At 40.4% G+C, this 72089-nt stretch overlaps 2 protein-coding genes and 1 long non-coding RNA gene across 11 annotated transcripts in view; 1 reads left to right on the top strand and 2 right to left on the bottom strand.

The window, feature by feature from the left end:
* The window catches only part of LOC113035906 (von Willebrand factor A domain-containing protein 5A-like), a 14333-nt gene extending 10751 nt beyond the window's left edge, over nt 1-3582 (top strand). For 2 of the 4 annotated variants that reach the window (XM_080288452.1, XM_026191770.2), the window contains 4 exons: nt 350-397; nt 2712-2860; nt 3031-3154; nt 3270-3582. In XM_080288452.1, the coding sequence (XP_080144578.1) occupies nt 350-397; nt 2712-2860; nt 3031-3154; nt 3270-3349 (401 nt within the window). In that variant the 3' untranslated portion in view covers nt 3350-3582. The remainder of the gene's footprint in view (nt 1-349; nt 398-2711; nt 2861-3030; nt 3155-3269) is intronic. The other 2 variants (XM_080288454.1, XM_080288453.1) reach the window with 1 other exon arrangement.
* Nucleotides 3583-19875: 16293 nt separating this feature from the next.
* LOC113035904 (von Willebrand factor A domain-containing protein 5A-like) lies at nt 19876-50164 on the bottom strand. Of its 6 annotated transcripts, none has more exons than XM_080289292.1 (23): nt 50040-50160; nt 49430-49616; nt 49219-49266; nt 48853-49055; nt 48541-48763; nt 48061-48227; nt 47863-47977; nt 43737-43912; nt 43568-43656; nt 42587-42731; nt 39241-39320; nt 39050-39164; nt 37193-37351; nt 37014-37117; nt 36078-36298; nt 34619-34660; nt 31793-31825; nt 29627-29665; nt 28811-28831; nt 27942-27986; nt 24045-24199; nt 20271-20394; nt 19876-20180 (listed from the first exon to the last, which is right to left on the bottom strand). In XM_080289292.1, exons 2-23 carry the CDS (start codon nt 49458-49460, stop codon nt 20101-20103), a joined length of 2415 nt encoding a protein of 804 aa, XP_080145418.1. In that variant the 5' UTR covers nt 49461-49616; nt 50040-50160; the 3' UTR covers nt 19876-20100. The 6 variants fall into 6 exon arrangements, 4 of the variants coding, with proteins under 4 accessions (XP_080145418.1, XP_080145420.1, XP_080145419.1 ...); XM_080289294.1 differs by having other exon boundaries at nt 29627-29656; XM_080289293.1 differs by having other exon boundaries at nt 49430-49520; nt 50040-50077.
* A 10214-nt stretch (nt 50165-60378) lies between these two features.
* LOC145420105 (uncharacterized) lies at nt 60379-61138 on the bottom strand. Its single transcript, XR_013901388.1, has 3 exons — nt 61006-61138; nt 60808-60922; nt 60379-60480 (listed from the first exon to the last, which is right to left on the bottom strand). It is a non-coding gene; the product is annotated as an uncharacterized LOC145420105 (long non-coding RNA).
* Nucleotides 61139-72089: the final 10951 nt, after the last annotated feature.

The following is a 72089-nucleotide window of genomic DNA, read 5'->3' as shown; positions in this document are numbered from 1 at the left end:
AATAACTATTTTGTTGTAAAGTATATAGGATGATTTTAAACATTTCAGTACTGCCTAGGGTTGGTTTTGTCTTCTAGTAGTTAGTCAGTATTGGGATTACTGCAAGTTAATTGAGTTACACTTGTGACGGTGGATACAGACAGATTTAGTCTGGCATGCTACACATGAGCAATTAAGATAATTCAATTCCAGTCAGACAAGTGCAATGAGATTGCACATCAGTTAACCTTGCTACTGAATTTAGTGTGCAATGAAAGATACATGTTTTAATTTTGTTTGCATTTGGATTAGAATTATAGAACTAAGAATATCTGGTGTGCTTACTGTTGTGTTTCCTTTGAAAAAACAGAAGACAGATGTCTCATGGATTTTTGCTGTTTGTACAGCATGGATGGAGGTATCTGTTTTGACTTCTTTTTTATGTATAATTGGTGCTTTTGTACTCTTAATTGTTGTTTTTAGTGTGTGGCAAACTATAAAAGAGACAGCCAGCGTGGTTCATTTTTCCTAATAATAAACAGAAACATCATAGGTAGCCCCCCGGTAGCCTATTGCAGCATTGCTAAGCGATTGTTCAAAGTCATCTGCTTCAGCCCAAACTTATGAGCTTTATCATAAAGGAATGTTTTCACTGAAAGTTCTCCTCACTCTATATGAAGGAAAGGATTTTAAATTAAATTCTGAAGACAATGAATAGAAGATAATATGAGAGAAATATGCTCTGTCTTTCATAGTTCCTGTTTGTACTCTCACTGCAACGTTCTGGATCAACTGAGGATTTTTCAGACATTTTTAAAAGTGATCTACAATAATGAATTACAATAGTGTAGCCTAGAAGTAATAAATACATAAACTAATTTTTTAGTATCACTCTTACACATAATGTTTTTGTTTGTTAGACACATTGCAATAAGGCAGTCCTACATATTTGATTAATATGTGCATTGAAGGACATATCCTGGTAAAATTTCCCACACTTTACTGGAAGCCAAGTTAATACCATCAAAATAAGTGTCTGGTTAGACACCATGTTTCTAGGTTTTTTAGGACTTATTAAAAGTTACCTAGTGTCAGGGTTCCTGGGTCGGTGACCCAGTGTTTTCAGTTTTGTTCATGTTCAGTTTATTTTGCCACTTCCATGTTCTCACTTCCTGCTTTTCCTGTGTCAGCTCGTCTCGTGTCATTAGCCAGATTATGTTCAGCTGTGTACTCACCGGCCTCTCATTATCATCCTCATCAGTCTGTGTATTTAAGCCCTCTGTTTCCACTCATTCACTGTCGTGTCATTGATGTACGTCTGATGTTAGTGTCGTCTGTATGTTCAATTAGCCAGCCAGTCCTTTGTTCGTTCATTCGTTCATTCAGTCAGTCAGCCAGCCAGCCAGCCAGCCATTTTCCTCCCTCTGTACTGTATGCTCACTCCTTCGGCAATAAACATCCACCTTCACCTACCTGCCTGTGAGTCCGGCGATTGGGTCCTCCTTCTCTCGTCCACGACACTACTCCTGACACCTAGACCTTAATATCTGTAAGACATTTCTGTAGTTAAACTAGTTGATTTGTGTCTTCTGATTTCATGGTTAATAAAGCTGAGGGTCATCTGCAAAGTGATAAAAATGCATTAATTGTTTTCTAATAATTCCGCCTAAACGAAGCAAGTATTACGCAAAAAGTATTGGTCCCAGGACAGAACCTGGTAGAATTCAGTAATTAAGTTGTGCATGTCAAGAAGACTCATCATTTACAATCACAAATTAGAATCTGTTAGATACATGTGGATACATATGATTCAAACTACTGTAGTGCACTTCCTTTAATATGTGTACTGTTATGAACAATACAATACTATTGTCTAGCAGAACAAAGAGGAGTCCACTGTCAGATGCCATAACTAAATTCAGTTCAATTTGATTTTATTTATATAAGGCCAAATCATAACAACAGTTGCCGCAAGGTGTTTTATAATGTAAGGTACAATAATACAAAAAAATCCAGAGAAAACTCCCAATAATCATATTACCCCATATAAGGAAGCGCTTTGGTGACAGTGGGAAAGAAAAACTCCATATTAACAGGAAGAAACTTCCAGCAGACCCAGGCTCATGGAGGTGTCACCATCTGCTGCGACAGTCTGGAGTGAGGGTAGGAAGACAGGACAAAGACACGCTGTGAAAGAGAGCCAGAGAGGAAGAATAATTCAATGCAGAGAGGTGTATAAACACATAGGGAGTGAAAAGGGTGACTGAAGAAGAAATACTCAATGCATAATGGGAATCTCCCAGCAGCCTAGACATAGCATAACTGAGGGAGGATTCAGGATCACCTGATCCAGCGCTAACTATATGCTTTATCAAAAAGGAAAGGTTTAAGCCTAATCCTAAATGTAGGGAGGGTGTGTGTCTCCCAAATCCAAACTGGGAACTGGTTCCACGAGAAAAGAAATCATCAAATATCCAAAAAGTTATGAAATATATCTGGTTGTCAAAGCTGACGTCTTTTGTTAAATATTGTTCTTTTAATTGCCCAATTAGAAATAATAACAACTCTAAATATGACACATATATTGCAACATGTGGAACCAAATCATTAGAACTATTTTCTTACTTAACTCAGCACATTATTTTAAATATTGCTTTCAATTCCACCCAGGAAGGGCATTTTATTATGTAACTTTTCCTCTAAATTTTCCTCTTCACAACTGCCGGATAAAGAATTTCCACCTGCTAAGAAGCCACTCAGAGACCCTTTGCTACAGTTAGTCTCCCTCCAGAAGGCGTCTGGCTGCTGGCTGCTTGATCCAGCTCTGGCTGCTGCACTGAGAAAGACCAACGAGGAGGTGGAAAAGTCAAAGCCTGAAAAGGTGGGCTATTAAATAAATAATAACACAGTAATAGTGGGTGTTTGTAACGTATTCATTAAAATGGTTTCAAAAGTGAATTTTCAAAATTACACACTCATGTTAACGAACATCTGCATGCTGCCTCACTTAATTTAATATTTAACTACATGACTTCTGATTCTATACGCTAGGCCAGCAGTGAAGTGTGGGCCACCATTCTGGCTCTGATCTGGCTTCATGGTTTCAAGATGGATGCAAAGGACGAGTGGGAGCTTCTGGCTGCAAAGGCTGTATCATGGCTCAGTGCGCAAAAAGGTAGTAAACACAAAAATAAGCATTCAGTTTGTGATGGTTATACTGAGTTGCTACAGTCGGTCAGTTGTTAAGATGCTAATTGAATATTTTATTTTGTGTTTCCTTTTATTTCCAGCACCGTCTGTGACAGAGTGTGTGGAAGCTGGAAATATATTGTTGGGTTGCAGTGTGCAAAAAACTGCCCTTGGCCTCTGAGTTTTTTATAAACTAACAACTTCTTTATGATTCATACACAGAAGCAGATTTACTTCATACTTCATCCACATTAATCTTTGCATCGTCCAACTTTATTATCTAATGTGCCTTATTTTATGCTGCATGTGTCCAAAGTCAGCTTTGTAAGAGTACCAGAGATGATTGCTTTTCTATTCTAACTTTAATGTTGCTGTTTGCTTGAAAGCATCAAATATTAAACAAATAAAAACACACATGAGTTTGGACCCATCATTCCTTCTAATGAGTCACCATGAAAAAAATAAATAATTTAATTTTAAAATATTTAAAAAGACCAACACACCTGGCCAGTTCTGTCTTTCAACACATTTTTTAATCATGGTTGAGGAAAATATGCAGCTTAAATTCAAAGTCATAGTGAAGCAAAATTCTTCCTTATTCCAATGCATATCTTTCATTTTTTAGTTCATGTCATGTAAGTAAACAGCTGGACATAATTTCCACTAACAAATGGGACCTCATCATCAGCCATGTCTCACAGCGAGTGAAATCAAGGCCAGCAGAGGGAATGCATAGCTAGATTTGTTCTGCAGTCATGAGCCATCCATCACATACTCTTAATACAACCACAAACAAACTATAACTTGTTCATCTGAATAATGGCGGCTACAACAAAGCTATTTTCAAACCTCCATGTTTTACATTTTGAAACCAGGAACCTTTGCCCAGAAGGTAGAAACTGAAACTCACTATGCAACAGGTGTGAGCCATCAAGACAAATCAAACCAGCAAACTGCTGTAACGGTCTGGTGTACAGGGATGCTCGGCTCAGCTGTGGATCAGCCTGCTCAACCACTTAACAATTTGATCGAGTGAGTTTCTGATTTTTACAGATAAGTATCCAACCAATGACCTTAAATAAAGATCAAACGGATTCAATGAAAGCGTACTAAAATAAACTCATCACGGTTGTATCAATGTGGAAATGAGATCAGAACATGGTTTCTTAACGGAGGGCTGCAGGCCTGGACTGGGACAAAAAAATCAGCCCTGATATTTTAGGTCCAGGCGTTACCATGTTCAGTCCAAAGTGAAAAAAACAAAAAACAGATGTGACACGTGTAATGTGATCATCAGAGAATATGATTTTTATAAAACATTTATTATTATTTTATAAAGTTTTTCTTACACTGTGCTTAGCTCCTTGTATGAATGTGTAATCACATGTCTTTGATAAATAAAATATTTAATCTTGGATTTGTGTAATTTGTGGCTATTGAATAAAAGTTAGTCATGTATCCACTGATAAAAACAGATGGCTGAAAGAAATGTTTGATGTAAAAAGGAAACACAGTGTTGTGCTGTTGAACTGTGAGTTTCTAAATTACCAATGTTTAAATGCCGAGAGGAGACTAGCAGCCCTGAGTCTGCATGTAAAACATTAAACTCCATAGCAGTGATACCTGTTCTTACACAGGTATGCCTATTCTTTCTTATGGGACTTTACTGTCCCAATGAAACAAGAAGATCTTGTTTTAAAGTACATTTTTTGGCATCCCATAATCTCAAGAATGTTTATGTTAGATTCTGTTTTTAATCAGGTTGTGATCTTAGAGTCAATCTCATAGCACTCGGCCTGTGCTTCAAGGATTCTGATAGTTAGTATGACTCCGGGGTTTTGAGAAGAGAGGCATGTAAGACTGCAAGTCTGCTTCTTGGTCCCAACTCTGGATAGTCATGTTTTAAATATGTGTTTAATAAATTTTATTTAGAAATAAATTTCTAGAAATGAGAGCGGCTCCATCTAAGGAATGTTGTCTCTCCTAACAAGACCGGGTTTCCTCTGGAAAGTTTCCCAATTATCTATGAAGCCCACATCGTTTTTTGGACACCACTCAGACAGCCAGCAAGGAGAACACGCGGCTAAATATGTCACTCCTGGTCTGACTGGGGAGGGGACCGGTGAAAACTACAGACTCCAATATTGTTTCCAAAGTTACACACGATTCAATATTCATTTTGGTGACCTCCAATTGACGCAACCGGTTATCATTACTGCCGATGTGAATTATAATTTTACTGAATTTACGTTTACCCTTAGCCAGCAGTTTTAAATTTTCCTTGGGCAAGACACTTCACCCGTTGCCTACTGGTGGTGGTCAGAGGGCCCGGTGGCGCCAGTGTCCGGCAGCCTCGCCTCTGTCAGTGCGCCCCAGGGCAGCTGTGGCTACAATGTAGCTTGCCATCACCAGTGTGTGAATGGGTGGATGACTGGTTGTGTAAAGCGCTTTGGGGTTCTTAGGGACTAGCAAAGCGCTATACAAATACAGGCCATTTGTCATTTGTCATTATTCTACTTTTTGTTTTATTCTGTTGTTAAGTGTCCTTGAGTGTCTTGAAAGGCGCTTTTAAAGTAAATGTATTATTATTATTGGTAGTAGTGTTAGTAGCAGTAACAGTAGTAGTAGTAGTAGTAGTAGTAGTAGACCCCTCCCATGTTTTAAATGTACTTTAGAACAGCAGACAGCAACATCACAAATGAGTGGGCGGAGTGAGTTATGGGGTCTTCACACCCCTTTTCTCTGTTCGCCATTTTGGGCAGAAGGGCTGAGAGGAGAATATATGGATATACTGGCTCACTCCCGGTGGCCCCTGTGGCTTGATCAGGCCCCTTCCGGGATGTGGAGATATTTATTATTTACTATAACTTGTGCTTATGTTGGTTTTTGCTGTGGTTTCGCTACTGTGTTATTTCCCTTTTTTTTTTTTTTGGCTTGTTTTTATTTTTCCAGCAGGTGATCAAACAGATTCCAATTTTCTCTTATCTCTGTGTCTCTCTTCTCCTATTTTTTTGCTTTCCATCTCCTTCTGTTGAGCATCTTCCCAACTTCTCTTTTCTTCAGCTCAGTGTCCAATCAGGAGTGAGCATCTCTATATATGTATATAGAATATATATATTTCAAGTTTTTGTTTTGAGTTTTTGTTGTTTTTTGTTTTTGTTTTTTAAAGCAAACACTAAAACTGTCACCCACACCTCTAAAGATAAAGATTACTAATCATAAATAAAGGGAATATTATCACGATGAGGACACTATCAGAGGTAGTTCAGGGAACTGTTATACTTCATACCAGAAAAATCTTTTTTCTTTTCTTGTTTTTTTGGCTTGACTTCATGGTAGGCAAAATGAAGAAGAGTGCTTGATTGCGCCTAAGTAAGTAAAAGCTGCATGGCAAAACAACACACACCTTCACTGCAGATGCATGCACAGAAACCAGTATTTTTTGTATCTTAAATATTAAGCAGTGTGTGTACAGTAGTCAATATAATGGGATGTGTCCTAAAGCAGTGAAAGAAGAACTGAGTTCTTGCAGCATTTTGCAATATTTAGGATTTTATTGAAAACTTTTACCTTTCAACATTTGTAACATTAATGAGTAATGAAGCATTGCAGAATAATCCTGTGTTTTTGATTATTTATTGTACACTACAAGTAAACAACAATAAGTTAAACATCTGTCACATCTGTCAGAAGCTTGGATACATTTACTCCTACAAGGATTTTACTCTTATGAAATGTAAAAAGAACACTGAAATTATATTTTACAGTTTTTCACATAAACAGTTTTGCTTTGCTTACAGTTTTATGCATTACAGATGTCATCTTTCACTTGTGTATTTTAATGTGTTTCAGAACAATATTTCTGTTGTGCAGACTTACGGTTGGTAAACAGCAAATATCCAAGTCATTCAAAATAATATCTGTCATGTAGCTCCTGACTCCCTAAGAGTCAAAAGCTTTACAGTATTTTATGAAGACATACAAACGTTTAGCTTCAAACTAATAACTGAGTCACAGGGTCAAAAATAAAAAATTAACAGTCAGTACTTTTGTTGTTCTTTTTGACAAATTCCTGTTAAATGTATTGGACCCTCTGTTTTTAGGTTTCATTTTTTTCATCTTGACTTCCTTGGAAATGCTAGCAAGAAGTCAGTTCAACAGATGTAACTTATAGTGAGATTCGAGGCAGTGCAGCATTAATATCAGAATTACTTAGTTTTGATTATTAATCCTCTGGTTGACCCCATATTGCATTTCTTCATCTTGAAATGATGCACAGTCTTTATGTGAAATGTACTGTCTTCTTGATATTTATCAACCCATCAGTTTGTATTTCTGGGTGTTAATAAAGTTCCAACTTTTGTATTGTAACATTTGTGTGCTTTTCTTTCTTTAGTTTTTCAGACAACTCAAACTTTTATACACTTGTGATGAGCTGAGTGTGTGTGTGCGTGCGTGCGTGCGTGCGTGTGTGTGTAAGAAGTAGAGATGGACCGATCCGTCCGATACTGACGTAAATTACTGGATCGGATATCGGAGAGAAATAAAAAAATGTAATCCGATCCATTAAATATCAAAAAAGCACCTCACAAAACTTGCAACACGGCGTAACTCGGCTCATAACCGTAGCACCTCGGAGCAGTGTGCGTCACGTGATAGAGCGGCTGTGTATATTTGTAGCCTCCTACCAATCCAGCATTTCATCTATGAGGAAGTTATCCCAGAGAGAAGTAAAGCAAGTGTGTAAGTTCATCTATGAATGTTTGTAAAGCATTCCCACGTTAAGCTTAACATCCGATATATGGAGCGACTGCCTCTTCTCTCTCCGTCCTTCTCCGGCTGCTACTTCAATCGTGAAACTGATCAATGATCAGCTGATCGGCTTTTCTGTCGCAAGTCCGTCTCTCTTGTTTGTTTATCGCCCACTTCGCGCCCGAAAGAGGAAACCAGCAGCTGAACAACAGCAGCACGTTTAAGCTTGATCAGCTGTTGTTAGAATTTATTTAATATTACTTTATACACCAGGATCCTTTTCTATGCAGCTGATGGCTGGTAACTGTGCAGGGGCGGATCTAGCAAAGTTTAGCCAGGGGGGCAGATAGGACATTAACAGGGAAAAGGGGGCACAAAGACATGCTCTTCTTTCTTATTCTCATTTAAAATGTCTAGCTTTCAATAAAAAATTATCCGAATCTTACACCCAAAGTTTTAATCTGATGTAAAATGTATAGAAGTCCATTACTGTATATAGTAACTATTAAGTCTAATGTACCCTAGTAAGCTATAGTACTTTGGGAAGATACCATCAGTGCAGTCTGCAATTCTGTTGAATAAAGATGTTGAATCTATTTAATTATTCTTGAAAGATAATTGATTTCTGTGCATTTTTTTCACACTGCATCAAATTAAAGTAAAACATCGATTAAGCATCATGAGGTCGAGGGGGGGGTTCCCTATTTTTTTTTTTGCTGGGAGTTTTATAACCCTATTGGTTAGGTTGCTTCTCTTTAAAATACAAGAATAGGGTGGATGGAGTAGGTTTAAGTTTATTAGATTGATCAGTATTGCTGAACTATGAAATTGTCAGGGTTCTGGGTCTGAGCGACCCAGGATCCCTGGGCAGTCATGGACCGGTTATATTATATGTATTTTTGGTGTTTTGTTGCCCCCTCTTCTCCATCCTTGTAGATATGAATGTGTGTCTGTGTGTATGGGTGCAGGTGTATCTGAACCCTTGTTTACAGGCGCCTTCAGGCATGGTGGGTGTGGCCCCGCTAGGGGACTGGCCACACCCGAAGCCACGCACCTGCTGCTGATGAGGCCTCGTCGAGGGAGCTACTTAAGAGAATCTTGGAGCTCCCACCGACGCGGGATCATTCCATGAGACTCCACGTTAGTCATCCTGTTGAGCTGAGTTAGTGTGTGTATGCCCGCGGTTATATGTGTCCTGACGGCTGCGTCTATTGTGTCCCCACGAGAAGTGTGGAGCGCCAGACAGCAGCCAGCACGAGGAGTGCTGAGACATGGGAGCGGAGAGCACTGAGACACGGACTGTTCACGGAGAGACACGACACGGGAGTCAGGGAAAGCACGGGGATTTATTGTTGTTTTGTACCATGTAACAAACCTGGCCAGAGACCTGGCTTATAAAGTGTATTGTTGCTGACGGCGAATAAAGGTCTGTTATTGGATTTAACCGACTGGCTTCGTGTTATCCGGCTAACCTCCACACCACATGCCCGCTGGACCTGCTAGCCGCTCCTTCCTCGCCAGACTACTGTTACAACCATACACTGTAAATAAAGTGCAGTGTTTGCATCGCAGAGTACCGCGACTGGGTCCTCCTTTCCCCACATCCCCACGGTCTGCCAACACAGACCGTGACAGAAATATTTTGGGTGGAGTGTATTTTTTGCATACAGGTATAACAGAATAGCTTTAGTGTTTTTGTTTTTTTTTTTTTAAACTTGAGCATAAACTTATACAAAAAGCAGCAAGATATTAAAAAAACAATTTTATTGATTAAAAAACACTATATCGGATTCATATCGGTATCGGCAGATATCCAAATTTATGATATCGGTATCAGACATAAACAAGTGGTATCGTGCCATCTCTAGTAAGAAGTATCACTTTTAATAACTTCATTAATATTGTTTTGTATCATAGTAATAAAGGTTAGTTTTAATGTCTGTATCTCCTCCTTATTTAATCTGGGATGTTCTTTTCTAAAAACCTCAGGATTGTGCAAGTACTTGGTGAGTTTAGAAGGTAAGTGAAACGCTAAACAGAAAAGAAAAGAGACAGAGATGTGTGTTTTCTGTTACAGTTTTTTCTGATTGCTTAAGCACATTTTTTGTAACTATTGGCTATTTTTGCAAAACTCTTCACACAAATAAGAAAACCTGTCACCCAATTACCAAAACATTGTAGTTCTCTTGCAAAAGCGAACACAGCTAGATTAACTCTTCCCACCTTCGTAAAAATGGTGTTTCCGTATCAAACAGTACACACAAGCCATCATCTACTAAGCACACAATGCGCCAACTGCACACTGATGGTATGAATACAAAACATCTGGCTTTTGCTTTCTCTGTGCACAAGGTAGGCTATGTCAGTTTGAGCTCATACTTTTGGCATAGGTCCATAAACATAGACGGATCCAAACTGTACTGGTGTTTATTCACACACATCAAAACAAACACAAGTGTTTATTTCCAAGTCAAAACGAAATAGTAATTTCACTGAGGAAAAAAAAGAAATCAGTCTACATCGCGTCGTCTCTCTGGATCTGGCCACAAAATTTTGTCTACATCACATGCAATGTGCAATCCTCCTTGTCCTTGTCGTCCTCTTCGTCCTACTTCTTCACCTCCACGTCCTCCTCAGTCTCCTCTACTTCTCACTCTTCCTGCTCCCTCCATTGTACTCCACACACAGAGCTTACCTGTATGATAGTGCTTAGGCTGATTGCAAAGTGAACTAATTATCTAAAAAAGTTTTCACATGTGACAGTGTGCCAGACAGTTGGCAAAATAGTGTAAATAATGGCCGTAAATGTGTATAGTTTTGCTAGGAGTGCGTTGATCATTTGGAAATTGAGTGTAAAGCAGTGAGTTGTGTTTACAGTTCTGCAAAAAGAGTGCTGTGCAGTGGATTGTAGCTACAGGTTTGCAAAGTGTGTGTTACAAAATGGCAAACTGAGTGTAAAGCAGTGTTTGTGCTTTTAGTTTTGCAAACTTAGTGAGTGGTTTTGCTATAAGTATTAATAGTTTTAGAAATTGTGCTATAAGAATCACAGTTAGGGTTTAAGCATTCAGAAAAAACTGTAATACCATAATTGCAGTCATCTTAAACAAACACATGACATTTCTTTGGCACGATTGCTTTTTCACTGATTTGAAACTTTAATGTGTGGTACAACAATTCTTCTAGTTAAATAATTCTTGTAGAATTATTTAACAGAGGATAGATAAAAAATACATTGTGTCAAGTTCCCTGGTTAAACGGGCTGTCTGTGTAAAAAGCATAAATGGCTGTTTGTCTTGGTGTATTGGTCTTTTGCCAGCATGGCAAACTAGATCAATCTGCTGGGACATCTGATTTGAGGACAATCACTTGCTTTTCCACAGGACACTGACAACCAGACATTAGATGCCACAGCCCTGGCCCACGGTATTTCCCCCCCCCCATGCATGCGGTAGGCCTTCTGTAGCCAATCAGCACTAACGATTAATCAGAGGAAAGAGAGCAGCTTAATGAAGGTGACAAGGTGAAAATAGGGTGATTGATGTGCCGGTGCTGTGAGGGCATGTATAACACCACCTACCCAAGTGTTGAATATAAGGAGGCTTTGAAGAATCTACAATAATTGTGTGTTGTTTGTACATGAATCACAATGTGTTACTTCAGAGGAGTGATGTTTTCAGGGTTTTTTTTTTCTGCGCTGCAGAAAATTGTAAAACTACTGTGAACTTGCTGGATCTGTCCAGATCTTTGACTGGAAACTATTTCTATGAATGAGTGGTTCAAAAATGTGTAAGTGAAAAGCTGCCATATTTCAGGTCCCAAAGTCAAACGAACACTGAGGGATCACTGAGAGCTAAAAACGGTCTAACTTCTTTCATCTTTAATAAAATGATCAGCGTTGCTGTTTTACCGGGTTTAACAATTAAGTTTAACATCCAGGCATCCAAGAAAACAGAGTTTATTCAATTTAACTGAGTTAGAGGTTAGCAGTAAGTTAGCTCGCTAGTTTCCACCTAAACATGATCATCATAATCAGTGTTACCAATTCATACACTGGTTTATCATCTAGACTTTTTGTCTCATGCAGCACCATGATCAGGTCCAGTTTTTATTTCATCTTTGATTTTTCAGCTGCTGTGCCTGAGCAGCCTCCCAGAGACCCTTTGTTGCAGTTAGTCTTCCTCCAGAAGCCATCTGGCTGCTTGATCCAGCTCTGGCTGCTGCACCGGGAAAGAGCAGTGAGGAGGTGGATTGATAAATGAAATTCATAACAAAAATTCATAATGGACTTTTTCCATTTAGGAATAATAAAAATCAGCTTTCTTTTTAATTGCTATTAACTGACTGCACCTTAAACATCAACTGTTTACAAATGTCATGACACAAACAAACGTTTCAATACCGTAAATCACTTTTTGGACTGTGATCACTTTTTGGCACAACATCGGCTCTGATAACATTTAAAGCCCATTGAAAAACTATTCTTTAATGCTAAAAATCCATTATCAATTGTAATTATTTATTTATTTATTTAAATTTCAGATATCGATCTTCATTTTTGTAAACTGGTGAATTAATGATTGTTTGGCAATATATTTTTTAAAAAGGATGAATAAAACAGTAAAATAAAATGAGAAATATATATATTTTTAAAAAGCTATGTTAACTCATTCACTGCCATTGACGGCTATAGACGTCAATTGAAAGCATACGTTTGGAAATGGCTGGCAGTGAATGAGTTAATTAGACAAACTTTATTTTAAATAAATAAAATTGATTTTCGGTGGCACTGGGAGTCATGGTGATGATGACGTGTTTGAGTGCAGGTATAAAAGCAGGAGGCAAAATTGGAATTCGGGTTTCACGTTTGAGCGCAAACAGGAGCTTTTTCCCACTAGTGCTGTGAAAACTCGGATTTTTCAAACTACAGCCAACGTTTGAAAATCTTCAAGAAGGATTTGCAAAATGACTTCTACAAACTTCAGTCGCGAGATGCACCTGTTCTCCCTTTTGATTGAGGAGGTGTTAGATCAACGCTATGGTGAGTACAGCAGGCTAATATGTCAGAGTGCTAGCAAACAAATACAACTTAGATTTTTGTCTTTTATTGTTTGGAAGTAGGACTTCATGAGTGTTAACGTTTAGGATGAGATGTTTCATACTTGAGTAACATCAATTTTAACATGTGCCAGTACACTATAAAGATGGCGCCATGTTTTTTTTTTTGAATCTATATGTGGAGTAGACTTTTGGGACAGCTAATATGGGAAACTAGATTAAACACACAATGGAAAACATAAGAGTTTTCATCCATACATGCACCCTTTTTCAAGGCTACACTTAGCTTGTTTGCAAATCTAAATTCTAGGCTCCATTCATAAAATACCATCATGGCTTCTTTAGGATCCATTCATGACTTCCTTACTTAACTACAGAGTATATGAGTCAAAAGGAATCACGTTGTCTGTATGTCACCTGTCAATATCAGCCAACATAAGTACTGATCAGGGCTGGAGCTGCCAGGTCTAATATGTGACATTGCAGCAGATTGTGCTGTGTGGTGTAATTCCTTATTACAGGCCTACTCCAATATACATGGTAGATGGATTCTTGTGTACCCTGCCCTCCCCCCATACTCAACCATCTTTCTTCCTTTTTTTGTGTCCAATTACAGTTGTATTAACCCCATTTCAGGAACCATCAGTCATGTAATTGTCCAATCAGCACGAAGATAAGGCTCCTTATCAGGTTTCCTAACAAATATTAAGACCAACTGGAAACAGTACAGATTCATGAGCCCTTGGGAGAGGGCTCCATACCAGAGACCCGCACTTCACCCTCTTCCCGGTCCTTCTGTGTCTGTCCGCTGTTCTTTATTTTTATCATCTCAGCTCTCTCCATCGTCCTGATTTCCTCTTTTCATTTCCTTATCTCCTTACTAGCATCAGTCAGTCATGTAAAGATGTTGTCCCCCCTTTTTTTTTGTTCCCCAAACACTCTTTTGTGTCCTGGATAGCTCTCCCGTTGACCCGCTTTCCAAATCTAATCTCGAGGGTTTAATCAATAACGAAGATGTATTAAAGCCTTTTTTCTTTTATGGGCCTTTCATTCAGCCTCTGTCACACACACACACACATGCACACACACACACACATGCACGCGTCACTGACATCGTCATTAGATAAACATGATGACTGTGTAGATGTAATTACTGTTGAATTAGCCATAATTAGCACCAGCTAAATCCAAGAAGGATTATAGGCACGCACTGCTGTACAAGAATGGTACAGCTTGTACTAGTTTTGATGTAAATGTAGAGCACAGCATGTCCTATTTTTCTTTGCGAGTTTACAACCTCTTAATCTTAGCTCCAGGTGACAGAGGGCCGAGTTAAGTTACAGTGCACCTAATTTATCCAACAATCACCTTTTTTTGTTTTGCAGTTTAAACAACCACTTTATTGTTGTGGATAGATGAATGGCTATTTCACATGTGACTATCCAGTTCTTGGAAGAGTACCCAGACCTCACAGACCCACACAGCTGTTCCTCCCCAGCAGTATTAAAAGAATCTAACAGTGTGGCAGTCACTGCCCATTTGCTCACTCAGAAATGAATGCTGCACATTATCCATGCTAGCTCAGAGCCAGAGGAATGAATGCAATTTGACCCTGTGATCTCACCTATAACAGCCTGTGTGCTTACTTGATAATGTTGTTTCCCTTTCCTTAAACGTTTATCCAAGTGATAGGCAGGAACCTGTCCTAGCTGATACAGGGTGAAAGGTGAGATACACCAAAGCAGGTCAGCGGTCTTTCACAAGGCTAACACAAAAAGACCACACACTGTCACGCTGCCGATTTAGAACCGCCAGTTAATCCAACATGTATATTTTAGACGGTGCGAGGAAGAAGCACAGCTGCACATGCAAACCTATGCAAAGAAAATTCACATTCTAAGCAATACTGCTTGCAGAGCCTTGTGAGCTACCTAACAGGCCCGCATTTTGTTTTTTTAACCACACTGTAGTTTTTACTCTTTTTTTTTTTTACCAGACAATTATTCAGGTATTTAGTTTTTCTTTGACCACAGTTCTTGTTAATTAAAAAAGTGCCTATTCCCAGAATTCTCATCTTGTGTTCATCTTTGCATCTGAGTCACAAAGTTGAATACACAGCAATATTTCCAAAACCTACCAGGGCCTTTAAAAAGTGCCCTAGTTTCTGAAGGAATAACTAGAAATCTCAAAGATTCTTCTTTCAGATTTCCATCCATTGCTTTACAAGATTACATGTTAAATAAAAGTTTCTCTGCTCTATCTTTTTCTGTCTTCTTCATGACAAAGTCAGAGGCTCCGGAGCAGACTTGACAGCTAACAACTGGTGCCAATGCATAATGCTTCCTTTTCTTATATATCTCCGTTTTTATCATTTTGTAATTTCTTCCAGTGCCACTGGAGTCTGTGGCAGCCCACAGAAATGTATAATAGCTTCAACCGTCTATATAAGCCAATCACATGACCACTTCAAGACAAAGCAACAAGGTGATAAATACCAGTTTATAAATTGTGTTGATAGGCCACGTAAAACCAGAGTCATGATAAACAATATATACACGGCATTTTTTCCTCAATAGTTTCGTCATGTTTACTGTCTAAGGACAGAGCAGCAAGCACTCTCTGCTTATGAGCAAAAACAAACTAAACAAAAAAGGGGAACGTTTAGGAGTGACGGCACGAGAGAGAGCGAGTTTTGAGATGTGAGAGATTTGTGACGTTTAGCGTGTTTGGAGTGTGTAGTTAATGTGTTGTCTTGTGTAGTTAGTGTGTAGTGTTGTGGATAGTATTGTGTTGTGTGTCAGAACAATGAGGCAACTGCTGTCTCCAGGTAGAAAAAGGAGTGATACACCTGCTGCTGTCAGACCTGCAGGTATCAGGCTGTGATGTTCTCCTTTAGAATAGAATTCAACTTTATTGTCATTGCACATGCACAGGTACAGGGCAACGAAATGCAGTTTGCATCCATCCAGAAGTGCTTTAGTGATATACAGCGGGGAAAATAAGTATTTGACACATCAGCATTTTTATCAGTAAGGGGATTTCCAAGTGGACCATTGACACAACATTTCCACCAGATGTTGCCATCAAGCCAAATATTGACGTCATACAATCAAATCAGAACATATAAGTATACAAGTTAAACCACAATAAATAAAGTGAAATGACACAGGGAATAAGTATTGAATACATGGAGATAACAAGGGGCAAAATGACATAGAAAGCCAGGAGATCACCTGAAATCTGTCAGTATTGATAGAGAAATCCTGTCCCCTATCAGTACTAATTGATATCAGCTGCTTTAGTCCTAATTGATGGCCTATAAAGGCTCCTCATTACCCAGAAGGCACACAGGAAAGACTTCATGATGGGTGAAAGCAAAGAACTCTCTCAAGATCTTCGTAATCTTATCGTTGAAAAGCATTTTGATGGGAATGGTTATAGGTGCATTTCCAGAATGCTGAATGTTCCTGTGAGCACTGTGGGGGCCATTATCCGGAAATGGAAAGTGCATCAGTTCACCATAAACCTGCCACGATCAGGTGCTCCACGCAAGATTCCTGTCCGAGGAGTCCAAAGAATAATCAGGAGGGTTCTCCAAGAGCCAAGAACCACTCGGACAGAACTTCAGGAAGACCTTGCATCAGCAGGTACTGTTGTTTCAAAGAAAACTATAAGCAATGCACTGAACCGCCATGGCATCCATGCACGCTCACCACGCAAGACTCCATTGCTGAACAAAAAGCATGTCAAGGCTCGGTTAAAATTTGCGCAACAGCATTTGGAGAAGCCTGTGGATTATTGGACGACTATAGTATGGTCAGATGAAAGCAAAATTGAACTTTTTGGCAGTCATTCTACACACCATGTTTGGAGAAGAAATGGCACTGCTCACCACCCCAAGAACACCATACCAACAGTCAAGTTTGGGGGTGGAAGCATCATGGTTTGGGGCTGCTTTTCAGCAAGGGGTACTGGCAGACTTCATATTATTGAAGGCAGGATGAATGGAGAGATGTACCGGGACATTCTGGATAAAAATCTGCTGCCATCTACCAGGAAGCTAAAAATGAAAAGAGGGTGGACATTTCAGCAAGACAATGATCCCAAACACAAGGCCAAGGAAACAATGAAGTGGTTTCAAAGAAAGAAAATCAAGTTGCTTGAATGGCCCAGTCAATCACCTGACCTAAATCCCATAGAAAATCTATGGAGAGAACTGAAGATTAAAGTTCATAAAAGAGGCCCAAGGAACCTTCAAGATTTAAAGACCGTTTGTGTGGAAGAATGGGCCAGAATCACTCCTGAGCAATGCAGACGACTGGTCTATCCATACAAGAGGCGTCTAGAAGCTGTAATCACCAACAAAGGCTTTTCTACAAAGTATTGAATAAAGTGTGTTCAATACTTATTCCCTGTGTCATTTCACTTTATTTATTATGGTTTAACTTGTATACTTATATGTTCTGATTTGATTGTATGACTTCAATATTTGGCTTGATGGCAACATCTGGTGGAAATGTTGTGTCAATAGTCCACTTGGAAATCCCCTTACTGATAAAAATGCTGATGTGTCAAATACTTATTTTCCCCGCTGTAGATATATTACAATATATATTAGCAATAGTATAGATATGTAAGTATATTACAGAAATGGGTCTATTATGGTATGTTATAATGTACACAGTATGAAGTATGTTGTGAATATTCTATAACTATAAGTATGTACAGGCTGTAGTGAGTACAAGCTATGTACAGGCTATGAACAGGATATAAATATGAAAATGTCAGTCAAACATTCCACTTTATAGTGGACAGAAATAATTTTTTTGGAGTGGCACAAATAATTTGTGTGGCATCTTATTGAATGCAGAACAGCTGATTGTTCTGTAAATAGTTTGAAATGGTTATTTAAAAAAATCAAGGTAAAAGGTAAATATAGATAAAAAAATATATAACTTTTTCTACCCTGATTTTAGATCAATTGTGTTAATACAGTATGTCAAAATGAAAACATGACTGTAAATTCAGACACGTGAGGTTGTGCTGAAAAGGATGATACCAAACAAGGCAAATAAACTGTTTTTAAAGGTGAAATGTGGAGGGGAAATCAAAAGTAGTTAAAAATGGCCAAAAAGTAACGCAATAGTTACTTTTCAAGTAATTAATTACTTTTAGAATATTGTAACTCAGTTACTAACTCAGTTACTTTTTTGAAGAAGTAACTAGTAACTATAACTAATTACTTTTTCAAAGTAACTTGCCCAACACTGCTGATTGTAGGGTTCCCCACCTCATGAATCCCACTGTAACCTCTGCCCTACTCATTTTCCTGTTTAGAGGCAAACTCACACTCTACAATGTAGGAAATAGAAAATTTAGATTTTTTAACTGTACTTTTCATCTGCTCCTGTTTTATTTTACTGATTCAAGCTGAACACATTTAGTAGAATTAAAATTTAGACTGAAGTCAAGCTTAAGTAATCCCATTAATTTATATGATTTTATTATTACATTAATATAGCACAAGGCTCACTTAGCTTTGGAGAAAAATAAGTGGTAGAAATGTCCCCCAAAGACCTACTTTTTTATTTTCTTACTTTTAGTACATTTTAGAGCCTCTGCTTTTTCGGTTTTACTTGAATAAAGAAGTTGGATCATTACCTCAACCTTTACTGGAGTATTTTGAGCACTAGTATCTGTACTTAAGCACAGAATCCCAAAAAGTTGATTCTGTTCCTGTGGAAGTAGCATTTCCAGTGGGAGAAACATTTCATCACAAAACCAAGTGACTTCTTCAGCCTCAGCATCCAAAGCCAACATCTGTTTAATTAGCTGATAAATAAATGTTGGCCACTTTCAGTTCCCATTCTAACCTGTTCAGGTCATCAAGGCGCTGAGGTTTTTATATATCGAGTTTCCTGGGATTAGAATCCTGTCTCGTATTGAAATTGTCTTTCCAGTCTTAAATGTCCAGCACTGTTCGCTGTAGTTGTCTTTTATGAAATAATATTCAGTTCTCATGCCAGAGTCTAGTATATAATCTGATGGCTGACCCTGAGTATGTATGATGAATTTCAAAACGCCATAGTCCATATTCCCAGGGTAGAGTGGCACCCCTGTAACAGCTACCAGCCCCAGAGACCACATGTCAGTTGCTTCATTATATGGAATATGAAGCATGACTTCAGATGCCCTTTAATAAACTGTCTGTATACAGGCACTAGGATGATGCAATGATGTAGTAAATCTGTTCCCCCCCACACACACACACACAATTAAACAGGCATTAATCTTAGCTGACCAACTGTAGCAACTCAGCATAACCATCACAAACTGAACACTTACTTTTGTGTTTACTTCCATTTTGTACACTCAGCCTTTGCAACCAGAAGCTCACACTCTAAAGTAGCATTTACAACCAGATATACAGATTTTTATCTATCACCCTCGATGAATCACTACTGTATCGTGGTGGGGGAATTTGCAGGAGCAAATGAGTCCTAGGTGAGAGACCAGACAAAGAGCAATTCAGAAGTAACTGGCTACAAGACCAAGTGAAGAGTTCACCTCTAAATGCCACCATTTAAAGAGAAAATGAAATGTTCATCCAGAAAAACACATACTGAAACTCTCCTTTAAATTGTACAGTAGATCGTATTATTGTACGATCTACTGTACAATTTAAAGCCCCTTGAGGCAACTGTTTTTGTGATTTGGTGCTATATAAATAAAATTGAATTGAATTGAAGACTTTAATGCAGAGAACCAAGTCTGTGTTACCAAATCATGTGTTTTCTTTGACAGGAGGTTGACAGCAACATTTGACAGGAGGTTATGTTAGTGACAATGAAACAAGTCAATCACATCTAGTGGAAGAGAAAGAATGAACACACCTTCTGATTGAGCTTCTACAGTAGATGTCAGAAAGTGTATTTGGAGTATTCAGATAATTCTGCAGACACGTGTTACAGTGTTTAATCCAATGTTAAATACCAATTTGGATTCAAGGAAAATAATGATTTTATAACAATTAAAGGGTCAGACTAAAGAAAGCAACACAGTATAGTGTAAGTCAGTATCCTTCTGCTTAACAGTGCTGAAGGTGAGGTCACTTTAAGAAAACCCTCAGAGTCCCAGAGCTTCTTTCTTCACGCTGCAACCCAGCAGGACATTTCCAGCATCCACACACTCTGACACAAACGGTGCTAAAAACACAAAACACTCAATGATTATAGAAATTGATATGGGGGAAAAAGCTGACTATAGCATTTTATTTTCATTGTGATGATTACTACCTTTGTGAGCTTGGAGCCATGAGGCAGCCTTCACAGCCAGAAGCTCCCACTCGTCCTTTGCATCCATCTTGAAACCATGAAGCCAGATCAGAGCCAGGATGGTGGCCCACACTTCACTGCTGGCCTAATTCATCAAGTGAAAGACAATCAGATAAAACAGGAAACATGAAAATTATCATCTTAATTTCTGCAAATAATATAAATGTAAAATAAGACAGTGATATACTTTAAGAACTTCTGATGATGAAAATGATTTCTGCTGCTTTGTGGTTACTGGACAATATCAGACTTTAGTGCAGCTCAGTGGTTGCTCATGAGTGTTGTAACGTGCGGTGGAGATGAAGCCAGCCGCGGAGGTGTGCAGGTGGATAGCGAATGAGCAACAGCTTCTGACTTTCCAAAAAGTACTCATTTATTTACAATATCAAAAATAAAAGTGCTACCTCTACCACACATTACTAAAGAGCACACTAGTCCGCGTACACACGGGAGCAGCCATTACAGGAGGAGTGCGAAGAAGAACAAAAAGGGGGTGACACACCAGTCATGAGACAGGAGGCGACGCCATGTGGCCATACACTGCATTACAATAGCAACTGTTCCATAGTCCCTCCTGGTGAGAAAAAGGCTGTCCTCAGCCGTACACAGCTGAAAAAGCACACACCACACCTAACAGTACCCTACACATAGAGGTTACAGCTAAGATTGGTGCACACACACCGGGCAAAAGACCATTTAAAAATGAAATTGGTGAAAATAAGACGAATATGTACAGTGGAAAATCAGTTTTCTTAGTTTTTTTCACTTTTTTTTTTAAAGTAAAGGCCAAGAATGAACCTTAATGCACTAAAGAGCCATAAAACTGGATTAAGTAGAGCAAACAGAAACATCTACATATCACGACTCAAAATAGCAATGCAACAAGACAGCATCAAACAGGTTTAACCAAAACATTTCACTTCAAATCAAGCCTGGTTGTGTGAAAATCATGAGTCCATCTTTTGTTGCTTCAGCCAGACGTAACTCTGGGGCAACGTCTGGGCCTGAAATTGCAATGTCCACCAGCAGCTGGGTGCTGGACAGATCTGGGTGAAAGACTGTCTGAAACAGTGCCCACACCAGAAGAAGAGTCAATGTCCGGTAAATCAAAGGGGAATGGCTCAGAGTCAATGTCAGTGTCTGCAGGGGGGCCAGGGTGGGCCTGAGAGTCAGAGTTCAGATCCTCTGAGGTCTCTCTCTCCCAGCAGGCGATGAAACAGATTGTTCTTTGGAAGTGAGAGAGTCCCAGGTATGGAACGGTTGCATGTTCACAACATGATAAACACCTGCATCCACACCGGAGTCCACCCAAGTGAGCCTGTAATTAACATCACTGAGTCTCTGAGATACACACAATGGTCCCTCAAACGGTGGTGCAAGTTTAGCAGTAAAGTTAGACTGAGCGTCTGACCTGGGGTGTGTCTTAACTCTCACAAGGTCACCAACACGAAACGTGGCATGTCGATGTCTCAAGTCATAGTAGGGCTGCACGATTAATCGTTAGAAAATCGCGATCTCGATTTATACTTATGTGCGATCTCATTTCCAAATGACAACGATTAAAAAAAAAAAAAAAAAAAAAAAAAGACGACGACGATTGTACCGCATTTTGATCCGGGACGTAATCTGCATGAAAACAAGCGCTCACTCTTCCTGCTCAACAAATGACAAGGGCGGAGCCTTATACCACATGATACAGAAGCTGTGCCCAGTGTTGCCAACTTAGCGACTTTGTCGCTATATTTAGCTACTTATTTATTTATTTATTTAGGACAGTGCATGTTAATGAACATAAATGTAAAAAAAAAAAATTACATGAATGTAAACATACCAGATTATAGCCAAGGGCTAATTTCCATCTGTTGTCCTTAAGCATAAAAATAGACATAATAATTCATAAAAATTCATCATTCATTCATAATAAAAACTCCATCACCAAACTTACACATACACACCATTCTGTTCCCAAATAAAACATTAAAACTATACAACTTATACATGATCACACACTTGATTTGTCCATAACCAGTTTTTAACCTTTGCCTTAAACTAATTGAATGTCGAGCATTCTCTAATGGGTTGAGGAAGACTGTTCCACAGATGGCCACCCTGGACAGAAAGGACGTTCTGACCAAATGCTGTCCGTCTGTGGGGTATAAACAAGTCTCCTCGGATTGTAGCTCGAGTGGTCCTGTCTGAGCTTTCTTTATGCCTAATGAACTGCTTTAGTGGTGGTGGAGCAAGGGAGTGTAAGACTTTATATATTAAACTCACTCTTAAGTTTCACTAAGTTATTGAAGTTCAGTAATTTATGTTTTTTTAACACATGACAGTGGTGGTGGGAAGTCGGTTTTTTGTCAAGTAGTTTTAAACTTCTTTTATAAATGTTTTCAATAGTTTTAAGTGTTGTTGGACAAGCGAGTTTTCAGACCCCTTAGCGACTTTTTTTTAGAGAAAAAGTCGCTAAAAAAAGACGTGAAAGCGCGTATCGCTTTTACTCTCAACAAGCAGCGGGTGCTGTAACGCAGTCAGTTCTTCTTTTACTCTTAAGCTGTTTTGTGGATCACAATGTTTAAAACTACTTATAAACACACACACACAAAGTAACTCCACCAGAGTGCCTATTTCGGGTCACTTTTGCCGGTCCAAGCCCGGGTAAAGGAGCAGGGTTGGAATTGTGACATTAAAAAAAACAATAATTGCTAAAAGAAATTTAATTTGTAGTTCTAAATAAACTCTAAATGCATTTAGGACGTTTTTTACTCACTTTATGTCTCTTCCACGATGTTACTTCTCTCTCCAACGGAATTTCAAGCAGTTCAACATTTTGCGGCAACAACAAAACGTGAGACATTTGTTGTTTTTATGTTTATTTATTGTTTTTATATTCAGTATCAACTGTTATGAAGTTGATGTGTAGTTAATAAGTGCAATAAATATTTATACTGGAAAAGAAAATCGTGAGAGAATCGTGATCTCAATTCTAAGCAAAAAAATCGTGATTCTCATTTTATGCAAAATCGTGCAGCCCTAAGTCATAGTAACATTTTTGTCTGTCATGGCTATAGTCCAGAGCTGCTTTGGCGTGGTTGTGAGCTTCCTGCAGGGACGCTCTCAGAGATCTGGTAAAAATTCAGTCGGCCTGTCACAGGTCAGAGGCAAAGGGTTGCGTGACAGTGCGTCGGGAACTTTGTTTTGTGCACCAGGCTTGTGCACTATTGTGAAATCAAAGTCCTGCAAATGAAGTGACCAGCGGGCGAGTCGGCCCGTTGGGTTTTGACGAGACATGAGCCACCTGAGACTGTTGTGGTCAGTGAAGATAGTAATATGAACACCTTCAACATATGGGCGGAAGTGTTCCAGAGCCCATATCACAGCAAGGCACTCCTTCTCTGAAGTGCAGTAGGGGAGTTCAGCTTTGTGAAGGGCGCGACTAGCAAAAGTCACTCACGACCCTTGTCATCCTTTTGCATCAACACTGCCCCAAGACCAATGTCACATGCATCGGCGTGAATGGAAAAGGGACGGTTGAAGTCTGGAACTGTTACAGTGTGAGTGTCTGATATACAGATGCTTATTTTCATGCAGCAAGAAGGCCTACAGTTAGTCTGACTTTATTTCCATTTGTTTTCTGTTGTGTTGTAATTCTAGTTTTCATTCAGATCATGCTATGGAATTTGTTATACAGTATTTTACATTTGTGTTACTATTTCAACAGCCAAAGCAACAGCCCACCTTTTCAGGCTTTGACTTTTCCATCTCCTCGTTGGTCTGTCCCAGTGCAGCAGCCAGAGCTGGATCAAGCAGCCAGCAGCCAGACGCCTCCTGCAGGGAGACTAACTGCAGCAAAGGGTCTCTGGGTGGCTGCTCAGGCACAGCAGCTGGAAAATCTAAGATGGAATAAAGACAAAACCTGATTATGGTGCTAGATGAGACAACATAAAGTGTATATGACTAACCAATGCACAAACCATTACACCTTAAACAGTTATAAATAACGTCTTATTTGATTAATTTGAATATCTGTCAAAAATGTAACGTTAAATATAGGGATGGGTACCGGTGTCATGGCACCGGTTCTGACATAAACGGTAGTAACCAGACCGAAAAGCAGCGCACATTTCGGTGCTTTATTTTGGTGCTTTTTTTTCCTGAGCTGTGATACACTTCTAGCCAATAATTTTACGTTTCCGAGGATAGTAGGCGGGTCCAGGTACGTACGTTCTTTTAGAGCAGAGCTACAGATTAAAAATTCCCAAGGAGAAGCGGTCAAAAGTCTGGCTGTACTTCACAGCAAAATATGCAAACTCAGCAGCCTGCAACAAGTGCTTTAAGCTGATACTGTGATACTGTCAAAGGAGGCAACACCTCAAATCCGATGAAACACCTGGCGACGCATAGCGTTTTTTTTAAAAGCCCAGAAATGCGCCGTATGATAGCTTGCTGCGAGACCTCACACCGAGCGCATCTACTGTACGTGGGTTGCCTGTTATCGGACCCGGAGTTAGCAATATCCCCCAAAAACCCCGAAGAGGAGAGTCCTGGCCCCTAGCCCTGTCAGTGTAGCAGAAATGATGACGGATGATGATGGCAGCAGCAGCCGTTCTTCTCTGCGTGAGTAGCTTAATGTTGTTCGTGTGTAATTTAAGTTGAGTAGGCTAACCACGTTATTACATTAATGCATGTAAGGTGAACTAGCAAACATCATCATAGCTACATGCGGCTGTCTTCTTGTTTGATGGCAGATACTCCCTTCACCCTGGCCAAAAAGGCTAAAATGACCAAAGAAAAAGTGGAAAACAGTTAAACATGAGAGGTTTAGGACAAAGTTTGTGTTTTTTCCATTGTTTAAGCACTGCTTCCAGCCAAGAGTGATACCATATATGCCCCATAGCTGCAGAAAAGGCTAACATTGTTATCTTTTTACAAAAAACCAGCTGAACATGAGAGGTTTTTGGACCAATTTTGTGTTCTCCATTCTTTAAGCACCGGTTTGAGCACCGGCACAGTTTCAAAAGTACCGATTTGGCACCGGTATCGGATAAAACCTAAACGATACCCATCCCTAGTTAAATATAATTACCAAAGCAATTCATGTGACAAATTGTGTATTTACAACAGCCTTAAAACTGACAACACCACACACCCCAGCATTAGACTTTATGAATTGAACAGGCGGAAGTTAGTCGGATTTTAATCAGATGAATACTGACGAAATGATGTTATATAAGGTCTTGTTCTCATGCTTTATAATAAAAATATGTCTCCAATTTGCTAAATCCAAGAGGTCAGAAGACACTAAAGCAAAGAAAACTTAATAACAGTAAATCCTCACTTTTATCCATTTTATTATTTTATTATTATTATTGTTTTATTATTAAGGGTCCTAAAAGAGTGTGCAGACCAGCTGGCTGGGGTCTTCACTAAGATCTTCAACACTTCACTGTCCCAGTCCTGCATCCCGCCGTGCCTAAAGTCAGCCACAATTGTCCCACTGCCAAAGCGTTCTAACATTAGCAGCCTCAACGACTACCGACCAGTTGCTCTAATACCTGTTATAATGAAGTGCTTTGAGAAACTGGTCCGACGTCACATCATGTCCTGCCTGCCTGCCACCCACATTCGACCCGCTCCAGTTTGCATACAGAGCTAACAGATCAACTGAAGATGCCATTGCTACAACGCTCCACACCACCATCTCTCACCTGGAAGTGCAGGGCCGTTACGCCAGGCTGCTCTTTGTTGACTTTAGCTCTGCTTTCAATACGATACTCCCGGACAGACTAATAGTTAACAACCTGTGTGTAGATAACAACCTGGACCTCAATACCACCAAGACAAAAGTCGACTTCAGAAGGAGGAAGTCTGAGCTGCAGCCTGTCAGCATCAACGGGGAGTGCGTGGAAAGGGTCTCCAGTTTCAAGTTTCTGGGTGTGCACATAGACACAGACCTCCAATGGAGCTCTAACACCTCTGCGGTTTTAAAGAAGGCCCAACAGCATCTCCACTTTCGGAGAATCCTCAGAAAAATGGACCTGAAGAAAGAGCTGCTGACCGTCTTCTACCGCTGCTCCACTGAAAGTGTGCTGACATATTGCATCGGTGTGTGGTTCTCCAGCTGCACCACAGCACACAGAAAGGCACTCCAGAGAGTCATTAATATGGCCCCAAAAAATCATTGGACATCCTCTTCCCTCCCTGAAGGACCTGTACAGCACTCGCTGTCTCAAGAGGGCACGCAGCATCCTACGGGACTGTAAACACCGAGGACACCAGGTGTTTAAGCTGCTGCCGTCTGGCAGGAGGTTCAGACTGCTGAGGTCCCGAACAAATAGACTCAAGGACAGCTTTTACAGCAGGGCAATAGCCCTGATCAATGCAAATAGCTGACCTGATTGGCTACCCTGGACTTTTTTTTTTTTTGGGGGGGGGGGGGGGGGGGGGAACAATGTTTAAAACAATAACAATAATAATATTTATATTTATAACAAGGTGCAATAATAATTAATGTGCAATAATAACAGTGTTCAATACACATACACTTATTCTTCATTTGTTTTATTACTGTTATTATACTGTGTTGTGTTGTTTGTGTTGCGTTGTGATGTGTCGTATTGTGTGTTGTGTTATACGTAGTGCCGACGTAGGACAGTTTTCCAATTTCATTGTACTACTGTACTATGTATGACTGTGCAGTGACAATAAAGAGTTCTCATCTTATTAGAATATTAGACTAATAAATTATTCAGCAGGAGAAAAGTGGATCTTCTGTGCAAAAAGGCATAAAGTAGAATCAACTGCTACCACCAGCAGCTTAACAGCTCAACATTGCTCATTTGCTGTTGTAGTTTACTGTATATGTCACATATTCTCAAGATTGCTGTAACAATTTCTACATGCAGTAGCTAGAATATAGAATAATAATTTGCTCAACTTCAAAAATGTATTGATATATAGGGTGCCTTGTCCTTGATTTTTATATATTGTGACTGTCGTCTGTCTTAAACTACACTATTAACGGCTTATTACTGAAATCGCATCCATCTTTTTGCACTTTAATAAATATAGTGAGGTATTTTTCCCCAGAGGCACTGCATAATCACTCTGTGATTAAATCTGTCTCAGTTAAGGTAAATGACTGCAGAGAAAGCGTGGGGTTATTTCTGTAGACTCAACATTCTTTTGTCCAAATGGACTCTGCCGTATGTGTCCATGCAAGATGACTGCAGCATGGAAATACAAAAGATGTTTTGCTCTGAAATTCTCAGTCTTACACGAGGCACTCCTGTGGCTGGTTTTTTAGGGGTTAAAATGACCATAGCTTACCCTGGCATTCCTCACAATATCTTCAAGGTAAAGTATGTTGACCAATATCAGTTAAGGTAAAGTATGCTGACCACGCCACAGTCGTGTATCTGGAGTGACAGTGGGCTGGAGAACAGCTAAAACCCATCCACTCAAAAATCAAAACTATTGTGATGCTCTCAGTGCAGTCATCCAGGCGTGAGTTGCAGCACTTTTGGGGGATGGAAGGTTAGTGCAGAGGTTTCTGTAAAAGTGTTTCCACTGTCGCTTACTGTATTTACACAAAACACACATCTTTGTTTCTTTTCTGTTTAGTGTTTCACTTACCTTGTGAAGCCATAGCACCGTGCTGGGCTAGTGAGGAAAAATGTTCTAGATTAAAAGAAGAGAAGAAATAAAGACATTACAAATCTTTATTATTTTGAACTTGTATGATAGGTTTGTAGCATAAACATATTTGCTGAAACGTTAAGGAGGGGGGGGGGGGGGGGGGGGTTAGAAGACCGATTAAGACTTCCCTAAACCTGCTGATCTGGAAGTTCAGCAGTTCATCTAAACAAAAGGCACTTTTAGACTAAAACTGACATAGCTACGTTTCTACGTTCATCCTACCATAAAACAAGAGAAGGTACGACCTCTCCCATGCTCCCAGGATGTGGGTGTGAATGCCAGATCACTCTGGAATGCACACAAAGCCTTTGCAGACTCCTAGGGATCGCACATCCTATCACTACACAATCGATTATGCACCTCTAAGCATATATGGTTAAATATTTCTAAGCATAAATGACAACAACAATATAAACCTAACATTGTTAAAATGTAAAGTTTTTAAAAATGCAACTTTTTACACACTGACTTAGAGCACATTACAAGTGTTTAAAATGAGTGAGTCATTTAAAACTACAATTAAAATCACAAAAAGATACAACTTTGAATATTAATGTTGGAACTGTATCCTCACCCAGAAATTAATTAATTAATTAATTAATTAAATATATATATGCATACTCTTTTTTTATTTTCAGTCCACAAACCACATGTAGATTGGTTAGGCAAACTCCCATGCACACTCAAGTATCGTTGAGAGGATAAAGAGCACTGGTCCAGTGTTAAAACAGAAATGTGTTTGTTTGCGTCTGTGTTTTTGAAAATGCATGAAGATATGTTGTTCTGCCATTTAATTTTTTACTTACTTTTATGCAGACGATCACCAACTGAAGTAAAAACAAAGAAGAAAGAAAGAAAAGGGAGTCAAAATATTTCATAACAATTTGTTAAAGAGAACAATTAATGGACTGACTTCGCCTGCATCCTGTTCTCTGATTGGTTGCTGAAGTATTTCTACCAGTTGCTCACCATCCGCGATTTGCACAATTGTCTATTTCCATTGTTTTCTAGTCTTAAGCTTTTTCATGTTAGTTCTTTTCCAATTACTTGTCCATCCTGCGTCAAGCACTATCTGCCACATGTTTGATTTAGCAGTTAAGACGAGATGATTTGAAAACAAAATATAAATGAAGCTACTGGATTCTGATTTTACTGCAGTACCTTACAGTTCATTATAAGTAGTCTTTCAAGTCTATGTGGTGTTCAATAATATTCTGAATATATCAAAATGTTGTAAAAGTTCAACCTTCTTTAGTCACCATGTGGTGTGAATGAGACACGGCGGGTCCAGGGATCATAGGTTTGAGCCATTTTATTCAATATTTGTCACACCACAACACACACCAACCCCTGAGTCCCCGTGTTTTTAACTAGGCGGGTGTGATTAAGGATGCCGTGCAGGTGCGTCCGCCCTCCTTGCACGGCACCGCAGACCATGCCCCACCACACACCACTTTAAGATACTCTCTGTTAATATGTTAATAATGGCAAACGAAGAAATACAGACAAAGCATTTTACTTTCAACATTTCAAATAAAATTCAAAGAGAAATGTGTTGGTTTGTTTACATTTATTTTTAAACATATGTGCTGTTCTGCCATCCAGCTTTTACTTATACTTACCCCACCGACTAAACTTCTGGAAGGTACCAACTGTGAAGTCAAGAGTTAAAAAAAATAAATTAGGGTTAAAACATTTAACAAGTATTTGCTAAAATAACAACAAAAGTACAGATTTTTAATATTACTGTGGTGATATATACACTCAACAAAAATATAAACGCAACACCTTTGTTACTGCTCCCATTCCCCATGGGATGGACGTAGAGACCTAAAATTCATTCCAGATACACAATATAACCATCCCTCCCAAACAGTGGTCACAAATCAGTACAAATGTGTGGTAGTGGGCACATCTGCTATATTGAGGTAATCCATCCCACCTCACAGGTGTGCCACATCAGGATGCTGATCTGACATCATGAGTAGTGCACAGGTGTACCTCAGACTGCCCACAACAAAAGGCCACCCTGGAATGTGCAGTTTTTTGCGCTATTGGGGGTCTGGGGACCCAGAACCGGTCAGTATCTGGTGTGACCACCATTTGCCTCATGCAGTGCAACACATCGTCGCATGGAGTCCATCAGATTGTCAATTGTGGCCTGTGGAATGTTGGTCCACTCCACTTCAATGGCTGTGCGAGGTTGTTGGATATTCGTGGGAACTGGTACACGCTGTCGTATACGCCGGTCAAGCACATCCCGAACATGCTCAATGGGTGACATGTCCGGTGAGTATGCTGGCCATGCAAGAACTGGGACATTCTCAGCTGCCATCTGCCCTGAACAATGTGAACCATGATTCATCCGTGAAGCGCACACCTCTCCAACGTGCCAGACGCCATCGAATGTGAGCATTTGCCCACACAAGTCTGTTACGGCGACGAGCTGGAGTCAGGTCAAGACCCCGATGAGGACGACGGGCATGCAGTTGAGCGTCCCTGAGACGGTTTCTGACAGTTTGTGCAGAAATTGTTTGGTTGTGCAAACCAATTGTTCCAGCAGCTGTCTGGGTGGCTGGTCTCAGACGATCTTGGAGGTGAACCTGCTGGATGTGGAGGTCCTGGGCTGGTGTGGTTACACGAGGTCTGCGGTTGTGAGGCCGGTTGGATGTGCTGCCATATTCTCTGAAACGCCTGTGGAGACGGCTTATGGTTGAGAAATGAACATTCAATGCACGGGCGACAGATCTGGTTGACATTCCTGCTGTCAGCATGCCAATTGCACGCTCCCTCATTGCTTGTGGCATCTGTGGCATTTTGCTGTGAGACAAAACTGCACATTCCAGGGTGGCCTTTTGTTGTGGGCAGTCTGAGGTACACCTGTGCACTACTCATGATGTCAGATCAGCATCCTGATGTGGCACACCTGTGAGGTGGGATGGATTATCTCAATATGGCAGATGTGCCCACTACCACACATTTGGACTGATTTGTGACCACTGTTTGGGAGGGATGGTTATATTGTGTATCTGGAATGAATTTTAGGTCTCTACGTCCATCCCATGGGGAATGGGAGCAGTAACAAAGGTGTTGCGTTTATATTTTTGTTGAGTGTAAATACAACACAAATATTACAAACAGTATTTTAGGTTTATCTTAGCAGTCTAGTTTTTACATCCTGCGAGGACCTGTAACTCATTCAGAAATTATATTCCCAAATACATTAAGAAGGCAAGTGGAAATAATGTCCCCAACTAATAAAAGCAAAATAGTTTACATAAAATGTAAAACACAATTTCAGTTATTTGGACTTTTGACATATCATAATCTTATTTGTGTTATTTTATAGCTCTGAAGTCCTGAATGTTGTAAATGTAGGAAGTAGTAAACACAGTCAAATCCTTCTATGAATAAGTGTAATCAAAGTTTTGACACATAATACAAATTTTTCTTCTACTCCCACTTTTTGTTGCACACTCGTAGTATACAATAAATAATCTAAAATACTGGATTCTGATATTATGTTGTGCCTCAAAAGTCATAACAAAAATATAAATGTAAATATGTTCAATTAAATTATAAATGTTGCAAAATGTTGTACGAACCTGATTTTCTTCATTTACTGATGTAGCATACATCCTGTCTACCAAGGCAAGTACTGCAGCTACACTACATACAATATTTAATATATAAAACTTCAAGTTAAAAGAGAAATATTTTCTTTCTGTGCCTTCATTTGCATAGCTGTGTATGTGTGTGTGTTGATTTGTCATTCAAATTTTACTTACTTATGGGCAATGGAGCACTCTTCTTCATTTTGCCTACAATGAAGTCAAGCCAAAAAAAAAAAGAAAGTCAGATTTTTCTGGTATTTGAAGTATAACAGCACTAAGTTGATGTTATTTTGGTGATATAACACAAAGGCAAATATTACAATTGGGTTTTAGAGCTTCCTCTTTTCAGTCCGTGTCATTTCAAGACTTTTTCCCTTTCACAGTTCTCTCATCTCTAATTAGTCACTGCAGTATTTACACCACTTGCTCATTACACTTTTTTGGGGTCAGATTTGTCAGATTACCTAGTTCTATTGTTCAACAGTATTTAATTTTTTTTCCCCTCAGTTTATTTTGATTCCTTGAATCATGTGTTTAGTAGTAAATGTCACGTTTTGTTTAACTGCCGTCCCTTTTAAGGAGTCATACTTTAGGATCCATTGAGCTGACTCTAGTATATTCTGCTCTTCACTATATCAAAAAAATTATATGCAAAATAAAACAAAAACCTGCTGACTGTAATAGTATAACACAGTACACTCTTATACTTTTTTACTCTTAGCATTTTCATTGTGCTGATTTCACTCACACTCAGGTAGATGTTTAAATGTGTTAAATCTCAGGGACACAAGCACACCTCCATGCACACACACAGTTTATATGTAACATAGGATTCTGAACAGCAAACTAATGAAGCTGTAAGATGAAAAAAGGAGATAAAGTATGAGTTCAGGACAGGTTAGAATTTATAGAGTTGCCCTGGCAACAGACTTTTGCGGTGCAGCTCTGCACTATAGACATGCATAGATGTATCTTGTACTACCATTGATCTTTTTAACTTTCTAATGCTACTGACATATGCATTAGAAATGTGCTTTGAACCATCTCTGATGTTGTCCTAATCATGATAATATTCCTTTTATTTATGATCAGCGATCTTTATCTTCAGAGCTGTGGGTGACACTTTTAGTGTTTGCTTAAAATAAATAAATAAATAAAAACCTCACAGGGTGTTGGAAGATTTCTCTGTACAAGAGGTCCAAGAGGAGCATTGCTTTCAGCTTAATGAAGCTTTCATATGCTGCATTGGTTCATTCTAGTTTGTTCAAATAAGCTCTCAAGTGGATCAACTACTCTTGTGCTGTTCGGCAAAAATTTGCTGAACCACGACCTAGGAAGGAGCAAAGTGCAGCCATGTCCTTTGGTGCAGGAGCTTCAGAGATGGCAGTCAGGTGGACTGGGTGAGGACACAAGCCCTTCTTTGAAATGACGTCCCAGGAATGGAATATGCGTCTGCCCGAATGAACTTTTACTGGAATAGATCTGCGGACCAACATCCTTCAGAGGCCTGAGAAAAGCATGCAAATGTTCATTGTGTTCTTCTTTAATGGGTCCATTATTACGCTTTTATTAGGTTCCCCCAGATCCACGCAAAGTCTCAAGTCGCCCTTATGTTTTCTTGCCAAGATTAGAGGACTCAGCCATTCAGATGTGTCCACTGGTACAATAATGCCTGCTTGGAGCAGATGTTTCAGTTCAGCTGACACCTCTTTGCATATGCTGAGTAGCAGATGCCTCAGTTTTACTTCATTGTTAACCTGAACTTTGTGAATGAACCCTTTAACACATCCAAGATGGTCGGCAGAAACAGAATCAATGTTGTTCACCATGCATGTCTGTTTATACTTTTCCATCTATAATATTAATTTTGAGTGCTTTATATGATCTTTAACTATGTAGAATAATCCTGGCACTTTTTTGTCATCATTTGTCAGCACTCTCTTCTTCATCTGCCTAAATAAATACTGATCCATATGCGATGGGTTATGGTACACATCCATTTTTAAAAGTCCCCCATTACTGATGGTGTGGCAGAGGTGTGGCCTGTGGCTCAGCTGCAGCTGCAGGGGAGGGGTGGGGCAGTGAGCTCAAGGCGGCGGTGCCAGGAAGGCTGGAGGGACAGGTGGTGATGATTGTCCTAACGAGGCTTTTCCTTTTTATAGTGAAGCCGGAGACCAGAGAAGCCAACTGGAAAGTTGGTGGACGGGGTGCCGAACTGTAAAAACCATGTGTGCAACTTCACTCCTGAAAGTGGTCCCAGTAACAGTCTGTTGGGTCCCAGTCTTTACAGATGGAAATCTCAGTCTAAGGCTAGCTGCCCCAAGATTTGATTTTCAGCCAGGTGTCACCCACACACCTATACCAATGGCCCAGTGGTGTTCCAGGGTAGAATGACAGACACTTCTTTTACACTTCCTCAAGATAAAAATGGGCTGCAGTGGGTGAAAGTGGGGAACCCATGTTTCTTCCTGTAGTACTGACACTTGTATGCGAATCCATAATGACATCTTTCACCTTAAACAAAATCCAAGGAGTTCTGGATGTGGTGTGGCTGTGGTGTTTAGGGCTGACTAACAATTTGTTGAAGACCAAAGCCAGAAACTATGAGGCTGACTTGATCATACAGATAGTGGGTCTTAAAAGGTACACCATGTTTATGTGTCTTCTTTGAACCCTACAGACTTTGCGTAGCTTCTGCTGGGTATCACCTGCGGTATGAGGTCAATGAGCTTTCTGGGATTTCTTTATCTGGATGACTAAGCATGCATCAAGATCTTTTTAATAAAATTCAAAATAATAAAAACCTAATTTAAAAAAGATTGCTGATTTTTTATAAAACACACTGCCCTTTTGTGTCTCTCTGCACTTTACATTACCATTGTGGTGATGTCATTCACACTCACCTATATGTACAATATAAATTTATTAAATCTCAGAGACACAAGCATGCCTCCATGCAAAAAATAGTTTCCACTGACATTCATTCAGGTTTGTACTTACATGTTCCATATGTTGCTGATGATAAAAAGCAATCCATTGCCACTATATAGGATGAAAAAGACGCGATATCATAGACCGGCAGATGTGTGTTGTACTTCCATTCAGCTTTTTACTTTCTAATGCTCTGTGGAGAACACAGTAGCCCATAGGCATCTACTGCTTCATTAAACTTGTTCACCAATAAGTTGCGCTTTGGTGTTCCTTGGACTAACTCTCATATTCTCCTCATAGCATCATAATAGTATTCCTTTCGTTGATGCTCAGCTATTTTTAGCTTCAGATGTTGGTGACAGTTTTAGTTTTGCTTTTTAACAAAATAAACTGGACGGGGTTTCTCATTGTTATTCTGATTCAGTAAAAAGGGCTAGCTGTTAGAATTAGGGATGCACCGATACCGATCTCGATACCACATTTTCTAAAGTACTCGTACTTGTTAAAAGACCCCCGATACCGAGGACCGATACCACGGTCTGAGACCTGGCTATGTTTGAGCGGCATGTAAGGGGTTAATCACAGGCCCCGAGTGCCCGACCCCAGGCCCCGAGTGCCCGACCCCAGGCCCCGGCTGCAGCTCAGAGCGGGGAGAAAGCGAGGCGAGACATATCAGCTGTGTGGAACTATTTCAAAGTGAACGAAGACGCGAAAACAAAGGCGGACTGCAAATTGTGCTCAGCGAAATTGTCCAGAGGAGGCTCTAAAGGTAGCGCATTTAACACAAGCAATTTAATCAAGCAGCTAAAATCCCAACACAACAACGAGTACAAAGAGTTTACCCACGCTTATTTACCCCACTTATTAGCACAGAGGAGCATAGCTGATGCTATAGCAGTGGGACGGAAAATAGCTGGGCATTTTAAACATTCCGCCTTAGCCTACTCCCGCCTCGAGGACATTCAGGGACAGCTCAACCAGCCAATAAAGAGACTGTAGCAGGACGTACAGACGCGCTGGAACAGCACGTATTACATGCTCCAGTCCCTCATTGAGCAAAAGCGAGTGCACGAACTCCCTGACTATCTCACCGCTCACCAATGGGCTCTTATGGAGATGACTGTTGCCATCCTCGCCCCCTTTGAGGAACTAACTAAAAAAGTGAGCAGCTACGACGCACTAGCCTCTGATGTCATCCCAGCTGTGACTGTGCTAGTGAGACTTCTAAACAGAGAAACAGACGAACAAATTTAAAATTAAATTTTGTTTTATAATTATTTATTCTGTAATATGTTGCATACAACATGCTTTTCATTTTAAATAAATGTTCTTAATTCCAAACTAGTCCCTTGTTTGTTTGTTTTTTGTTAAATTATAGGACTAAAGCTGTTACCTGCAAATTTAAATCATGTTTTTATTAAGTACTCGGTATCGGCGAGTACTGAAATGCAAGTACTCGTACTCGTTTCCAAAAAAGTGGTATCGGTGCATCCCTAGTTAGAATCCCTGACAATGAAAAAAACCTCACGGGCTGTTGGAATATTTCTCTGGACAAGAGGTCCTTGGATCGCCTCTCCGTTGTCTTTGTTGACAGCAATGAAGGCAGTGAAAGAACTGCTCACTCCTGATTGGACACTGAGCTGCACCACCTTCTCCTTCACTCCTCCACCTTGCTGTCCTCTGTGCTCTCTCTCCTCCATCTCCAGGGAACGAATCAGAGTCCGAGCACCCAACCTGTGGACTGTTAGTCTGCAGACAAGAAGGAAAACACACAGAATGCTTGTCATTGTTAATACTGTGTTATTATAGTATATTAGTTTACCAGTCATTTTACTGTTTTTAACACCACTGTGTCCTCTTCGGGGTCACACAGTGAGGAACATGTAAAAAGGCAGCATCTGATGCAGTCAAAGCAGTCCCTCAGTTGCAGTTTAGTCCAGACTGGAACAACTCAGGTTATCTTTCTGTATGGACAAGTGGGGACCAAGTGAATCATACAGTGATCTGACAAAAAAAACAATTAGCTCCTCTGATAGTGCCGTATGTTTACATTTGTTCTCATCTTGTTGGATACTGGAAGTTATTCACTCAGTCAAAGGGTGTTTACTAAAATCTCCCCCCAAAACAGTGGTTCCATTGGAGCATATGCTAGAACATCTATAACCATAAAGATATCTTGAAAAAGTTCTGAGTAAATATTTCAAGCCTTTTTTGCTTTAGCTTTGATGATGTTAGCTCATGACAATCAGAAAACCAGTAGTTTGTGACACCCTGAACTCTCGCCTTCAGCCATGCACCAACTACATGAGGAGAGAGAGCTGTGCTGCTCTTCACAAGTGGCACAGCACCTGAAACCATTCTGCTCCACCTCTCCATCCTACCAACCACACACCCCTGCTGCATTTAGTTTCAATTCATGGTCATGACCCACAGAGCACTGTGCTCTACATTAAACATGTTGTACCCAGCGTCCACTGCAGGTCTGAGACTGAAGTGCAGCTGGTTCTCAGAGGGATGACCTGCCAGGCTGTACTTCAGCGTCACACAGCCCTCTGCTGCCTCTGCACTCTGACACAGAATTACAGTGTTAGAAGTCACGATAATTACTGTCATCAAAACAACATGAGAGGCTGCTGCTCCTACCTGTCCAGTGAGCTGGGCATAAATCAGTGACCTCTGACCCTGGAAAAGTGTTGTGATCGGTGGAGAGAGGACAGTGACAGACACTTCCTTTGGTAAATCCCATGTGACTGAGATGTCGACCACAGCTGGCTGCAGAGCAAATCGCAGCGACTGCATCACCTGACAACAACAAGAATTAGAAAACAATTATGCATTTATGTTTATTTGAAATTATGTCTTCTGTCCAAATAATAACATCTAGAGATGGCACGATACCACTTTTTAATGTCCGATACCGATTCCAATATCATAAATTAGGATATCTGCCGATACTGATATGAATCCGATATAGCATATTTTGTAATCAATAAAACAGTTTTTTTTATAAATATCTTGCTGCATTTTGTATAAGTTCATACTCAAGTTTTAAAAAACAAGAGACTGAAGCTATTCTGTTATACCTGTATGCAAAAATACACTCCACCGAAACATTTTATAGTTCAGCAATACTGATCTAATAAACTTAAACCTACTCCATCCTTCCTATTCTGGTATTTTAAAGAGTACTTACCTACCTAACTAATAGGGTTGCCAACTCCCAGCAAAAAATATTAGGGAACCACCCCCTGCCCTTAATCGATGTAATCAACTTTAATTTAATGCAAGTGTAAAACAAATGCACAGAAATCAATTATTTTTCTACAATAATTAAATAGATTCAACATCTTTCTTCAACAGAATTGCAGACTGCACAGATGGTACCTTCCCAAAGAAAAAAGCAGTATAGCTTACTGGGGTGTATATTAGACTTAATAGTTACTATATACAATGATGGATTTCTATACATTTATTCAGATGACTACTTTTGTTGTAAGATTCAGATAATTATTCATTCAAAGTTTTTAAATGACATAACAAATAAAAATATTTCTTTGTGCCCCCCTTCCCTTCCCTTCAACTCATTCATGTCACCTAAAAGGTAAACCTGTTTCTCCATCACCTGTTCAGCTCTGATGATTCAGTAAGGACATCTCCTGGTTTCATCTTCATGTTTCCCTCTCACCAGATATCCAAACCGATATCATGACCAGCAGCTTTTACAGCTGTGGCTCCAGCAAACGTCAGCTGATACTAGAAAGTAATATTAAATACATTCTAACAACAGCTGATCAAGCTTAAACGAGCTGCTGTTGTTTATCCGCTGGTCTCCTCTTTCTAACGCAAAGTGGGCAATAAACTAACAAGAAAGACAGGACTTGCGGTAGAAAAGCCGATCAGCTGATCATTGATCAGTTTCATGTTTGAAGTAATAACAGGAGAGGGAGGGGGAGTGAATGAGAGAAGTAGATACAACTGCGCAGCAAAGACAGAATAACTCCAGCTTTGTGTCTATTTTTTTAATTCTAGCTGAAGTACGGGACAAATCGCTTCCTTTTCACCTCAATATGGAACCAGTCCAGCTGTGGCTCAATATATCAGTTGTTAAGTTTAACGTGAAAATACTATGCAAACATTCAGGGATGAACTTACACACTTGCTTTACTTCTCTGGGATAGTTTTCGCCGAGATGAAATGCCGCGGTTAGGAAGCATGTAGCGAGGCTCCAACAGACCGCCGACAGGTCTCGCAGAAAAATAGCCGCTCTATCACGTGACACATACTGCTCCAATGCGCCGAGCTGGGTTACACCAAGTAGCGCGTTTTATGAGGTGATTTTCTGATACTTCGGATCGGATTACATTTTTTATTTCTCTCCGATATCCGATCCTGTAATTTAGGTCGGTATCGGACCGATACCGATACGTAATATCGGATTGGTCCATCTCTAATAACAACATATTGCCTTTTAATAATTGTTATTATGACTTATTGTCTTACTTTTGGTTGCATCCTGTCAGTCCCTGTGATAAACTGAGCGTGACCTCCTCCTTCCTTGGCCATCCCATTAATGAGAGCAGAGCTGGCCCCTTCCCCAATCCCAAAAGAGAAACACCTGCAACACAACAGCTGTTTTTAAGACACACAGGTTTGGTACGCAGCACATGTCATCATCATTTTTGCTGTTTCACCTGTGGGAGCCTGAGTTCTTCTTCACCAGATCGATCACTTCTTTGGTGTTCCCCACCTCTCCATCAGTAAAGACAAACAGCTAGAGAGGAGAGTTTACATGAAAGGCCAAATTACACAAGCTAAAAGTAACACATATACACATAGGACTTTTTTACCGATCGGGAACTGGATCTAATGCTTTTAACGGAAACTTGGCAGAGAGTCGGTGAGTCCAGTTGTTTTACTGAACTTTTACCGCATGATTGTGAGTATCTTAATGTGCCGAGGATGACTGGGCGTGGTGGTGGAGTGGCAGCTGTTTTTAGGAAGAAGCTCTCTTGCAAACAACTCTTAACTGACTCATATTCTAGTTTTGAACTTCTGGCGTTTGAATTGAATTGTATACAGACCTCCAAAATACCACAAGGATTTTATCCAAGACTTTTCAAACTTCTTAGCTGGAACTGTGCCAAGCTACGATCGAATCTTAATCATTGGAGATTTTAATATTCATGTGTGTTGTCGCTCCAATTCGCTGGCCAGAGACTTTTTAAGCTTGATAGACTTCTTCAGTCTTGCTCAACTTGTGTCTGGGCCAACCCAGAAACAGGGTCATACATTGGATCTTGTGCTGTCTTTAGGGTTACCGGTCCGAAACATGGAAATATGTGATGCCGTTTTTTCTGATCACTGCCCTATTGTGTTTGACATACTTTTATCTCTCCGCCATTTTACACCTCTTATTTCAACACGTCGTTGTCGTGTTTTTAACCCATCTGCAACAGAACAATTTTCTATTGCTTTTAAAAAAGTTTTAAGATCTCCCCTTGGCTTTGGTACCGAGGAAATGACAGTTAATTTTTATGATAAATGCAAAACTGTCCTTGATGAGGTCGCTCCTTTTAAAACTATAAACTCGAAACCACGACCAGACCCATGGATAAATAAGGCCACTCGTTCAGCCAGACGAGAGTGCAGGAAGGCTGAACGTAAGTGGAAAAAAGATGGGCTGCAGGTGTCCTTTCTCATGTTGAGAGACAGTCTGTACAGGTATCAGGACATTGTTAAAGCAGAAAAGTCAAGGTTTCTTTCTAATGTTATTGAGAATAGCTCCAATAATTCTTGGGTTCTTTTATCAATTATTGACTCTGCCCTGAATATTTCCCCAGCTTCTTGTATTAATAGTTCCTCAGACACCTGTGAAAGGTTTTTGAAGTTTTTTATCAATAAGATAAAACAGCTTCGATCTATGATCGCCCTGCCTTCACATGACGTGTCTCAAATATTCACCTGCTCTGCTGTTTTTGATCAGTTTGAGCCTGTGTGTCTTGATCAGGTGGAGGAAGTATGTAGTGGCACAAAGACATCATCGTGTCCAAATGACATTATTCCAACACATCTTCTAAAAAAGATTTTTAAAGTTGTCAGTTCTGACATTTTAGCTATTTTTAATAGCAGCCTTAGCTCAGGTGTTGTGCCAGCCTGTTTTAAACATGCTGTTGTACAGCCTGTACTTAAAAAACCTAATCTTGACTCCTCCGTCCTCACTAACTTCAGGCCTATTTCAAAGCTCCCCTTCCTGTCGAAAATTTTGGAAAAGATTGTGTTTGTTCAGCTGCAATCTTTTCTAAATGGACACAATGTTCTTGAGAGGTTTCAGTCTGGTTTTAAAACTCTTCATAGCACAGAAACTGCACTTTTAAAAGTTCTTAATGATCTTTTATTAGCCACTGACTCAGGTGACTCAGCTGTGCTTCTGCTTTTAGATCTGACCGCTGCCTTCGATACTGTTGACCACAGCATTTTAATCTCACGGTTGGAGCATTGTGGCGTAAAGGGCACCCCATTAGAGTGGTTCAGGTCATACCTGTCTGACAGGACCTTCTCTGTGAGCTTTGGTGATTTTATCTCTTCCTCAGCTCCCCTTACTTGTGGTGTTCCCCAGGGATCTATACTGGGGCCAATATTGTTCTCCATTTATATGCTGCCTTTAGGTCTAATTTTTAGAAAATACAACATTTGTTTTCATTCATATGCCGATGATACTCAGATCTATCTTCAATTGAAGGGAAACAGTCCTGCCTCACTAGAACCCTTACTTCAGTGTCTCGGTGAAGTTAAATCCTGGATGGCCTCAAATTTCCTTAACTTCAATGAGAACAAAACCGAAGTGATAATTTTTGGACCAAGCGGCAATCCCAACACTTCTAATTTTAACCTGCACAGTCTTGAGCCTTTTGCCAAATCACATGCCAAAAATTTGGGGGTTATATTTGACAGCAATTTCACCTTTGAAAAACAAATTAGCTCAGTCGTACAGCGGTCTTTCTTCAAACTGAGGCTTTTATCTAAGGTGAGATCATTTTTATCCTTTAAAAACTTTGAACGAGCGATTCATGCTTTTATTATATCCCAGCTGGACTATTGTAACTCCTTATATGCTGGAGTCAGCCAGACCTGCCTGGCAAGGCTGCAGTTGTTCCAGAATGCTGCAGCTCGTCTTCTGACACGCACTAAAAGATGTGAACACATTTCCCCCGGTACTTGCCTCCCTTCATTGGCTCCCTGTCCGCTTCAGAATTAATTTTAAAATATTATTGCTGACTTACAAAGCCCTGAATGGACAGGCTCCCGGGTATTTGTCTGACCTCTTGCAGACTTATACCACCCTTAGATCTCTTAGATCAAGTGATCTTTTGCTTTTAGCTGTACCAAGGTCGAGGCTGGTTCATAGAGGTGATCGAGCATTTGCAGTCGTAGCGCCTAAGCTGTGGAATAATTTACCCCTACACATCAGACAGGCTCATACTGTCAATCTTTTTAAATTTTATCTTAAAACGCATTTTTATTTACTGGCTTTTAATACAGCATGAGAGTTGTTTGTTAATTCATATTTAGTGTTTGCTTTTAATACTCTAAGTTGTTTTATTATGTATGTTGTATTCTTGTACAGCACTTTGGTCAACGCTCCTGTTGTAATTAAATGTGCTATATAAATAATTAAACTATTAAACCAGTCAGACATGACATTATGACCACGTGCCTAATGTTGTGCTGGTCCCTCTTTTGCTACCAAAATAGCCCTGACCCATCAAGGCATTGGGTGCACTAGATCCATGAAGGTGACGTGATATCTTTAAGATCCTTTAAGTCCTGTAAGTTGGAAGGTTGCGCCTCTGTGGATCGGACTTGTTTGTCCCACAAATGCAGACCAGGAACACCCAACAATGGCTGCAGATATCATGGTGAATACATAATCAGTGTTATTTAATTTACCTATCAGTTAATTAATATAAACTCATACACTGTGTGTGTGTGTGTGTGTGTGTGTGTGTGTGTGTGTGTGTGTGTGTGTGTGTGTGTTACCTGTCTGGGCTGATTTTGAATGCAGGGTTGGCTGTAAATATGTTTGAGGGGCTCCAGGATCTCTGTTCCTCCAAGATCAGCCTCCATCTCCTTAACTTTCTTCAGAGCCTCCTCCATGGTCTTCTGGCTGTACTCCACACTCTTACTGCCATGAGATACACATAAGTGTCACAGTACTGGCTCTCTGACCCAGTGTTTGTGTTTCAGTTCTTGGTTTAATATTCTTTGATTGTTATTCCTGGTTTCGGTTATCTTTCGTTTGTGCTTAGTGATCTTAGTTCTTCCTCCCTTTGTACGTTTCTCGGTCTGTGTTTAGTCTCTGCCCCCGTGTTTTCTCTGTGCCTGTCCTAGTCCCAGGTCGCATGTCTAATCACCTTGTCTCCATGCTCCATGTCAGTGTATCCTGCTTTGCTTCCTGTGCCTTGTTATGTCGGAATAGCCCCAGCTGTGCTTCCCTCCCGTTTTCCCGTTCCCTCGTTACTCCCCGGTGTATATAAGCCCTGTATTTTTCTCTGTTAGTTGTCGTTTCCTCCGCATTAGCTGCGTGTCATGTTTGTTATGTCGTGCACTCCCAGTTTAGGTCATTCTTCCTAGTTTGAGTTTTTGTTTTATTTCTAGTGCTCATATATTGTGTTTCTCAGTTTGCTTTTGCCAGCGAATAAAAGCTGCTGCCTTCAAGTTAAATACTCAATCTTAGAGTCCTGCGTTTGGGTCCAACCACTACCTGCCACACAGCAAACCTTGACAATAAGTGATTGATGGCTGTTTAGCACTGCCAAATTCTACATTGTAATTTAATGAGTTTCACTCATACACTTTCAAAACTGCCTTTGAGAACCATAACATAACAGCAGCTTACCTAAATGAGCTGTAAGTATTCTAGAAACGCATTATCTGGTGTAACTAGAGCAGATATCTTATTACACACTTTACACACAAGTGACATCATTGAAGCACAGTTTTATGGACTGAATCACTCACGAAAAGATGTGTTCATATCGGGACCCAAAACTGTAAATGTTGAAATAGCAGCCCATTGGTAAGCTCTTCAACAGGAGCAGCAGAGTGTCCTTCAGGGAAGAGGGAGAAGATGGTGAGGCCACTGTGTGAGAGGAAAGGTTTTATAACTCTAACACCACATCATAAATACCCTGGCACTGCTGATCCGAGATTCCCGCTGCTCAGTGTTATTGGTAGCACAGTCCATACTTCCAGATCGATCCACTAAGAACACAAACTCTCCACATGAAGCCATTGAAGACATCACAGACTGGGTGAACTCAGGGTACAGACTCACCATCACCACTGGATCACCCATCAGAGAACCTGAAACACATGAAAGGACAGAAAAATGTCAAGTTTACAATTTTTTATATACTCCAACTGTTGCAGTGTCAGCTTGGTAGTCTGTGTCTGTAAGTTCAGTCAGGGTTTCCTGTTTTACTTTGAAGGTCCGTGTCTTATGTTAATGTGTCTGGTTTTGTCCCAGCTGTGTCTCTCCCTCCTGTCTTCCATTCCCTGATTGCCCCCTCTGTGTATGCAAGCCCTGTGTCTTCTCAATTATCCCATGCTGTGTGTTCTGTCCGTCTGCCTGCCAGTTTAGTTTCTGTATTCCCAGTTTAGCCAATTTTCTGTTTTTGTCATTTAGTAATAAATCTTTGTTTTTAAAGTCTGAACCTTTGGGTCCATCATTCCTCCTATCCTGCCTGCACATAGCCTTCACATGACACCAACATGTTTGTAGTTGTGGTTTATATTCACTTATCATGTGAATGATTGTCATTTGGCTTTTGACTTCCCGGGGGGGGGGGGGGGGGGGTTTGAGGGTGAAATGAGAATGCAGTCATCTTTGGTGACATTATTTTTGACTTTCTAATTCACACATGGTCAAAATTATGCAAACAGGCTCAGATATGACCAGTTTAAGCATGATGTTACCACCACAGTGCTTGACAGCTGGTACATTGTTCTTATATTTGAAAGCCTCTCCTTCACTCTTGCAAATTTAAGTCAAATGTAAGGGGCTTTATTTTTGTTCCAGAAATGTAAAGTTTATGTTAGGGCTGGGCGATATGGCCTGAAATTCATATCGCGATATAATTTGAAGCAGTAATTTGTGCGGTAACAATATATATCACGATATATTATTTTCTTCTGTATTACGTATTTTCTACAGTATAAAGCACACTTAAAATCCTTTAATTTTCTCAAAAATCGAGAGTGTGCCTTATGTATGAATTCTGGTTGTGCTTACTGACCTCGACCGATTTTGGCGTGCAGAAATCTGTTTAAAAAAAGTTTTAATACAACTTTGGTAAACAGCACTGCTTGATGGATTGTCAGAGCATTATGCATTAGTGAGGAGCTTCGCGGAGTAATCTGGGTCCAAAACTCCGTCCCTTCAGGTCCCAAAGTCAAACGAATACTAAGAGTTAAAAACGGTCTAAATTCTTTCATCTTTAATTAAATCAACAGCATTGCTGTTTTATCGGGTGTAACAATTAAGTTTAACATCCAAGCATCCATGAAAACAGAAGTTATTAAATTTAACGGAGTTAAAAGTTAGCAGGAAGTTAGCTTGCTAGTTTCCACCTAAACATGACACACCATGTTCTGACTGAGAGATTTTTGAAACTAATTAAAATGTACAGCTCTGCTACCACTTCCAACATAAATGAAGACAGAAAACTAAACATCAGTGGCGTTTGTAGGGTTACTGAAGTTGGACTACCTGGTATATAATGTTGTGCTACGTGATTGCTAGAGACACAGCTATGTTAGCATAACATTAGCACAGTGAAGCTGGAGGATGGCCAACTTTTTATCCACTCGATAAAAGTTAACGTGAGAGATTCTGGTGGTTAGGGACAAATACAATCTCATAGCAGGATGCTATACACGGGTCAAACGTCAGTCAGGAGAACAACTGAGATTATTCATCCACAATACGAGGTTAGTTATTAATATACTGCAACAACATGGGAACAGAACAGCTGCGAGAGAATTCAACATTAATGAATCAATGTTACGGAAGTGGAGGAAGCGCAGTTTTTGGCTTTCCCCATATTTAAAAAGTGCTTCATCTCTTTGCTATGACTGTCGCCCGGCATAATTTGCAGATGATAATGGTTGTAGCCGCTGCGATAGTTTCGACCAAAACAGGCGCAGCTTGATGACATCATCAACATGCGCCATCTTGATAGAGTAATATAGTCAAAATCTCTATCATTGGCCAAATTTATATCGTTTCTATCATATATCGTTTATATCGCCCACCCCTAGTTTATGTTACAATTGAGAATTAGTGATACTTGTTCCTGAAGATCTCAACCAATTTCTTAAAATTAAGAGTTTGGGTCTTTCTTCGAACTTATTAAAGTGGTGACACATCCAAAAAAAACTTTACATGTAGTTGTTTGAACCTAGAATTTGCAGGTGTTTCATTTATGCAAATCTAAAATTCTCCTCCTTAGATTTTCACTGACTTTTCTTTGATTTTTTCCCCATTGTTATGATTATTGGTCAGGCCAATGAGTGGTGACGTAACAAATAACTTGATGAGAAAGAGTAACTACAGACGTGAACAAAATTGTTGGTACCCTTTGGTCAATGAAAGAAAAAACTCACAATGGTCACAGAAATAACTTTTATCTGACAAAAGTAATAATAAATAAAAATTCTATAAATCCTAACCAATGAAAGTCAGACATTGCTTTTCAACCATGCTTCAGCTGAATTAATTACAAAAATGATGGTGCCCACAACTTAAGATTTTGTTGAACAACCTTTTGAGGCAATCACTGCAATCAAACGATTCCTGGAACTGTCAGTGAGACTTCTGCACCTCTCAGCAGGTATTTTGGCCCACTCCTCATCAGCAAACGGCTCCAGTTGTTTCTGGTTTGAAGGGCGCCTTTTCCAGACGGCATGTTTCAGCTCCTTCCAAAGATGCTCAATTGAGGTCAGGGCTCATAGAAGGCCACTTTAAAATAGTCCAATGTTTTCCTCTTAGCCATTCTTGGGTGTTTTTAGCTGTGTCTTTTGGGTCATTGTCCTGTTGTAAGACCCATGACCTGCGACTGAGACCAAGCTTTCTGACACTGGCCAGCACATTTCTCCCTAGAATCCATTGATAGTCTTGAGATATCATTGTACCCTGCACAGATTCAAGACACCCTGTGCCAGAGGCAGCAAAGCAGCCCCAGAACATAACCGAGCCTCCCCCATCTTTCACAGTTAGGACAGTGTTCTCTTCTTGATACGCTTCATTTTTCCGTCGGTGAACATAGAGCTGATGTGCCTTGGCAAAAAGTTCAATTTTTGTCTCATCTATCCACAGGACATTCTCCCAGAAACTTTGTGGCTTTGTCAAGTTTAAAGAAATCGCAGAACTTTAAGCACCACTCAGTAAAATATTTTAGTGATTGTATGTACTTAAGCTGTATGTACAGTGGTATGAAAGAGTGTTTGTCCCCTTCCTGAATTCACAGTTGTCTCATATCTCAAATAAGGTCAGAGTTCATGATTTAACAATTTAAAAAAAAAAAAAAAAAAAAAAAAGGTTAAAATGGCATTCACAGGAAAGTTCAAGGAGAAAACCACTGCTGACAAAAAACAACACAAAGCCTCACTGTGGTAAATGGAACCATGAATTCTACTAAAACATCCTGAAGGAGAACGTCTGGACATCTGTTCGTGACCTCAAACTGGACAATGATCCAAAACACAACAGCAAGTCCACCTGTGAATGGCTTAAGGAAAAAAAATGAAGACTTTGGAGTGGCTTAGTTAAAGTCCTGACCTAAATCTGATTGAGATGCCGTGACATGACCTTAAAAAGTCAGTCAATCACTTTATCACACAGGGCAATGTAGGTTTGGGTTTTTTCCCTTTCATATAAAACACGTTTATTTAGAAACTATATTTTTTGTTTACTTCTGTTGTCTTTGTCTAATATTTCAATTAGTTTGATGACCTGAAAGTGTGACAATCTAAAAGATCTAAAAAGGGAAATCAGGAAGAGGGCAAACACTTTTTTAGACCACTGTAAACTTTGAACCATGTATGAATTAGAGAAAATCCAAAATACATTCAAACTTATGCAAGCTTAACAATTCTTTTTTTTCCCAAATTCATTAAAGATCTATGCTGGACAATAAATCCACTCATACCCACAACAAGTGTAAATTTCTGATCACAACAATAACTCTTGAGCTGAAGAATAAAATAATGATATTTTTTACTAAAAAGCTAATAACAACACTAATGTTACTCACCCAGCTCAGCAGAGGCCTGTCCTGCCTCCACCACAGCAGTGGGCTGGTGGGCGTCTTTGTAATAAATCAGCAGTTCAACATCTCTGTCAAACTTGTGTCCTGCAGCCAGCTTGACCTGCACACCACAAACACATTCATATTTATTCATCAGTAACAAGTAACAACCACACGCAGCAGACACATCAGCACTCTACCTACCGTGGCCTGGGTTTGATCAGTGTTGAGGTACTGCAGAGGGTCCAGGGAGCAGTTGGACTCTACTTTAGAGATTGGACGAGGAGAGGACACTCGGGCAGAAAAAGACAGACTGTAGGGCACCAGAGAGGCTGGAACAGAAGTCACCTGGAATAATGCATCTTCACTACCTGCACACAGCATCGGGTAAAATATGCTGTAATTAATGAGGCTGCTTACACTGAAATCCTTTACGTTACTAAGAACCTCAAAACAGTTACCTGTGCTTTATACTCTAAATGCTTCAATAATACAGAGAAACCCCAACATGACCCAATATGAGCAATAATTTGGCAACAGTGAGAATGAAAAACGGACTTTCAACAGAAAACCTCCAACAGAACCAGTTTCAACCATCTGCCATGACTCGTTGGTGTTGTGGTTTTTCATTTTCAAAAGTGTCATTGAAGCATTTCTGGTCCAAGTATTCTGAAGTTGTCCTACCCTGAGGTTGGTATCGAGGGTTGAGCACAGCAGGCAGACAGAACCTCAGACCATCATCAGCCTGCACAGCCAGCTCAGTGACGTACTCCAACCTGATGGAGGCGCTCTCTGCTGGAGGCAGACTGCCCACACTCAGAGAGAATATATCTGGACTCTCATCACTCTCCTCCAATAGGAAGGCCTGCTGACCGGAGCTCAGAGCATCATCATACTCCTCACGAGCCTGAAGCACAGGTGATGCATGTCAGTGACATTCACTGCGTTTATTTTGAAGCTCACTTATAATCAGGTTATATTTACTGTCCAGCTCACCTTCTGTTTCTCCTTCACCTCAGCTACAATCTGCGTCTGTCCAATCTGAGCGCTGAAATGACAGACAGCAGCATCTCCAGGCAGAGGGAAGACAAAAACAGCCTCTAATGGTTTGTCCTCCTTGTTCTCGTAGTTCAGAGTGGAGACCACTGTAGCCACATGGTCCCTCACCTCCAGCTCCACCTCAATGCTCTTCAGAGGAACTGACAGACAAACAGAATTGTGATACAAACACAGCCCATATATTCTAGTGAAAAATGTTACATTTTAGCCACATGAAACTGTTATAAGAAATAAGCATACATGAAGATTTTAATAATGAAGTGAGGTTCTGGTGAATACAGTCTCTTTATTTTCTATCAGTACCTGGTTCTTTCTCGAATGTTAGCAGACCACAACAGTTCATCATCGCACCTGTGAAACAAAAACATTTAAGGAAATGGTGATGCAAACACTTTTATAGCTGCTGTACAATCTTGCCTGTGAAACTCATCAGATAATGTAATCACATCAATGAATGTGGTTATCTTTACTATTCATATAATAATATTATTACTATTATTACTACTATCCTCACAGGAAGAATGTCCTAGGTTTGAATCCACCATCTGGCCAGGGCCCTTGTGATTGAGTTTGCATTCTCTCCTGTCTGCGTGGGTTCTCAACAGCTTCGTCCCACAAGAAGACAACCAGTTAGTGGGGTTAGGTTAGTCAGTGTCAGTGATTATCTGCAGCCCTGCGACAAACCTGCGAGGTGTCATAATCTGAATTGGATACGCGAGAGAGAAGAGATGGACGGATCGATGGATTAGTCTCGTTAGTAGTAATTCTGATTCAGTAAAAGGACTAGATGTTGTAGTCCCTGATAATGCTAGACTGCTAGATAGGTACTAGATTGGACATAGTGCTGGTGATGGTGGTGATAGTGATGATCACTATTATTCTTATGGATACGGCTGACAGTGCGACCAGTGTCACGCCCCTCCAACCATGACTTTCACTTTCTTGTGGTCGGAGTTTAAAAACAGCACAAATGTCTCATCACCACATGGATCTATTTCATTTTATAACAGAAACACAGCTCGTACAACTTCACGTGACAGCATCCAGATTGTTGTCATACATGTTAAAGTTGTCATGTCAGTGAGCTGTTGAGCTGCTTAAACAAACGCACACTGGGAACTTACCTCTAAGAACAGACTGTAAGAGCTGTGTCGCTTCACTGGAGTCCTGTCTTGTAAATACGTGGAGAATATTCTGCAAACATGAAGCGCTTCGGCCCACACAGCGACTTTCCCGAAACAGGAAGACTTGCGGGTGTGCTCGATTCGTTAATAAGACAGCACCGAGTGGGTGGAGCTTTACGCTGCCTCTGATGTCTCTCTTTTTTATATATATGTATCTGAAACGCTGGAAACTCTCGCACTTGTAAAATTATACTGTATTTGTATTTTGCTGTTCTCAAACAAACAAAAAAACGCTGCATCTACCAGAATGGAACAAGCAACACAGTTTTCATTCAAGTCACATCCAGTCTAATCACAGTCATTTCCTTTTGGTGATGAGTGTATGATGATGGGTAGATGTATTATCTATTATGTTAAAGCTGAAGCTTTGGACTGTATCGCTTTCATCTGACACCAAATCTATCCCCATCAATACATATTTTTTCCTTCATAGTGCACCCGTCTTGGATCTGATAGAACAGGCAATATCAAGATATGAGGCTGTGTTTTTTTCTTTCTATTTTATGCTATGGTTTAATTTTGTTGATGGCATAGGTTCCTGTGGGTTAACTTTTCAGTTATATCTGTCCATATGAGGTATGAGTGCTTCAGATTATCGACTCGTGCAGAAAAATGATCAAATTGAGCTATTCTTGGAAAGTGGATGGTTTATAGTGTGTTCAAGAGCGAGTCAACACAGCACTATTCCCTAAATGTTTTCTCTTAAAGACAAAAATGCAGTGAACCAAGTCTTGCTGTTTGAAAGTGTTAGAAAGCAGCTGAGACAGTAAATATAGTTCCATTTTTAGATTGTGTTTTACATATTCTTTAGAAAATGAAGGATCGTGTGCTGTTGTGGGACCTTTAAAGAACGATCAGCAAACATTAGCAGAATACAAGCATTTTATTGCCAAAACTGCCTAGAAGCTGGAATGAACCTGTTATATTAAGTGTTTGGTTCCTTTCACTGTCTCATGAGCCTCCTGAACTGAAGAAAGTGGAATGACTCCTGAAATTGGCTTTGGTTTGTGAAACAAGTCAAAAGTCACAAAGTATGAACATCATCACCATCTAGTGGCAGAGAAAAAGAATGGGCACGCACACACACAGTAGCTGTCCAATCTTTACTGTGTATTATGAGTATTCTACGGTGGCCCTGAGAGGCCAAACGGACTGCAACTTCAGAAAACACTTGCAAAAAGAAAAACGCTGCAAAAGCACAGAGGTTTATTCGGAGGTTTATTCCCCATTTCTCAACCTTGGCAGCCCCTCTTACAGATCTCACGAGAAAACACTTCTAAAGTGATGTGGAATGATGACTGTGAACATGCCTTCCAATCTTTAAAAAGGCAGATTTCTGAAGCCCCTGTTTTGCAAAGCCCTGATTTTTCCAAACCATTTGTTGGTAAATGCCTCTAATGTTGGACTTGGAGCAGTACTGGCTCAGGGAGAAGCTGGTGAAGCTTTTCTTAAGTAAAAAGCTGTTTGACAGGGAGACAAAATATTCAACAGTAGAAAAAGGACTGGCAATCAAGTGGACAATTGATTCGTTGAAATATTATTTCCTTGGAAGAGAATTTATTCTTCAGACAGATCACAGACCCCTGGTGTGGATGCACTCCAAGCAACATCAAAATGCGAGCATACTGCGCTGGTGCCTAGCCCTCCAGCCATACCAGTTCTGATGTTTCCCTCACGACACCTCTCTGCGTAACATTCTACAAAAGCAGCTGTACATGCCCACTCCATTTTTGATGTGAGCCTGTTCCAATACAGACTACAAAACAGAGCGAGGCATCTAAGCTTGAAAGGAGAGTGGATGAGGTTGCAAAGCAAGTAGAAACTGAGCCAAAGGTCCAAGAATCCTCCTCCTGTCAGTGAGCTTAGTGCAGCGTTAAAACAGAGACAAGAAGAAAATGTTAAACTTCAAAATAAGAAAAATGAGTTGCCTAAGCTACTGAGAGCTCGCTCAGAACTAAAAATGTTAAAGAAAATAACAGTGATGGCAAAGATTACTTAATGGCAAGAAATGGCAGTGCCAGGAGACCTGTTAAGGTTCCCTCTATGCCAAAAGTGTGATTCTCCTTTAGATGTGGTGAAGAAGCCTATTACTGCTCGATGTCCAAATGAACCTAACCAGAAAAATGTTGAGTTATTATATTATATATAATTAAAATGTTAATTCATTTAAAACCAACTCATTCATTTTTAGGAAAAATTAATTATTATTTTTTTCCATGTTTACTGTGATGATGATGATGAATTTATTTCATCCGTCAACCTCACCCATCAGAGTTAGGGGGCGGGGCTAACAATGAAACGGTTAAAACGCTGCTTTAGTCCAGAGTCGATTCCTTTAGATGGCATCTCTCAGTACCAAGTAAAGAGATCGTACATGCATACTTGCTAGTTCTTATTTGGCACGTTCGCTCACGAGTCCAGACTTCTGTAGATGAGAGGACACAGCAGACAGGGAGACGGCAGCATCATCTGCCCTTCACTGTGTACTTAAACAACTACCACAGACCTTCCACGGCACAAGAAAGACTGAGTGGACCGACAGTAACAAGTATTAATAACAAAGTTGGCCATCAGATTTCTTGCAGTGATGTAATAAATGATTTTCCCTCTAAAAAAGCTGGAAAACAAAAATGTTAAGAGGAGGATGGAGTATTGAGGAAAAACAAAAGTCAAATGTTTGGATTCCAATCATTCATTTTCAAATGTAGTTCTTCCTGTTTTTACCAAAGAGTTTACACAGTTTTACAGTTTTCAGAACAAATTATTCTACTTAATTATTCGACTGATTTACAAATCATGTTCCCTTATTGCACCTACCTCTATGAATTTACAGTACTGAAGCATTTCTCTGATATTTTTTGTGTTTTATTTAGTAGTTAGAACTTAAAACATATGAACTAGGTACTGTTTTATTTAAGGGATTTTTTCTTTGTTGTTGCACATTGCTCTTACAGTTTATTTAAAACCAGAAATAATAAAGCAGTTGACGTGTTTCAGGCTGTGACTTTTAGTATATGTTAGTACTTCATCACTTTGAATAAGTGTAAGTCAACACCAGGCCACGCTTTCAGTCTTTCCATTAAACAAATGAACAACAATCCATTATTTTCACCATTAAACAGTAAAATATGCTTCTTGACTCCTTGATGCAGGTGCCCACCTACGACCTGGTTTATTAATACTAAGCTAAAGAGGAAAGCAACTCACTGTAGTTCTCACAGCTCAGGACAAGCAGACACCTGATGTTGAGTGACTGAATGGAACTAAAACAAGAATTCATAATTATGTTTGTCTGCCATGAACACGTGATGATAAAACTCTGCATATGCAGTCAGGAGACTGATGACCTGTGAAATGAGCTGTTAGAAATGTGCAGATATGTGTAAACATTGATCAGCATTTAACATCCAGGATGGAGCAAAACTTCTGACCTGCATGTATGAGAACCTTTAATCACATCATCTTTGTAGTGACATAGCTGATGACTCTTTAAACGTTTCCATGTAATTTATCCACAGTGAAAAATATTCACTTTGCTGGATCTGAAAATCACGTGTTCATTTCATTAGACACTAGCAATACTATTAAACTGGACCTTATCATTCTCATATAGCACTAAATGTGAAACTGAGTCATATCATAACAATCTATATATGTAATATGTGTTTGCCTGAATCTTCCAGCACAAACAGAAAGAGGAGCTGTTGTCTGAGTATCAATGCAAATACACACCAGAAATCGTTCAGTAAAGACAAATTTAATAAATGAAATCTGGTGAGAGGGCCTTTGATGTTTCTCTTTGGATCATCCTTCCATCCATTTCTTCAGCTTATCCAATTCAAGATTGGAGCCATCCCAGCTGTTATGGGGCCAGAGGCAGGAGTACAACCTGGACAGGTCAGTCTAACACAGAGAAACAGACAACTATTCACACTCACATTCAACCTAACTGCATCTCTCTGGACTGTGGGATGAAGCTGGAGTACCTGGAGGGAACCACAAAGGCGCCAGGACTGTCTTCTCTCAGGTGACGGCCGTTCACGCTGCTCTGAAGACCCTCAGTTGTCTTTGGATCATCCTGTTGTTTGTCTCCCAGTGTCGTTGCTGCTCCTCTCCTTTCAAAGACAAACACCAAATAACACCAAATGAGAGTGAATCACTTCAGAACAACAGGAACACTCCTGGTTATTGTGAGCAAACGTCATAACAAGATGAATATATTTACCATTTTACTGAGGGAACATCTTCTGTGTGGAGTTTCTTCTCATCTTGGCTCTTTTTCCTGACATTTAGAAACAAGAGGCAGAAAAGAAAGAATAAAAGTTAAAACCTCAACGATTTTTTAATGTTTGGGATATTTTAGAAACAACCGTAAACACTATTTACTACTTACCACTTTGTTCATTCTTGCTGACGTTCACTCTCCTCATCTTCTCTCTAAAGGACAAATGACAGTAAAGAGGGAATCGTTTTAGTAACTTTATCAACCAGGTGAGCAGAATTTTAGATATTTATCAATATTCTGATTAAAAGCAGAGTGAATACTTATCTTTTTACGAGAAAGGGTTCAATCCGTCCTGTCTTAGGTCTTAATGTCACCTTGTCTCCTCTCTGTTTTCTCTGAAAAACAAAAGACAAATGGGAAGAAAAAAATTAGTAAATGATTTCAGCAACTAGAGGAAGTGTTCACTGAGGAGGAGCTGTCATAATAATATAAAATCAATATGTACTTATCTTTTTTTTAATGAGAGTTTACAGAGCACGCTGGCTTCGCTCCTCTCTGAAAGTTACCTGGATAAAGGATAATAACAATTAATAGCATCATCAAAACAGACAAACCTGAAAGAATTGCTGATCAGAGTTGTGACAGAGTCGCAGGTTAGATGGATGTATACTTATCTTTCACAATGAGAGCGTTTGCATCTTCCTTTAGAGAGAAGATGAGGAGAGTGAACGTCAGCAAGACTGAACAAAGTGGTAAGTAGTAAATAGTGTTTACGGTTGTTTCTAAAATATCCCAAACATTAAAAAATCGTTGAGGTTTTAACTTTTATTCTTTCTTTTCTGCCTCTTGTTTCTAAATGTCAGGAAAAAGAGCCAAGATGAGAAGAAACTCCACACAGAAGATGTTCCCTCAGTAAAATGGTAAATATATTCATCTTGTTATGACGTTTGCTCACAATAACCAGGAGTGTTCCTGTTGTTCTGAAGTGATTCACTCTCATTTGGTGTTATTTGGTGAAAACAATAAAAAGACCTCTTCAGGTCTTTTTATTGTTTTCTCTCTGCAGAGGAAAGTGATGAGACTGATGAAGAAATACTAAATACAAAGACTGACAAAGGGAACTGAAAAAGTCAAACCAAAACCTATACTGGGGGAAAACTATAGGAAACAGAACTACTGAGGCAAGGAAACACGAGGGGACGGAGATTAACACTCTGACAAGGGACAAAGGGAGACTGACACAATATTTACACACAGGAGGCTGATTATGGGAACTAAGGACACATAGAAACACAGCTGAACCGAATAAGAAATGAACAACAAGTCGAAACAACAGTTCAACAAGTTTCTAAACAGAACAAATAACTTTCAGGATGTTTCAACAATGTGTAAAATGAGTTCTTATCTTTTTTTTGTGAGAGGGCCTTTGATGTTTCTCTTTGGATCATCCTTCCATCCATTTCTTCAGCTTATCCAATTCAAGATTGGAGCCATCCCAGCTGTTATGGGGCCAGAGGCAGGAGTACAACCTGGACAGGTCAGTCTAACACAGAAACAGACAACTATTCACACTCACATTCAACCTAACTGCATCTCTCTGGACTGTGGGATGAAGCTGGAGTACCTGGAGGGAACCACAAAGGTGCCAGGACTGTCTTCTCTCAGGTGACGGCCGTTCACGCTGCTCTGAAGACCCTCAGTTGTCTTTGGATCAAATAACACCAAATGAGAGTGAATCACTTCAGAAACACAGGAACACTCCTGGTTATTGTGAGCAAACGTCATAACAAGATGAATATATTTACCATTTTACTGAGGGAAAATCTTCTGTGTGGAGTTTCTTCGCAGCGTGACTCTTTTTCCTGACTTTTAGAAACAAGAGGCAGAAAAGAAAGAATAGAAGTTAAAACCTCGACGATTTTCAAATACTTTAGGACATTATTTTAGAAACAACCTTAAGCACTATTTACTACTTACCACTTTGTTCAGGCTTGCTGACGTTCGACATGCTTCACTGTATATTATAATCTCAAGCGCTTCCTTGCTGGAGTCGGGCTCCGGATGCTGATCTCTTCCTCCGGAGCCTTCCTCTTAGCACGCTTTGCCGACATATTTAGAAAACGGCAGAGCACCGAAGTGAGAACTCTGCCGTCCGCGCTGTAGTCTGTTATTCTCCAGCGGTTCGTCATCTCAGTGTCCTCTGTTCGGTAAACAGTGGAGATGACTCTGGTGACGAGGAGGCCGTCGACAGTCAAGGTGCCGACACAGTTCCTCCGATCTGCCTTCAGCACAGCAAGATCCGCTTTCTCTGGAAGAACTGGAGTCAGGAAGCGTGGATGAGAGCTGGAGCCCGCAGGCGGCAGCATCATGCCAGCTGGTGAGTCCGTAGGAGGAGAAGGAGTGGTGTTCTCTCTCTGGCTCTGCCTCACATGGACAAATGGTGTCGTCACCTGGTCCCGGTGGAACAATCCTTTAAAAGGTATGTAAGGAAAGTCCTTGGACCCCGTCACCAGGTTATGGTAAAGAGTGAGGACCAGGTGGGACATGGAGTCCAGTTGGCTGCTGCTCAGTTCACGGTTCCTCAAGTTAATGACGACCATCTGAGGAGCAGTGATTGGACTCACCAGCTCAGCTACGAGAAAGCAAAGCATGCGTGTACGTTAATCATGTGATCACACAAATTAAAGCCTGAATTTAAATTGTCCAGACATGGCTTTACATCATCATAAGCTCTTCCACACACAAACAGTAAGAAGCTCCCAGCAGAACTCATTGTTTATGAAAGCCTTCACCTTTTTTGGTAAAAGTTTTCATGCGGTGTAAGGCTGCATGGACTTTCACTGAGGTTTTAATACGCATTCACATTAAGGAGCAATATCTTCATATTAGTTGAGCACCGATATTTTGAGAATAAAGCAGCTACATTTAGGTGAGAAACCTTCCACCACCTCATTGCAGGCACACACTGTTTCAATCTCAAACTCATCCAGCGACTCTGTGAACTTTTAAAACTCCATTCTCCAGCTTTATAAAATTCACAATCTATGAAACTTTCAGGTATAACTCAGCGCCAGCAGCCCAAACATGTCGACTCAAACCCTCTACATGCAAAAACGGCCGCGCGCTGACGTCAACGTCCTCCAACGCTTTACGTCGTTTCCAGGGCGCGTGCATTCAATTGGGTTTTTTTTCCAGCAATTTAAAAAAAAACATGGCGCCATCTTTATAGTGTACTGGCACATGTTAAAATTGATGTTACTCAAGTATGAAACATCTCATCCTAAACGTTAACACTCATGAAGTCCTACTTCCAAACAATAAAAGACAAAAATCTAAGTTGTATTTGTTTGCTAGCACTCTGACATATTAGCCTGCTGCACTCACCATAGCATTGATCTATCACCTCGTCAATGAAAAGGGAGAGCAGGTGCATCTCGCGACTGAAGTTTGTAGAAGTCATTTTGCAAATCCTTCTTGAAGATTTTCAAACGTTGGCTGTAGTTTGAAAAATCCGAGTTTTCACAGCACTAGTGGGAAAAAGCTCCTGTTTGCGCTCAAACGTGAAACCCGAATTCCAATTTTGCCTCCTGCTTTTATACCTGCACTCAAACACGTCATCATCACCATGACTCCCAGTGGCACCGAAAATCAATTTTATTTATTTAAAATAAAGTTCGTCTAATTATCATAGCTTTTTCAAAAATATGTATATTTCTCATTTTGTTTTACTGTTTTATTCATCCTTTATAAAAAATATGTTGCCAAACTTTGTCGTTTTAATTCTTTAAAAAAATCATTAATTCACCAGTTTACAAAAATGAAGATCGATATCTGAAATTTAAATTAATAAATAAATAATTACAATTGATAATGGATTTTTAGCATTAAAGAATAGTTTTTCAATGCGCTTTAAATGTTATCAGAGCCGATGTTGTGCCAAAAAGTGATCGCAGTCCAAAAAGTGATTTACGGTATTGAAACGTTTGTTTGTGTCATGACATTTGTAAACAGTTGATGTTTAAGGTGCAGTTCACGTGGAAGCCAGAGGAGGGTGGTGTTGTGCGCATAATACAAAGTGATGACGAAACCTAAAAGACGGTGTCATGTCTGCTCCCTGAAGCAATCTCATAACAGTTTCAATCTATTTCAAGCCAGTTAGCACATTTCTGTTATGAAGTTTAATAATTTTTTGGCAGTAAACTTTTAAATCCTTTTATTATGAATATCACATTTTCAGATTTTCAAGAGAGACCAGACCAATAGGGCAGCAGAAATCACAAAAATAAATAAATAAATAAGAGTTTTATAAAGATTAAAACAGTAAAAAAAAAAAGAGAGAGACTGGAATGATTATGATGTATAACACAGAATATGTACAATAACAGAGTCATAAACACACCTAGAAAACACGTGATACTTTTTATTTCATCTATAACCTCTGTGCAAATTTTGTTGACTGCAAAGTGTTTATGAATATGTTTTTAAAAGCTGGTTATCTGACTGTCAGTTAATAGCAATTAAAAAGAAATTTTTATTATTCCTAAATGGAAAAAGTCCATTATGAATTTTTGTTATGAATTTCATTTATCAATCCACCTCCTCACTGCTCTTTCCCGGTGCAGCAGCCAGAGCTGGATCAAGCAGCCAGATGGCTTCTGGAGGAAGACTAACTGCAACAAAGGGTCTCTGGGAGGCTGCTCAGGCACAGCAGCTGAAAAATCAAAGATGAAATAAAAACTGGACCTGATCATGGTGCTGCATGAGACAAAAAGTCTAGATGATAAACCAGTGTATGAACTGGTAACACTGCTTATGATGATCATGTTTAGGTGGAAACTAGCGAGCTAACTTACTGCAAAACTCTAACTCAGTTAAATTGAATAAACTCTGTTTTCATGGATGCCTGGATGTTAAACTTAATTGTTAAACCCGGTAAAACAGCAACGCTGATCATTTTATTAAAGATGAAAGAAGTTAGACCATTTTTAGCTCTCAGTGATCCCTCAGTGTTCGTTTGACTTTGGGACCTGAAATATGGCAGCTTTTCACTTACACATTTTAAACCACTCATTCATAGAAATAGTTTCCAGTCAAAGATCTGGACAGATCCACCAAGTTCACAGTAGTTTTACAATTTTCTGCAGCGCAGAAAAAAAAACCCCTGAAAACATCACACCTCTGAAGTAACACATTGTGATTCATGTACCGTGGGCCAGGGCTGTGGCATCTTATGTCTGGTTGTCAGTGTCCTTTGGAAAAGCAAGTGATTGTCCTAAAATCAGATGTCCCAGCAGATTGATCTAGTTTGCCAACAACATGAGAGGCTGCTCCTACCTGTCCTAGTGAGCTCGGCATAAATCAGTGACCTCTGACCCTGGAAAAGTGTTGTGATTAGTGGAGAGAGGACAGTGACAGACACTTCCTTTGGTAAATCCAATATGACTGAGATGTCGACCACAGTCAGCTGCAGAGCAAACTGCAGCGACTGCATCACCTGAAAAATAATGAAAAACCCTGAAAAAATATACATTTATGTTTTTGGAATTTATGTCATCTGTTCAAATACTAATATCATCTTGCCTTTTCATGATAATTGTTATGACTCATTGTCTTACTTTTGGTTGCATCCTGTCAGTCCCTGTGATGAACTGAGCGTGACCTCCTCCTTCCTTGGCCATCCCATTGATGAGAGCAGAGCTGGCCCCTTCCCCAATCCCAAAAGAGAAACACCTGCAATACAACAGCTGTTTTTAAGACACACAGGTTTGGTACGCAGCACATGTCATCATCTTTTTGTTGTTTTACCTGTGAGAACCTGAATTCTCAATCACTTCTTTGGTGTTCCCCACCTCTCCATCAGTAAAGACAAACAGCTAGAGAGGAGAGTTTTTTCATCTACACAAGCAAAAGCTCAACTCTTTGGCAGGTATACAAGTATGCTTTCAGTAATCTGTTTTAGCAAGTAAATCAAACATAACCTGGAGTTTTGCAGAAGCATCCAAAGGCAACATGGTGTTTTACAGTGATATCACTTTAAGTCACTGAGATCACATGAATACAACTCACGGGAAGATGTGTTCACAACGAGACCCCAAACTGTAAAATGTTTGAATAGCAGCCCATTGGTAAACTCTTCAACAGGAGCAGAGGACTGTCCTGAAGGGAAGAGGGAAAAGATGGTGAGGCCACTGTGTGAGAGGAACGATTTGAGGAAAGATTTGAGGAAATATTTTGTAACTCTAACACCACTTTATGAATACTCTGGCACTGCTGGTGCGAGTATTACTCATATTTTCAGATTGATTCACTACCAACACAAACTCTCCACATGAAGCCATTGAACACATCAGAGACATGAAAAGGACAGAAAAATGTCAAGTTTACAGTTTCCAATATATTCCAATACAATTAAATTCCAGGTTGAAGAACTGGGATCTTGAATTTTTATTTGCAAACTAATGACTTCACTTATTTTTCACTCACCCGGCTCAGCAGAGGCCTGTCCTGCCTCCACCACAGCAGTGGGCTGGTGGGCGTCTTTGTAATAAATCAGCAGTTCAACATCTCTGTCAAACTTGTGTCCTGCAGCCAGCTTGACCTGCACACCACAAACACATTCATATTTATTCCTCAGCAACAAGTAACAACCACACACAGCAGACACATCAGCACTCTACCTACCGTGGCCTGGGTTTGATCAGTGTTGAGGTACTGCAGAGGGTCCAGGGAGCAGTTGGACTCTACTTTATGGATTGGACGAGGAGAGGAGACAGAAGAAACATCACTGGACAACCAAAACTATTTTACAGCTATTTTAGTTTAAAACCATAAAAAGTGACAGAAAAGGAATATGTTTGTTTTTGTAAATATGCTCTTGACTTTTATGATCTATGGATGGTATAATGACAAATATCAGTATAATGAGGAAAACATCATTTTTGCCTCTCTCTTTTTTAAACAAACCTTTAAAGTGATATAAGATTTTATGTCAGCGCGAGTTAGTGAGTGTTAAGTAATTATAAACCTCTTTATGATCTAACTTTTTGGAAAAAATAAGGGAAACTCCACATAACATTTTCTTAATTAGTTAAAACCATTTACTGATATAAAGTCATGACGTTTGGCCAGCTTGAAGATGGAGAGAAAGACACTCTTTTTTTATTAATCCTTTATTTATCCAGGTAAAAAAAATCTCATTGAGATTAAAAATCTCATTTCCAAGAGAGACCTGGCATCATGGCAACAAAAGTCACATACCACATCATCTTCTCGTCCTCACAGGAGAAGTCAGATTCCAGTGAGGTTAAAAAGCTACAGAGAAACAGGTCAGTTCTTAAATCGACGTAATGATGAGTCAGAATGTCAGACATTTAAACTCTTCAGACTTTTAATCAGCTGTTGTGTGAGAGATAAACCCTCCAACCAGAGTTTACACATTGCTAAAACACATTGAATGTTAAGGTGTTGCCATGGTAAAATATCTATAGAGGTCAAAAGTTTGACATTTCAGCTTCACTTTTTATCCAGGCTGTGATTTGGTTTTATTTGAATACAAATTTTGGTAAATGGTTAATTAAGACTGATTATGATGAATTGAAAACTTGAAAAATGTAATTAAATAAAAACACTTATAGACATACATGGTTTGCTCTCCCCTTTAAAGTGCACTTTAGTCTTGTTCATTTTCAGCTGCAAACAAACAGAAATGTGAGTAATAAATATTTCATGATCTAATCTGTGCAGACAAAGAAGTTGCTGGTGTTGTGAGGCTGGTGACAGCCCAACATATGTTTGAGGCATTGGAGCAAACAATTTTAAAAAATGTGGATGCCTCTCTGCCCCAAACTATTGCAGCTCGTTGGAGGCTAATTCCTTCCCGAGCTCCAGCTCCTCCTGGAGCTCCAGCCCCTGCTCGAACTCCAGCTCCTCCTCCAGCTCCAGCTCCTCCTCAAACTCCAGCTCCAGAACAAAGGAAACCTCGAAGGGTTGTTAGACACCCTCCAGAGGTGGACTTTAAAGGGCTTATCATGGGGTACCTCCTGTCAATTGACGAAAAGTTAGGGGAGGAGCTTCAGCCAGTCTCTGATCCTTCAGAGACTCTCCGGCTGAGCCTCAGCTTGCTGAGTCAGGGCGACTGGTAAAATGATTTTCTACTGTTATCATTAATTATTTTCAATTTAATGTGAGGATGTGAGTTTTAAAACTATTTGATGTTCCTACAGGAAGAAAAAGAAAGAGGGGTTGCGATACATCCGCACCCTGGTGCGGCATCACCAAGAGGAGTTGGAGTTAAACCTCCGTAGAGTTTGCTTGGGGGTGACACAAGAGGTATACCAGCTGTTTTTCTCTACATCTGTCTTTATGCCACCCTCTTCTGTCCATGTTTGCAAGCGTGCCCTGTCTCATGCATCTTTGTAACAAGTTTGATTTCTAACTGCTGAAATTTCCTCTGATTCTTTAGATTAAAAACAATCGCTCTTGTGTCCTGTGCGGCACTGGACACCGTAATATATTTTTGTGTACACCTCAGAGAGAGGATGGACAAAGAAGCTGAATGGACCTGTGAGAGTTTACTCCAGGTGTTTGCAAGGGCAAATGCCAATATGCTCATTCAGCAGCATGCCAAGGAAGCTCTGACCGCTCTGGTTCACGGTTGCAGCCCGAGTCGCTTTCTAAACAGCCTGGTGACTATGGGTTTGAAGTAAGTTCACACCTGTGAAGAGTATCTGTGACCCCAGCATCACAATCAGATCAGGTGAAAATCAAACACACTGAGTGGATTTGTCTGTGTTTCCTTCCTCAGACATAAGAGCGTTCTCGTGAGAGCTGGTGCCGCACTGGGGCTCCTTATAATCAATAAATTCATGGAAGCAGAGAAAGTTCTGTCTGCAGGACGGATTTTCACCAAATGCTTCCTGTTGGCTGTCAGTGAACTGTGTCAGGATGCTTCCTCTGAAGTCAGGTCAGTGTGAACTTTTAACAATTATAGGCTGATATTTCTATTTTGACTTTCTTTTGATAAATTCTCTGCATTTACTTAGAAACTAAAGTGCTGATTAAAAATGCTTCTCTCTGCAGAGCTCATGGAAAGGCCATCCTAAAAGACCTGGTCAAACAGAGGAAATTCAGAAAGATGTGGGAAGAAAGCGTCTCGGATAAATCCCGCTGGGAGGTGGAAAGAAGACTCAGAGACGTATTTCAGAAATAACAGACACAGGTAAGCCACACAGCATACATGAGCAGCCTTCAAATTAATAAACCACTTTGAAGGCTGCTCATTTCTGTGTGGTATTTTCAGAAATTTCCCACATCACGTCTGCTTCAGGTAAGTATATATGTCATTTAAATATTTAATATAACATTCACAGTAATTAAATATTTAAAATGCACAAAAAACACTCACTTATCCACCAACCGGTCGAGGCAGATGGCCGCCCTCCCTGAGCCTGGTTCTGCCAGAGGTTTCTTCCTGTTAAAAGGGAGTTTTTCCTCTCCACGGTCGCTCATAGGGATCAATTGGGTACAATAACTTTGTTGCTTTTTGGTCCGTCACATTGACCAAAAAGCAACATGTTCTTAATAGAGTGTGTAAAATAAGGAGGGGATGTTTTTCTCATTATCATTTAATATTTTAATATGGCATTATTAGTTCATTAGAAGTATATAATCAGCTTTGCATTAAACATAAATTGAAGTTTTTGACTTTACATTATCCTTTGCATTACAGTGATTGTTATAACTTTAGTTTGATCTTTTTCCTTACAGGTACCAGAATAATAACATGATTTTCCATTGCAGATTTAACCATGATCATTCTATACACATTGCAGTTTGTTGCTTATTCTAGAGTTGTGCTCAAGTTGATTAAAGGTTAAAAGCTGATCTATGGAGGGCAAAGGCTTTGAGCTTGGAAGGCCGCACGCGCTTACACAGCACTTATAAGATGTTATTCTTGGTGATTTTGTGCTTAGTCATGTTCTAATATGTTTTAAGTAGAAGTAGCTGATCCAGCAATATTCATTTAATATTATATGCTTGACTTAGAGCAATACACACTGATGGTCTTAACAAATGAAAGAGTCCTTGTAGCTGCCATGTTGTGTCTTAGCAGGGTACAGACGGTTCCAGGAGACGGGGGGCAGTCAGCGTCTGCCCTCGGGAAGGAGACAATGTTATTCTTTGTGTTAAATAAAATTGTCAACATTGATTGTTTTACACCTGTCACTACGCATGAAGGGGCGTTCTAATACCCTGATTTTACAAAACTATGGTGATGTGTTTTTTGAAGAGAGATCTGAGGCTGTCTGCATACAGTGTCCATCTCCCACGTGTGTGATCATTAAATCATCGTTTGACTCAACCCGACCGGACCAGTGTTGTTATTGTGGGTTTTTCCTATGGTGTCCATCCCCAATATTTTGAACTCGTAACATTTTGGGGGCTCGTCCTGTGGTATTGGGGTGGAAGTGTGAAGTGTGGACGGTCTGAGGTGGTCGAGCGGACAGGCACGGACCAGGGATCTGATGTGAGTGAGCTCCGCGGGTGCTTCTAAAGGTAAGGCACTGCCTGTTGAGTTGATTCCCAAATTGTGCCAAATTGGGCTGCATTAAATTAAAAGTTTACTCACTGACGTTGCTGGTGGGTGTCTGTTTTGATTTTGATGAGAATCACCGTGTGTTATGCAGTTAAAGTTGCTTAAGAATATTTAATGAACTTGAAATTAGGTCAGAAACTGTTCTGGAGGAAACAGTGTTGTTTTAGAAATTGGGTCAGAAACTGTTCTGGAGGTAACAGATACTGCTCAGGTAGTTTGGTAGGGAAATTAGGACAGAAACTGTTCTGGAGGAAACAGAGACTGGTTAATAGTTTTACAAATTAGGTCAGAAACTGTTCTGGAGGTAACAGATACTGTTTAATTGGCATGTTAAAATTTGTCAAAATCGGTTAGGTGAAAATTATTATAGGACGGCACTGGAAGATGCTAGGAAGCACATAGCCCGGAGGTTACGCTCCCTCCTAGTCGTGGACGCGCGGCTTTGACCTGTCGGCGAACAGGGATAGTTCAGTTTGGCTTAACTGTGGGGTACAGGGCATCCCGGAATCAAGCTAGGAGTTACCGAGTCTCCTCACCGTTTTAAACGGTGTCATGTGCTTGTTTGGACAAAGTTAAATTGAGTTAGGGATTTTAGAAATCAGGCCATAGGCTGTTCTGGAGGAAACAGATACTGGTTAATTGATTACAAAAAAGTTAACTTTCTTCGGTTGGACCCGTTATGGTTAAATTTGTCGAAATTGTTTAGGTTCTTTAGAAATCAGGCCATAGGCTGTTCTGGAGGAAACAGATACTGGTTAATTGATTACTCGTTATATTAAATTTGTCGAAATTTGTTAGGTGCTGAATCTGTCAGGCCTGTCAGTGATTGTAAATACAAGACGTCTTTTGTAATATAAAATAATAGAATTTTGTCTGAGCTTTGTGTAACCCTTTGTGTTGACGAGAGCGCAGCTGCAGCGCTGCGAGCTATTTTTAGACGGTGTGTGAATATGTAAATGAGCTGGTGGCTGGGAGGAGAACGGAGATTTTCACTTCCTGCCCAGAGTGTGTGTGAGCCTTATAAGCAGAAGGCTTTTTATTGCTGAAATTCTGTAAATAAATTGCTGGTTTTGATGTTATAACAATATAAATAGCTTCTGATTTAAAAAGAGTGGTTTCAATAATTTTAGACACACCTTGCTAATGTGCTTATAATGAGTTGGCACTCGGCCTTTGAAGGTCAGAAGCTTCATTCGGCGTGACTGTCCGGATTGATAAAGTGTAGTAAATGCCTTGAGTGCAGAGGGCTAATGCAAACAAGCTTACACACACATAGGTTAGGATTAGAATAGGTCCCTAGAAGGCTTTTGAATGTTTTAAACCAAGTGTAAATCACTAGAAGGTTATTAGTTATTCACAGTTGATTTATGTAATATAAAAAGCATTTAAGACTGAGTAACTTCAGTCTTTGAGGAGGATAAGAGAGCGTTCCTAGACCAGAATAAGCTGCTGTAAGTTAATTGAAAACAATTTAATTAAATCTTAAATATTTTATACTGATAACACAACTGATTTTAAGCCATACCTTTAAATAACCAAAGTTTATGAAGTTTTCTGAGCTGCCATGACACAGAGAAAGTGGAGTGTTTCACCCTGAAAGGATGAAATGATGCTCTGCCTTTGTAGTCAAGTTCAAACATAGGCCGTAAATAAATATGAGCCACTAATAAGCGTGACATAATTAATAATATCAAAATAAAGCACATCGGGTGAGTGACCCAGATAACAAAATTTATGAGCACGCAATAAAGTGGACCTGTTAGAACCCTTTTGACATTTGTCCCTTCAATAATAAATGATTATATTGTGTCCTATGCACTAAACAGTCCCATTTAATACTGTTAAATCGTTGTTTAAATAGAATACAAGCAAACATGCCTGTGCTGTATTTTGCAACCTGTAATATACAAATAGCAGAGGAAGAGGGTCGGCTGGAGGTGACCTGTAAATGTCACATAGTGACTGAAGAAGGTGTTTCACCTTATGAGATGACGGTGTGGTCTGAGATTGAGCTGTATGAGTTAAATGCCTATATACAACGTTGCCTATTTCTATTTCGAGGCTTAAAGGAGATAACTGAGAATGAAAATGATCCAAATTGGGAGCCCACAGAGGCCGCCCACTTTGCTCAGGCCATGATAGAGTCTGTAGTAGACGGTTTTGATTTTGATATGCTTGCTTGGGAAATAATGTAATTATTTGTGGAGATGTCTCCAAGTGATTGGTAGATTTAAAGGAGACAAATGTGTGCTCGAAAGTGTGTGGTTGAAATTGTGTGTTTGGGTGTGTGTTTGGAAGACTTTGAAACATAGGTTTGATTTGAAGAAAGCTAATCACAGTATTATGGTTTGACATTGAAGCAGAGCGAGCTATACAGCTAAATATTGAGGAGATTGGATTTAATTGATCCATTGCTCCTTCGCTCTGTAAATAATAGGGTGTATTTGTCAGTTTGTAAGCAAACATGATATTGCTTTGGAGCAATTTTCTGTGAAAAAATTTTAAGGCTGTGTGAATGCATTCGAGCTGTGTTATTGTTTTGTGCCCCAAAGTTAACATGCAGTGTGTATGAGTTTATAACATTTATGTTACAGAGTAAAAAGTAGTCATTAAAAGTGAATATTGAAAGAGGCTTGGTTAAGTCTTGACACACTGCGTTGGCTGTGTGTCTTACCAAGCAGATCACAAGGAGATAGTGACCCTTGGAGGAGTGAAAGTAATTGTGAAACTTGACAGGCAGACGCTGCGGGCTGACCCGAGAGGAGGAGCCGGATAACGTCACAAAAAGGGAGGTAAGCCTGTGTTCTAGGATAATGGCTGACGGCCCAAGCATGACACCTACTGGGCACAGAGGCTATAAGCCTCTGAAGGAGCAGCTGGAACAGCTAAAAAGAGCCGTTCGTTTAGCTTCTCCTGGATCATCAAAGTTAGCTGAGAAGGAATGCAAAGCAATGGAAGCTGAGCTAAGCAAGCTTATTGCTTCCCAACAGAGAGGGCTAGGTGACAAAATAGCCCTAAGTCTTGTGCTCAAAATAGAAGGAGAGAGATGTGAGCAGCAACTGGAGCAACTGCAAATCGAGACAGAGAAACGTTCAATTAACTGGAGAATTAACCAACAAATCAAGGAACTACAGCAAACTCATGCAAAGTGTTGCAAGTGGATGTTCTTGTGGAACGGAGCATCTTCCTGGATGGAGGAGGATGACACAGCTGAAACAGAAGATATGGAAAGCATAGTGGAGGCTTTGAAACAACTGAAAAAGCAAAATAAGAAGCTGGAAGATCAAATGATGAACTGGATTCCAAAACCAGGAGATGCTAACAAGTATCACACAGCAGAGATTCTTCCTTGGGCCACATTAACATCTAATGCCGTAGGACGACAACATGTCATGCCTGTAATGACCATTAGAGGAGGACAAGTTCATGGCCCAGATGGACAGACGGCAGTGGTTGTAGGAGGAGTAGCTGATGTTGAATACACCAGGCCACCACTGGTGGTTCATAATGAAGGGCCTATGACAGTTAAATGTCAGTCCCTAAGTGGGGGAGGGAAAGTGATAACATCAGCCGCAGATGAAGGCTTGACTTCGCCTTCCTGTTCACATGAGAGAGGAGACAGGCCAGAAGCCGAACCAACAAGAGAGAGCCTGCCTGACCAGATTGGAGAAGCGGATCGGACCCCAAAAAACGAAGAAATGATTTCACCGGTGGAAAGGATGGCACAACCGGCTTTCATTGAGCTGCCAACACCAGCAAGAGACGAGCAGGCACAGACCAGCAGGTCAAAACACTCCAAAGCAACGGCCAAGTCAGACACATGGGCAGGAGAAGTATTTGGACGAATGCTTGAAGACCCGCAAGGGCTATTGGAAGTATTAAATACGCTGAAGACCGTAAAGGACAAAATGACCAAAAGCATGGCAGAAGAGGAGAGCGACAATAATTCATCTACCTCAGAGGAGGAGGAAGATGATGACGAAGACAAAGACAGAGGAGGAGTCGCGTCAGAGCCAAGTACTGTCAGGAATCTTAGGTCAACAAAATTGAAAAAAGAACAGAGACAGAGGAGGCCTATTTTTAAGAGTTCAAAAGGCAAGGGAAAATTGGGACAGTGTAAAACTGTGACCAAAACAGAAAAAGCTGCGGGCCCTCATTATAATTTGCCTTTAGTGGCTGGTGCAAAAAACGAACCAGTGTACCGCGCGTACAAAGTAAGAGATTTGGAGGCATTGGTTAAACAGCTTCCACCTATAACTGGAGGAGGAGCAAGGTGGTTGCGTGAATTAGGCAGGCTAACAGAAGGAGAGGAGCTTGCTATTGGTGATTTTCGCGCCATTTCTGCGCGGTGTATGCTCGGTGGTGGGCTAGCAGATGTAGAGGCCATAGCTCGCACAACTCGCTATGCAAATGATTTGCCTTATCATGAAGTGCAATGTGCTTTGTCTGACGCAGTCCGTGAAAAGTACCCAACCCCTAACACAGGTGCTATACCTAAAATAATTTGGGACCCCCAAAACACACCTAGAGAGTTTTTAGAAAAAGCCAGAGATCAGTGGTTGTTAGAAACAGGTACCCATCCGGGTAGAGAAGGTGAACACCGAGCGTGGTTTCGTTCAGCGGTGCTGTCAGGGCTGCCAAATCAGGTCATAGAAGATCTACAGAAAAACCCAGATTTTGCCGTAGCAGATTCGGTGCAGTGGGAAAGACACGTCTCACATCGTTTGCAGCTGGAGCAGGACAGGGCGAACAAGCAGAAAAAAGAATTGGAGGAGGCACAAGCGTCTCTGCTCAAACTACAGTTGGCGGAGGCCAGAAACAAAGCCTGCGAAAAGAAAAAAGAGGAGAAAGAAAAAACAGAAAAAATGATGATAGTTGCGACCCAGCCTGGTCCTGGGCCTGAATGGCCAGATAGTGGCCCGAGTCCCTGCACTAATGACGGATGGCCCGCCAATGCACCAAGGCAGAACCAACCCACAGGGAATTGGGGAACCGGTGGATCGTACAGAGTGCGTGGTGGTTCAGCGGGGGGAGTACAAAGAGCTCGTGACACGGGGAATCTCAGCAGTGTGCCTTGGAATGTCTGTTGGAGATGTGGAGCAGAGGGTCATTGGAGCAAATATTGCCCAGGACGTCGTCAGAACTATCAAAGAAGAGGCTACCAATCCCAGGCACGTGGAGCTCCGAGAGCAAGAGATGGCTCTAGGGGAGCATATCAGGCCCCAAACCCGAGTGCAGCACCAGCCGCGCAGTATCCAGTGGCTGACTGGAGGGAGGACCAGTACTGAAGGGACCCGGAGGGACCAAACAGCATGGGTGTGGCAGATCCCATGCTGTCAATGACTGTAGAAGGGACAGAATTGCCCTTCTTAGTGGACACTGGAGCAACCTATTCAACCTTGAGAGCAGCACCAGACAGTGCAAAGTTGTCCTGCCACACAGTGAACGTGGTGGGTTTTTCCGGGATCCCGATCACTCTGCCAGTGACTGACCCAGCTTTGACAAAGCTGGGCAAGCAGACTTTGAAACACAACTACGTGGTGTCATCGCAAGCGCCAGTAAATCTTATGGGCAGGGACCTGCTCGTGAAGTTGGGCGCCACAATCACATGTTCAGCAGATGGATTATCTGTGACTCTGCCAGGGGGCCAGCATTTTCCGTGCCTGGGAACAAATTCAAAGACTCAATATCTGCTTCAAGACTGTGAAAGAGCAAAAGCCGACATCTACTGGGGGAGACTAGTGAAAGAGGATGTTCTGAGGCAATTTCAGCTGTGGAGACCCTGGATAATGAGCTTGGCAGTTTACTTCCCTCCGCGCGAACCTTACCACGTGGCTTTGTTTTATGATAAAGATAGTGACGACACCTATCGTGAATTATTTCAGTCTGATCTTGAGGGTCAGACGTGGAATGTGCAAACACATGACATCTACATCGGACCAGAAGGTGTAGCCGCGGCTGTGAAATTAACTGATGAACAACTGCTTTGGTACAATGTGGGAGAAAATTCAGCACCTCACATTACATTGGCGGTCCACCAAGGTCATGGTGCAGGTGATCTGGGTCCAATGGTCAGGCGAGCACTGGACGACACAGGGTGGCAAAGAACCCAAATTCCTAATTTATCTTATGCTCCAAATAGTAAAACCTATCGCATAACTTGTGCCTGTGAGGATACAGTGATCTTGGAACATAAAGAAATTTCAAAAACACATGGTGAGGAGTGTGTAGACCATCCTCACGCAGTTGCTGGACTGTCAGATCTGCCTGACAGTCTATGGTCAAAAGGGCCCACGGATGTTGGCCTAGCTAAGTGTCCTCCTGTTTTGTTCCAGCTGAAATCACACATACCAATCAATAGACCACAGTATAAACACAAACCTGAAGCAGAGGAAGGAATTACAGAAACAATAGAAGGCCTGATAAGGGCCGGGGTGTTAGAGCCCTCTCACTCACTGTGGAACACACCAATTCTACCAGTGGAGAAACATGGAACAGGAAAATATCGCATGGCACATGATTTGAGAGCCATTAATGAAATATTGCTCTCTACTACTGCACCAGTACCAAATCCGTACACAGCTTTATCAGCTATCACATGTGACCAAAAGTGGTTCACGTGCATTGACCTGGCAAATGCATTCTTTTGTCTTCCTCTGCATGAGTCACTCAGAGACATTTTTTCATTCACATATAGAGGCCAACAACTCAGATACACACGGTTGCCACAAGGCTTTGCACTTTCTCCAGGCATTTTTAATCAGGTGCTCAAAGAAGCCCTGTCGTCATGTAATTTGCCTGATGATTGTACATTAATACAATATGTTGATGATCTTCTCATTGCAGCCCCGTCAGCAGCGGATTGTACAGCGGCGTCGCTCGTTGTGTTGAATAGGTTGGCAGAATGCGGCTTTAAAGTAAGTAAAGACAAGCTGCAGTTAGTTCGCCCTGAAGTGACCTTTTTGGGCCGGGTAATCGCACACAAATCAGTGGGTTTGATGAACACACACAGAGACCAAATTCTGACACACCCAAAACCGCGAACTGTGAGAGAAATGCTTTCTTTTCTTGGTTTAACAGGCTACAGCAGGCAGTTCATTCCGGATTATGCAGGCAAAACTGCCCCTTTAAGGGGCCTAATGAAGCAAGTTGGCGTTCGAAACCTTAAGGC

This window comes from Astatotilapia calliptera, chromosome 14 (genome assembly GCF_964374335.1).
Source record: "Astatotilapia calliptera chromosome 14, fAstCal68.1, whole genome shotgun sequence".
In the NCBI taxonomy this organism is placed as follows: Eukaryota; Metazoa; Chordata; class Actinopteri; order Cichliformes; family Cichlidae; genus Astatotilapia; species Astatotilapia calliptera.
The sequence above is the reverse complement of the archived record's forward strand: the minus strand, read 5'-3'. Positions and strand labels throughout refer to the sequence as shown.

Bases quoted from the DNA above. Each gene is read 5' to 3' on its own strand.
- LOC113035904 (XM_080289292.1), bottom strand. From the start codon at position 49,460: ATGGTGGATTCAAACCTAGGACATTCTTCCT. The intron at 42,732-43,567 runs GTGAGTGATTCA...ATCTCATGGCAG, and splicing joins CGATATGAACACATCTTTTC to TAAGAGTGTGGAGTACAGCC. The intron at 20,395-24,044 runs GTGGGCTGTTGC...TTGATGAATTAG, and splicing joins AAAAGTCAAAGCCTGAAAAG to GCCAGCAGTGAAGTGTGGGC.